Source organism: Apostichopus japonicus, chromosome 17, assembly GCF_037975245.1.
Source record: "Apostichopus japonicus isolate 1M-3 chromosome 17, ASM3797524v1, whole genome shotgun sequence".
NCBI lineage: Eukaryota > Metazoa > Echinodermata > Holothuroidea > Aspidochirotida > Stichopodidae > Apostichopus > Apostichopus japonicus.
Window position 1 is genome coordinate 21,099,495 of NC_092577.1, and position 60,581 is coordinate 21,160,075.

The window sequence follows — 60,581 nt, forward strand, 5'->3', positions numbered from 1 at the left end:
TAATTGCACCTATTAGGTGAATTGAGTGTACTTTTAATAGTAAGAAAGACTAGCGTAGGTTCTTATGACCAACTAGACCGGTTTCTGCTCTCAACTTTTACAGGAGGAGCTTCATCAGTAGTAAGCCTTTGAATTTTTTATATTCGGCATGAGCGTCTCGTTCTCAAAATGCATCTATTTTCTGTGCACGAGTTTTTTATGAACTCATAGTGCATCTATAAGAGCATCTAAAAGAGGTTCGTGTGAACCTTGAGAGTCAGCTGATTCTTCGTTAGTACGAAACCTTGAGTTAACAAGTAAATCTTTGAGATTTTGGGCCCTTTTGTAGGCAAGAATCGGTTCTTTTTGGAAACAGTTTGGATAGTTCCGCGTGTTGCGAAATTAAGTGCGAATGTTTCAAAACTGCTTTTTTCAAATGCGTAGTTTTGATGTGGGGTGTATAGGTAAGCTTGAACACCAAGGGTGGTTCCTTTTGTTTAGGATTGGTAGTGAGGTATTGCCTACGGTTTTCAAATTTTATGCCTTTAGTGGCTGTGGCAATTTCCTCTTTCTTATAGTTACGGAGTAACAGTTTCTCTGTGAACGCATTCTTTTTCTCTAAGAAGTCAGTCTCGTTGTTACAGAGACGTGCGTATCGTAATATTTCCCCTTTAATGAAGCCTTTAAAAGTGGCAAGTGGGTGTGCAGAGTTTCTGTCGAGGTATTGGAAGGTTTCAGTGGGTTTGGTGTGGACTTTAGTGTCTAATAACCCATTGGTTTCGAACCTTGTACCTTTGAAGATTTTCAAATCTAGGTATGTTACCTCGGTGTTTGATATTTCTACCGTAAACTTTAAGAAGCGGTGAATTTCATTCAACCTTTTTACTAAGTGTTCAAGCTCCTGATGTGTACACAATAGAATGTCATCTCTATAGCGGAGCCATTTTAAGATTTTATTATCTGTCGGTAAAATCTGGTTTTCAAGTCTATGCATGACAATATCGCAGATTTCCGGAGAGGCTTGGCTACCCATGGCGCAACCGATCTTTTGTAGATAGAATTGGTTATTGAACTCGAAACAGTTTCTTGTTAAGATGAGTTCAATTAGTTTGCGCATGGATATGGAAGATATTTTATTTATTCCATATTCGCTTTGTTCCGTCTTTTCATAGACTTCTTGACATATATCTAATGCCTCCTCTTGGGGAGTATTGGTATACATGGCGACGACATCGAGTGTAGCGAGTACTACCGTTTTTGGTAACGGGGTGGCTTCCAAAATTTGCAGAATGTGATTTGTGTCTTTCACATAAGTGCTTTGTTTTATTACAATAGGAAGCAAGAAATAGTCCACAAATTCCGATATTTTTTTCGGTCGGTGATCCGTTTCCACTTATTATCGGTCTACCGGCAAATTTTGAGTTAGCCGGGGGTGCTTTATGAATTTTTGGTAGCACATATATGACCGGTGTGCGGATCTTGTGGCTATATGGTGACAAGTACTCGAAGGTGCTTTTATCGATCTCTTTTGCAGAGAACATATCAATTAGTGTTTCCTGGACTAAACTTTTAGTTTGAAACGTCATATCACTTTTTAACTTTTCGTAGTGGTGACTAGCTAATTGCCTTTCAATTTCGGCTTGATAGTCTGAGTGATTCAATATAGCAATGCCTCTACCTTTATCGAAGGGTTTGAAACACTAAAAAAGTTCGTAAAGAACCTATCAGACAGAAACATGTCCAATATAGAGTTTATTGCGTTGGGAAAGGGTCTGAAGTTCATAGCAACTCCAGTAAAACCTAAACGAAGTGATCTTCTCAAGTCACTAAAAGACCTAAAAAGAAAAATGAGAATCCGCTTCATCATGCAGAATAAAATGCAAAAAGGGATTACAAAATTCCGTCTACCTTCTACATGGTCACCTAACATGACTTTTAGTAAAAACCTAGAGGACTATTTGGAAGCAACACAAACCGAATTGGCAAGTGTTACTATCCGAAACGCCAATAGCAACACACATAAGGCGGAACGTTTTGCACTAAATGCAATTAAAAACGACCGCTCTATTATTGTCAAACCCTTCGATAAATATATAACTCCTAAATTAGTGCCCTTGATTATACGTACATAACTACATATGTATGTTAGCATTCTGAGGATATTGCAGCTCCATATATTACATGGCATGATGTGTAAATTTTTAAGGATAAAGTAGGTACAAATAAATTCCCATGTTGATCTTGCTTTTATCTCTTTAGATGGATCTGCACAGGGCTTTATTGTCGTGAATTTGTAGGCTCTGCGGAACAAGAGGTCATGAAATTGCTGCTTCCAAATTAACCCCGAAATGCAATCTCAGTCGTGATATTTATAGCAGCTTGGATTTAGACATCAATGAAGACTCACAGGATATCCATCCTCCTTCCATTTGCGACACATGTCGACTGAAGGTATCTCGCTGGAAAAAAAATAAATACAAGCGAAAGAAAGATCTCCAACCTCCAAACATGACCATCCATGAGTTTTCAGCTCATGATGATGCCTGTGAAGTGTGTGCTGAAAGACAGTGGGATGCCAAGATTGTAGCGGATTTTTTACAGCAACAAGGAATGTTTTCTTGGAATGAAGAAGGCGAGGTTGTTGGAGTTGTTGTGGATAGAGGGGGCAATGGAATTTTGAAGAAAGTTTCAGTGAAAGGCCAAAATATTGACTGCTTTGTTCTTGGTAAGAGGGTTGAGATTCCCTTCAAATCTATGGAAGATGTGGCAACAAAATTTTTGGATGCATCCATTTGTCCTGGCAATGGGGACTTCCAAGAACTAGCTCATACCAATCTATACTGTGGACTGAAGTCGCAGAGTGGATCTTCTATAGCAACTGTGGAGAAAGGTTTTTATGATGGGAGAACATTGCAGTCAAAATACACCATAAGGCATGCAAACTGTCAGCTTATCTTACCACAGTCTGTAGCTACTGCAAGCAATAGGTCATTTACTCTATGCAAAGCGTGTTTATTATATAGATCTACCTTGCAGAGAGCACAGGAAGGAAAAAAAACAGAGAAATGAGACAAAAGCCAAATTTGTTCCAACCAAATTTTTATCTCCAGATGAACTGCGTGAAAAAGTAGGTCAACTGAATCAAGAAAAGACAAGTTTTCTCCAGCAAAATAGAAGATTGAAAGAAAGAATTGAACAGAGTCTGAAAGAGGATTCTGTGGAAATTATAGAAGAAGAAGCTGAGAAGCTAAGCGATATTGTTGGTAAAAGCAAAGAAGACATTCAGAAATTACTCTCTCCCGGAAGTCACTGTCACTTGTTGTGGAAGCAACAAATGGAGGCAGCATCAAAACCAGCTAAACAAATGAGATGGCATCCTGCTGTTTTGAGATGGGCCATAGCAATACACATGAAGTCAGCCTCTGCATACAGCATTGTTCGGGAAGCCGGCTATCTCTCTCTGCCTCATCCTAGTACGCTGTATAAATATACACACTTTACCAACCCTCATACTGGCATTAACTCAGAATTGTTAACAAAATTTTACAGGGACAACAATATTTCGTCAAGAAAAAAACATGAAAAGTATGTTGCACTGCTAATGGATGAGATGAAGATATCTTCCGGACTTGCCTTCTCACGGAGCACGGGTAGGCTTATTGGTTTCTGCGACATTGGCTCAATAAGCAGTGAAATGGAAGATTTTGAGAAAAGATGCACATCAGACAAAACTGAACCAGTTCTAGCGTCTCATGTTCTGCTTTTTATGGCAAGAGGAATTACCACCTCTTTAAAATTCCCAGTAGCTTACTATGCAACTGCTAGTCTTAAAGCATCCCAGCTGCATAACTGCATTGAAACTTATGGATTTAACTGTTCTATGCCTTGTAAGTGATGGTACTGCCAGTAATAGACGACTGTACCAGAACTTAGGAGGAAAAGGCAAAACAGAACTGTCTCCTGCTCATTTTTGTTGGAACTGGTTTGGGGATGAGGAGAAAATTTTCTTCATTTGTGATGTCCCACACCTCCTGAAGACTCTCCGTAATAACATGGAAAATTCAAACTGGAGTAGAAAGACCAGAAATTTAGTAGTAAGTATTTTAATTTTATCAGTTTTATGTTGGCTTTGATGTCACTGTGCAACAGTGCAAAGGAGTCCCACATCTACTGATGGTGGTGTGAATCAATTTTCGTGCATGTTTCTTGACTATATCTCAGAAGAGAATGATGGACTTGGTAACTGGACTCTCCACATTGAAATGAAGAGCCCAATCATTTTTTGTGGAGATGAAAGGTCATCTGACGTCAGTCAAATATGCCAGCCGAATGTAGTCACTTGAAATCGTACTAACTTTGGTATTATTGAGCAATAAATTGATGGTGCAGATTTGTCAAAACAGAGCTATTTCTTGAAGAATATAACAGAAAATTTGGTAAATGAAGTGATGAGAACTTGATTGAAGTTTTGCACTCTGATTTACAAGTCCAATACAGGGATCCACTCTATGCATTAATTTTCTTTTGTAACACTTCATTTGTACAACTTTCTTTTTGTCTGTCTTTTTGTAGACTCCTGCAATGTTTTTACCTCACTGAGTGGTGCATGTACTCTTTTGCTGATATGTAATACAAACATTTTATCTATCTTATTTCCAGTTTCGAGGACAAAAAATTCAATGGACAGACCTGATATCATTCATGGAATGGGACCAAGGGCGGCACAGAACTACGCAAGGCTTGCGGTTTGCTCCGAAGCTTACCCATGAACACCTGTACTTGACGCCAGGCCTTCGGATGAAAGTACGCCTTGCAGCTCAGGTACAGTGTGTTGGTTCCTTAGTCTATTTCTTTAGATAGGCACCTTTGCATTCCAAACTTGAATGATCAAAGAGGTCATGTTTTAAAAATGTTTAAAGATGAAACAGAATTAAGTTAGGAAGTAGGCTGAAGCTGTATCTTTTTTTCACAAGTCATCAATTTTCAGTAAATGAGTGGCAATCACATCCAAAAGGCTCATACAGGAGTAAGAACAGGCTCTATCATTAGTGTTGTTATATCTTTATTGGTCACAAGATGCAGATATATTCTGTCAAACTCCGTTTCAGAATGAGCAACATCCTTACCCATAGTAGGTGGTCCTGCCTTTTAAATAAATGTTGGGTAACTTGGATTTTAGTGTCACATGATGCTCCCATGTAACCTTTGCTTGGGAACTTACTCATTACACAATACATAGCTAGTTAATACTGGTTGTACTATTTCTAGTTCTCTCTTTTTATCTTGCAATGCATATATTCATAAATTCCCAATGCCTAAAACATCACATTGAACGTAACAGGGTAATTTGGCCATTTTATTAATTTGTGTATGCTTTGTATTTTCTTCTCAGGTCATGTCAAACACTGTGGCCAATGGATTGGAATTAATGAAAAGAAAAGAGCTTGGTTCAGCCATATTATTTTTACGGAAGGTCAACAAATTTTTTGATTGCTTGAATGTGGCTAGGCTGGATCAAGGCACTCGCTCTAGGAATGAAAACCTGAAGCCATATACTTCTGAAGATGACCCACGCTTTGAGGTAGGCATACAGTTTTTTTTCTATAATGTCTATACATTGCTTCTTAATAGAGGTAATTGACAAAAAAAACAAAATATAATAGACCTTCACACTCTTTGTGCAGTAACACTTGTACAGTGTGTAGATATGCAGATGCATTACACTGGTAGTGTGTGTACCAGTTTTGCGAAATAGTACAAAAAGGGATGCACACCTTTTGTGCAACTGAGATCATATTGTATTAAATATGTCAGAGAGAAAACAAGTGTCCAATCGCTAAAGGGTAAGCTTCATATGATGATACAGTACTGTTGAGGAACATGTCATAGATTGACTTGGCATGTTATATTTTTTCCCCCACGGCCCCACCTAATTCTGAGGTAATACAGCTGTTTCTATTCCTTTCATTGGTTGACATTATTTGGTTTTACCACTGAATTGTGCCTTTCATTATGCCTTTCATTATGAATTGTGCTTTCCATTTCATTCTGTCCATCAGATCATAAAGATTTTTCATTTTTCATTTTCAGTGGCTGCTAAAGAACTTTCTTGGATTCCTCACAGAATGGGCAACTGAGGGTGAAACCATAGAGGGTCTGACAAAGAAAGAAAAAGGCCAGTTGTGTATTAGCAGGCAAACCATTGCAGGAGTTTACATGACAGGTATGTTGGTTTAAACCATTTATAATGACCTTTCTGTCAATTGTCTAACATAATTTTAAGATTAGCACTTGATATAATAATGATCCCAATTTGAATGGAAGCACATGGTTTGATTTGTCTTAAGTTGTTTAAAGTAAGTGCAATAAATGCCGCAGTATATGCTTTTATGTTGTGGCAATGTGCTTAAAGATGCAATAAATGTAAGCTGTTTATAGAAAATGATAGAAAAATAAACCTGTAAAATTTGTGAAGGGTTGTGAAATATCTCCTATTTTCCTTCAATTAATAGGCGTATGATACCATGCTGGCTGTCAAATATACATGTTTTTTACAGTGTGAATGTCCAATTGGTTACTTCTGGTTTTGACATCTTCTAAATACTCTTCTTCATCTTATTCTCCCACAGTTCATTCTTTCACTGAGATTGCCAGGAAGCTACTTAGACTGGAAGGGGTCCGGTATGTTCTCAGCGATAAGTTAAACCAAGACCCTATTGAGGAGTTCTTTGGTAAGCAGCGGGGGCAGGGGGGCACCATGACAACCCAACTCTTGAGCAGTTTGGCCATGCATATGTCAGGAACATAGTGGCTGGCAGTCTTGTTCGCGGTCCTGCTCGAGGTAATGTAAGGAGCCGGGATGCAACCCTTCCAACAGAGAGTGAAGAGCCTTTACAAAAAAGGAAGAAACCTCACCAATTTGGGTTTTCCAAAGAAGCTCCACTGTGAGACAGTTTGTTGAACTCTGGACGTCAGGAACCCTCTTAAGATTTTACATATTGGTTGGTATAGGGCCTAAGTTTTTGTTGTCTATCATAATCGTAGCCTATGCATTCATGCTGGCGTGTATGTAATATGTATGTGAATGTTTATGTTGAGCCCAGCTTTTAAACACGATATCTCAAGAAGGGAAAGTCAGGCCATTTTCATATGTGGTGTGTAGAAGTACTACACTGAGTACATGAAGCCTATTGGTTTTGGTAGAGGCAAGGTCATTTGGGGACAACAGTCAAAAAGCCTTGTAAACATAATGTTGCAAGAAGGGAACCTTGGAAAGAGAGCATATTTAGTATGTCATTGAACCATATTAACTAGTTGTTTGGTGGAGGTACATGGTCGTTTGAGTTCACCAGGGGTAAAATTTTGAAAACCATGTTTTACACAATATTTCAACCAGAACAGATTTCATATTATGTTTGTTGATGTATCATATTTAGTACAAGAAGGCTGTTGTTGAGGTCAATGGGTGTTTCAGGACAGCCTGTGTGCTTTTCACTGTATTTACTAAGATCAAGTTTGTTGTACTATATATTATGTCAAATTCATGCTACATAATCAAAAACTTTTTCATTCTGGTTAATTAAAGGAATGTTGGTGTTTTTGTGGTGCAAACAAAAAGTCATTCCTTTGAGACAATGGTTTGTTTATGTAAGTAATGGTAGGCAGTTCATAATTAAGGAACTGGTTAACTTTATCTTCAAGAAATAAGAGTTATCACAACAAGAATTTTACTGCCTTGTAGCTCTGTATTGTTGGCTCAGGCTTTCAAATAAGCAAAAATTGCTTACTCTTGTAATGCTTAATAATTTGGGGGATGAAAGATATTGCCTTAGTTTCTTGGTGAGACTGAATGGCTTATTAATATTAACCGACATGAAATTTTACATGAATTATGCCCCATTAATCAGGATTTAATTAAAGAGGATTTCTGGATAAAGTTTGAACCAATTCAGGTATTGTTATACTTATATTATTAGCTTCCCCTCAGCCATCTGTGTCAATGTTTGAATTGTGTTCGATATTCTTCATTTTCAGTTTTAAATAATTGGTTCTCATTGGAGTCCCCTTTTGAAATGTGGGAGGCACATCTGAAATTAAGTGTGGATGGATATATGACACTATCAATTTTTATTCTATTTTCAAGAAACAGATATCATTGAAAATCCGTTTACAGTAATTTCATTTATATCTAGGTTAGAGGGTACTTATCGTGTGTGTATGTTGAGAGGGGCTTCATGTAATTTTAATCACCTGTGATTGTTCAGTAGTATTGTTTGTTGTTGGACATTCATGGAAAAACAAATTATAGGCTTGCTAAAAGCAATGGATGTGTAAATGCTGTGTGCACATGTGGAGAAATTCTAGCCTGATGTGTGTTGGTGTCAATTAATTTTTTTTTGGAGGGGGGAAGGGGGGTAAGGCAAGATTACTAACAGATTGCAGTACTGTATATTGGCATTATCATTCATAAGAGATTAAAAGTTTAAAAAAAAATAGATTACGTATGTTGTGAAATGTTTATTGAAAGATTTACTGATTTGTGGGTATTCAGGCAAAATATTTGCAATATTTGGGCCTAATATATACTATTTTCCAGGTTTACTGACTTCTTTGCTGTAATATTTTGAGCTTAAGTGAATCTTATTTATTTTCTGTCAGATGTCTATTCACCTCAGTTTGAGGCAAGATTACATGAATTATCTCCCATTAGTAGGGCCTTGGGTGAAGAGGATTTCTGGATAAAGTTTGCATTGGCATTATTAAGAGAACTTTCCCTTAGCCAAAACACAGCATAGGAAGACACTAAAATTAGGCTAGGGCAACTGGCCTAGATTAAGTATTTTGGAGACAGAAAGCCCAGTAGAGGGTTGAAAGAAAAGCTCTCTCCTCACTTATGTTCGGTATTTTCATAGGCACAAATTCCTTAAAAGTACATAGGCAAAGTGTCTCTTGGGATTCTTGTCGGCTTCATGTTCTGGCCTGGAAATAACTGAAAATCAGAGTGAGGTCTTTGTCGATATAAAGTCAAGAAGATAGTCATTTTAAATGGTTCGATAACTACATAATTTTTTTCTTGCTCAAGACAAAAGATTAAAAGGAGAAAATTGCTTTCATTTTTCAAAACATGACATCTCTTTAATAAATTATCAGGAGTTAATCAAAAGCAGTTGACCTCATCATGCAATGCACTTTCTTTTCAAACCCCCTGCCCCCCATCAGCCCCTATATACAAAGTTAATAAGTTTACAAATTTTAATAAATTTTCTTCCATTCAGTAACTAGTAAACACTTGTGTTTGCACCATGTTTCAAAATAAGAAACATTTAATTGGTAGATTAGAGGATTAAACGTACAGTAGGATCAGTGTTACTGTTAAGAATCTAGAAACAAAAAACAGCCATGATATTTACACCTAAATTTGAAAATACTCACAACTCACTTAATTTCAATTGCTTATTTCTGGGGGTACAGTTTAGTGCCTGTTAGGCCTACAGTGATACTACAATAACAACAGTTAAGTTGTATACCGTGCTTAATTGACAAATACTGTAGGTGAAAAATTATAATATATAAAATATGCATTTATAAAGAAGTTAAAGAACTGTGTAACGCTTCGTTTTGTTTGTACAAAGATAATCATATTTCATCCATGTCATGTTGAAACAAATCCCCCCCCCCCCCAAACACCATGGAACGCATACTGGAGAAGTCATTTTGAAAGTTCTTTACGCAGACTTTTTTCTCCCTTTTTGGACACTTCACGTTCCTTCTGTTTTCTTATCATAATGTAAACTTTAACAAAAGCCTCGCAACGCATCTTCAAAAAGTTCTTGACCACCTCTTGAAAAAGTTTCTCCCTTCTTTCCAATGTAAGTGGTTTTGATGTCAGCTCCCACTTTTGTGTGACCTTTCCACGTTCATAAATGTTGTTAAGTAGTCCTATCTGTATGTTGAGATGCTGGAAAAGGGCAATATTATCCTGTTGCAAACTTGCTCTTACAATCAGCTCCATTGCTTTGAAAAACAAGTAAACATTATCTTTCACAACAAAGAGTCCGCCTCTGTTCTGTTTCTCCAGCCAGACTTTTGTATATGCCACAAATGTAGGTGCATCTTCCACACTATTTTCTCCCCAAGACTCCAGTACTTTAACAAATGCAGCTGCCGTCTGATTGTTTTTTAGACACTTGTAACGTTTAAGTAACTTGGCTGGAATATATCCAGAACAGTAGCGGAGAGCTTGCTCTTCGTTTTTGTCCATTGTAACATCCTTTGACAGCTGCACCTGTGCTGGCATATCTTTGTCCATCATTTCATGCATAAGTTGCCTGAACATTTGCTCCAGCAAATACTGGAAAAGGGACACCTCCTCTTCTTCTTCATGCTCAATGTTCAAGTCATTAAGTAGTGCCTTCCACAGAGTGGGCAATTTCTTCTTCATACGTAGAGAGTGAAACTCTTGCCACATTTGTCCTTTGCATTCCTCAGTCCATAATTGTCCTCTTACAACTGATGCCACCTTTTTCCACAGTTTTGCTGTTACTTTTGTTAAGAAAGCAGTAGCTTCAGAACTTCCAATAGAAGCCGGTACACCAGTTGCAAGGTGCTTCACTTTAGCCACCAGGGGTGTCTCCATTTTAAATAAGGGTAAAGTAAACACCAAGTCCACTGCTGTTTTTCCATAATGTTCAGCTCTTAATGCTGCATCTTCTTTTCCATACCTCCTTTTTGGGTACTTCATCCCACCTGCAATGGAAGAGACATGGAACATATGAAATTTGCCGAGAGACCAGTAAAGTTAGCATACAGAACTTCTTCAATTTGGGGCACTGCAGCACTTTTACTTTAGATTTGAGTGACTATGAAAACACAATCTTGCCTGCTGAGTCAGGACATATATTCTGTCTGAAAGGCTGGTGGGAGGGGGGAGCCGCCTGCCTTGTACGCCCATGCCAAACAGATCAAGAGATGAGCATTTTACAACTAAAATCCTCCATACTGAAGTTGAACACTACAAAAAAAAACGTGTGTAAGCATTGCTTCATACCAGATAGCTGCTACTCTAACAGGTCCATTCTACTGAGCTAACTTTTAGGATTAGGCCTAGCTACTAGTAGCACTTACTAACTCAGTAACTGAGTGTAGGTCTCAGGGTTGCATTGTTGAACTTAGGAGGATAACTTTTTTTTTAAAACGAAATAGTGTAGGTGTAGATAAGGTTTGAAAGATCATACTTCGTCTGAGAATGGATTCTGTGTTAGATAAAGAAAATTATTACTAACCTGCAACTTGTTGATTTGTTGTAACATCTGTTCGTGAGGAAAGTCGTATGCAACTCTCGCAAAACCAGTCCCCACGTACATCAAATGTATTTTACACAGTTCCTGTGAAAGTATTTGATAGTGCAAGTTGGCTCAGAGCAAACTATTATGTCTTCTAGGGAAGGCAGTCTGCAAATACAAACACTACAACTTTCCTAATTTTTTTCTGACCCTATGACGTCCTCAATCGCCACCAAAAAATCTTCAAAATCGCTTAAGTCATCTTCAAAATGATCAAATTCTGCACCGCTTTCGCTACTTTTCATGGACGCCATTTTCAAGGTTCGTTGTTTGGCGTCGCGTCTTTCACATTACGTAACAAACAACCGAAAATTCACGAAGGCGTTCCGAAGAGTTCCGATGCCCATATATGGTCACGGTAGGTCCTGCTGATAGGTTGACAGATTTTACGACCGACACACGCTCATGTGTTTGCGTGACCTTGTTCCAGCAAACCTCACTTCAAAGGCGGCACCTTCGAGCTCTCTCCAGTAGCAGCTCCCTGGTGTGAACAAAAATAATAATACTGAAACAATTTACAGCGGGTATCGTCTACAAGGGTTGCCTAATAACGTTTCGTGTTGACACCACAGAGTCAAAGTAAAGTCGTCACAGTGAAGTCCACAGAGTCAAAGAGTCATCTTGTGATAGGCCAAACTCCCAAAGTACATAGAAGTAATTGAAAAGAGTTTAGGTGTGTTTTTCAAATTCAAGGTCATTGTTAGATTAGACTTTAGCCGTAGAGTAGCATAATTTTGTGACAAAATGAGTACTATTACAGTGCCATTACCACAAAACTTCGACCTGAAGGATAATTTGAAGAACTGGGAGAAATTCAGATTATTGTGGGATAGTTATCTCACTCTCACGGAGTTGGATAAAGAAGATGAGAAAATCCAGGTGGCAACATTTGTAACTTGTATAGGCCCTGAAGCATTCGAAATCTACATCAATTTGCCATATGAAAATGCTGTAGATCGTACAAAAATTGCCAAAATAATGAGCTTATGGGAAGCATAGTATTGGGCAGACAAACGTAATCTATGAAAGATACATGTTTAATAACTGCACTCAAGTACCAAATAAAATGTTTGACGAATTTGTTGTGAAACTGAGAATCTCTGGATCCTCGTGCGAATATGGCACACTAAAGGGTCAAATGATTCGAGATCGTATTGTATGCGGCATAGCTAGTAGAAATACTCTGAACAAAAATTATTGCAATCATAAGAGTCATAAGAAATCAGTGAAACATTTTGACAGTAGTTAAAGTAGAGACGAAAACGCACAATCTTCGAGTGAATCAGTTCTGTCTGTAACATTACAGGAAGATGTAAACAATGTTGATATAAACAGAGTGAGTCCATATGTGACCAAAGTATATGCCACGTTCCAAGTTGAAGGATCACTTGCAATGTTTCAAATTGATTCAGGGGCATCATGTAATGTCATACCTGAAAGGTATGTGTCCCTGAAGGCACTGAGATTAAAGAGTCACAAAAATCTCACCATGTACAACAATGATCCAATGCCAATTGTGGGGACTTGTAAATTGAGGTTGAGAAACATTCTGTGCAGTTTGTTGTTGTGCAAAGAAACAAGCAAGTGCCACTTCTTGGATCGCGGGCATCACAGCAAATGAAATTGATTAAAGTGTTGTATGAAAACATATATAACAAACGAACTGAAAGTCCTGAAATTGAAGGGGGGGGGGGGGAAGTAAAGCAAATTGAGAAAACTAACTGACCGCTGACAAAAGAAAATGTGATAAAAGCTTATCATGATGTATTCACAGTTGTAGGGTGTATGCCAGGTAAAGTACACCTGGAAACTGAGCCTAATAACACGCCAGTTATTATACCACCAAGACGTGTTGCGATATCTATAAAACCTAACCTTAAAGGGGAGCTGAAGCGATTGAACAATTGCATGTGATAGACAAGGTTGACGAACCTTCTGATTGGGTGTCAAGTCTGGTTAGCATAATCAAACCCAGTGGTAAACTGCGTGTTTGTATTGACCCACAACCATTCTTAAATAAGGCTCTAAAACGGGAACAGTGCCCGTTACCTGTTATGGAAGATATTCTGCCAAGTGTTGATGATGTAAAGGTTTTTAGCAAATGTGATCTGAAAGAAGGATTTCTCCAATGTGAGTTGGATGAAAGTTCTTCCAAGTTGACCACATTCCAAACCCCATGGGAAGGGTACAAGTATAAACGCATGCCGTTTGGCATGGGCGGCGATCCTGGGGGGGATGGGGGGGATATATCCCCCCCATGAAAATGGGTGGAGGGGATGTAATACACCATATCCCCCCACCAAATGCCAGGAATAAGAATATTTTCATGCCTTCATTTATGCATCATCGTGAATGTACGGCTCTTTTTAGCTTCATTTCTCGCCTATACCATAAACGCAGTGCGATCTTTTCAAATAAACCGTCTTTATAAAGCAAGAATAGTTGACTGTAGGCTTCATTGGCCCTATAACAACAAAATGTATTATTGCGCCCACGGTATTGATATAGTACATATATGCACCCTCATAGTATTCATATAGGCCCTATAGTAGGCCTACACACGTACATGTTCCCTCGAACAGCTGAGAATCTCATGTTACCAGGGTAATGCTTAATTTGGGGCGTCGGAGCGGTTCGCCGGACCAATATTCACGGCGCAAAAAAAAAGGAGAAAAAAGTAGCACTAAGAAGAAAAAAAAGGCAAAAAATAAAGAACCAAAATGAAAACATACTTCAAAATGTGTTTCAGAAGATTAATCGGGTACAAAAACAGACAAGGGAGAATGCACAGAAGAAAAGCTCGGGAAGTGCCATTTCCTGCAATCTGGGAGGCATTTTTTCAAAATTTTCTCCATTACGCTACGCGCCAACCAATGGTGGCGCGTAGCGTAGTTTGACCTTCCAAACGTCCCCCACCCCCCCGATAATTATGGTAGATGGCCACACTCTGATCTTCCATACCAATCCCAAATAGCTTCCGACGCCCCTGTTAATACACGTACGTTTCACCTGGATGCCCTAGCAATCGGTACCTAGGAATGTAACTATGTGTAATTGTGTATTGCATGTGTATAGGCCTATATAATAGCCTGCATGAGGCCATTTTCTTCATCGAATAATATAAAGAGCTCTCGAACATTCTAACGTAGCGCCTGAAACAAGATTGACAGGGGCAATTTTCCCAAAATAACACCCGAAATTAAAAAAAAGTATTTTGGATCCTGATTATGAGATATTTCGGACATGAAATCCCTATTTTAAAGTTGGGTATATGCCGCTTGGAAACCTCGGCAAGTGCCGTTTCCGGCCATCTAGAGGGTTTGTAAATCCCCAAATTTTCTTGTACGCTTCGCGCCAACTCATGGTGGCGCTACGCTTAGATAGTCAACAAGGTCATATCCCCCCCACTCGGAAGTACGGATCGCCGCCCATGCCGTTTGGAATCTCCCTAGTGTGGCAGTAATGAGTGTCCGTAGGACACCTATTACTAGGATATAGTATCTCCTTTGCGTGAATAGTGTCATAGGGACACTTTCCCTTGCTTTCTATGCAACCGTGGAAAGTGTCCGGGTTCTCTTTAAAGAGCTTTTACGTGATTCTGTTGAGTGACAAACGTTTCTGGCCCTATCTACGTTCCCTTATTACCTAAAAGGAGGTAATTTACTAGCGAAGACCAGGTTGACAATGATATATCGGTCAACATGCACCCTCAAAACTCGGTTAAAGCATAACTAATACTTCGAGTGTCGACTGTTGTGGGAAGGAGGCGGCAAAATGTTGTTGTTATCATGGAGACTACACCCCAGAGGGACGCTGTCCGCTTTATTTAGATCGTCGACTGTCAGAAGACGGCATGATGTTAAAATTATCTTCCGAACTAATTAGTCATGTCTGTCTGACTCTGCTGCTTATCAATCGTTACTACCATTAGGGTACTTGTTTGGAAGGTCGGAATTTCTAAACGTTGGAGAAAGATCAACCATGCAGGTCGAAGGCAAATGTATTTCAACCGATACGCGGCGGCGATAGTTCCCCGCCATTCGGAGCATGGAGGTCAAATCCGGGGTCAGAGTCAATATATTTTATTCAGTACGCGGGAAATGTGGCAATCTCCCGCTCTACGTTCTAGGAGTGAAAGTTTTGATTTCACGCATGCGTATTTGCATTCTACTGTAAAAAGTATACTATACTCTATAAGCCGAATGTGCCGTCTACGTCGTTAACGTTGCATGTAACGCGCAGGCCCAACATTTATTAGTAGTTGCACATTTGCACGCACAGTTGTACCCTTTGGGTGAGCATTAAGAGTTGAGACCGTTAACTTACAAGATGACTTCTCCTGAGCTAGATACCGATGAAGAGTATATTATCATTGGAAAATATCTTTCGTCAGGACTGTACCCTGACAAGTCTACGTTAAATCTAAAAAGATCGATACGGAGAAGATCGAAGAGTTTTAGACTCAGGAGATGCCGATCAAGTTTACGTCGGCCCACATGGCAACGAAGATCCTAGGCCCGTAATCACGGGTGAAGTGGCCAAAGCCCACAAAATTCAAAAGCTAACACGAAGGATTTGGCGGTAAGTGTATTATTTGTTTATTTGTATAAAACTTACAGGTATTATTTCCACTGAAAATGAATTCCATAGATATGCATATATTCAGTACGTAGGCCCCTGGGACCTTGCAGATTATAGTTATATTTTACTATTTGTAATCACCTACAAATTTATTGCATACATATGCACAGGCCACTGGGGCCTTGCAGATTATAGGTTTATTTTACTATTTGTAATCACCTACAAATTTATTGCATAGATATGCACATAAGTTGCACAGGCCACTGGGGCCTTGCAGATTATAGGTTTATTTTACTATTTGTAATCACCTAAAAGTAGAACTGAAAAGTCGAAACTTATGTTAGTATTACAGCATAACGTCATGCATAATTAGGAGGCAAGACACTAATAGTATTACTATTAGGTTAGTAACCGTAACTTCGAGAGTTAACCTATTTGCGACGGGCAAATAATTTTCTTTCATCAAATTTAAGCCACTCCGATTGGCAATCTCTGAAATAAAGCCTACTTGATATAATTGATGTTACTGTGGTAGCTTCCAAATCTTCCAGATCAGCTGTCAGTTACATATCAGCTGTGTAGTATGTACCCATGCCACCATATGAGTATACAAGGTTTTAATTTTAATAATGATTGTGTTTAAAATTCTAAAAAAAAAAATTCATGTCAGAACTTTTCAGATATAACAATACTACAAAAGATGACCTGGGATTAGTCCCCTTACTAGTTAAAAAAAAACAAAAAACAAGGGGGAAAGGGCGGGTCCCTGCCTTGTCCATTTTGGGGGATCAATTAAATTAAGGTGTGTTACTTTAATTTCTCTTTCTTTTGAGAGATTTTCACATATTCTTTAATATGTTGGGGCCGGGATGTGCTCAGACACTGCAGCAGGTCGCATATGCTATAGGTAATCAGTTCGCCACCTGCCCATCACTTCATTGTCAGAAGGTTAGCTGTGTTGGCTATACTAATGTACGGTTCGATGGGCCTTGTGAATAGTGATATTTTCATTATGCAAACATGTACGTGGTATGAATATTCACTAATCATTCTTGCACAGTAATTAAGGTGGGTGGCGATATGCAAAACAATGTTGGAATTAAGTTAGTGCAGCTTAAACAAAGTTTATATTAAAATTGCAATGCATTATCACATATATAGACACTGCTTGCTGATATACTGTAGTATTCCTAGAATAGTGACCAGAATGGACCTAGAAACTAAAATAGGCCTTATAGTGTAATATCTTCGACAAATTTGTGGGCGGGTGAATACATTTGTATTCAAGCTGGGGAGAGAAACTATTGAAGAAAGAGTCAATCAAAATGCACAACAATTTGCTTTAGTTTGATCCCACATTTTGTCATGAACTTATTTCACCAATTGATTGGAGTATTTTGGTATAAGACCCAAATTTGAAAGAAAGGGATCCGAGAAGGTGGCTAAATCAATAGAAATATCAGGTTTCATTTCAATTTCTGTAAGAGTGCTTGTAGGAAACGAGTGGTGACAATTTCACCACCTAAGGTCACAATATTTTTGGGAGGGCTCGTGCCCCCCCCCCCATGCCACCCCTGGTGACCCACTGGAATCAATTGGTGACTTACTGGCACATATCATTAATAAACATAGGGCTTCCTTGATGGTTGCCAGTTATTTCAGTCCAAGAAGAGACTGTATATTACCAATGTCTGTGTGGTTAAAAGTTCAACAATGAAACCCCCTCGTTTTTTGGCCTTCTGTGTCACTACTTAGACTTTTTTAGGTGTCATTTATCAAGATAACACAGTCTCCTGTGTGTGTTTTGGGAGTAGAAATTGTTTCAGTGCTCCATAATAGTTGGATGGATGGTTGACAAAATTCCCAAAGGTCAAGGAATGGCCTCAACTTCCCACCTGGACAGTTTCCTTTTCAGCACCTCCTTATGAGGAATAATAAAAAATGTCAATAGTGCAACATAAGTACTGCAATGACAGGGTCAGGCCTACCTTAATTGTCGCCAATGGCTTACATCAAATGACGCATTTGACACTATAATGACCATATACACTTCTTGGTGATGAATTCAAAGAACTATAACTATATGTTGAATTCTGAAGAACTTGTTGTTTCTTGAATTTGTTACATAGCTGTTGTGGTGCTAACATGATAAGCGACTTGGTATCATGTTGCTAATAAACAGCCACCAAAGCTTTGTGCTGAAAAGTGTGAGTGAGCAGTAATACTGTTAAATGAAAAAAGCCTAAATCATGCAATTTAAATTACAATTTAAAAAGTTTTACTGTCCAGTATCAAAAGTGTTTGCAAAATTTGATACAGCATTCTGTTCTCTACAGGAATTGTTGATTGTACATTAGCAATTAGCAATTCTTCATAAGCAGTGTAAGAATACCTGCTTAAGCACATTCAGTCATCGAGTAATCTGTCGTTAACTTTCAATGAGTATATATCAGCATGATTGGAAATCCTTAATAGCAGTATGTTGTCTAGAAAACTCAGACATAAATCACTTGAACATCAATTGGTATGATTGTGTATGGTTCTGAATGCTATTTTACTTCTTTTTTAGGTTTTTAGATTGGACCCCTTGCAGAGACCATCAATGGAAATAAGTACGTAATAACCCTATGTGACTTTTTCTCAAAATGACCAGAGGCTGTTGCCGTAAGAAACAAAACAGCCAAATCTGTTGCAAACTTTCTGTTTGAAACCATGGCCAGGTAAATATCCATCTACTTTTCTTTCTACTTTACATAGCATACTTACGAAATTAGTTACGTAGACCTGCATTTGCACTGTTTCACCTGTGACCCATAAAGCGGCCAAGTGGTTAGAGGAATTTCTTGAAGTTGTTTTTTAAGTTAATGTCAAGAACATGTTAGTGGGATGACGGTCAGTGCATCCAAAACAACATGTTATGACAGTGCTTAACTTACTTTTATTTAAACCACGCAGCTACTATGAAGATGCCAGTAGTTCATTTCATTACTCGTTATCAGTACTTTAACAACTTATTTAAATGTTTCCATTTATTTAAATTTGGGTGCATGAAAATTGTCATATCAGACCAGGGAGGAGAATTTGTGAATGCGCTGAACAAGTCCCTGTTTGACATGACAGGGGTGGACCACAGGGTATCCTCCAGCTACCACCCACAGACCAATGGGCTGGATGGAAGATTTAATAAAACTTTGCAAAGGTCACTCATCAAAGTTGTCAACAATAACCAAGATGACTGGGATGAAATGCTGTCTTCAATTCTCATGGGGTACAGAACAGCCAAACATGGTTCAAAGGGTCTTTCGCCATTTGTTGTGATGTTTGGAAGGTTTGTAATAACTCCAACCTACCATTGCAGAATAGAGATTTACATTTGCTAAGGCCATATACAGAGAAAAAGCAATAAGGGACAAGACAGTTTGGACAAATCCTGCATAGCTACACCAATCAAACAAATAATATTAACCCTGTATATAATACACTCTTCAGCAGGTATCTTGCTTTGATCCAGCATAGAAAAGATTTACCCCAATTGCTTCTCGTGAGGTATGTCGATATCGACGGATGGACAACCTAAAAATAACTCTCATCTGATCAACATTGTCTTGAAGTTGGTATGACCTCTATGTAGTAACATGTTCCTTAACTAACAAATGTAACATGACGACGACGACGACGACGACGATTGCGAATACCAGAAGGATGGCGAGGCTGAAGGCTTTTATAATGACGAACAACAACAACAGGTCTGAGACTGATTCTGTACAGAAAGAAAATATCGATGGCGAGTCATATGATGATCCTGTCTGTCATGTGTTATTTTGATGATCATAATGAACATGGAAACGATGAAAAGTCTGGTGACGACACTGGCATGTTTACAGACAATGACGACAACGTCCGGGATATCAGGAAGGTATCACCAAGGGTGGACATGCAGGACCTCATGGCCAGAAAGTTTCATGGAGAGAAGAAATTGTGCGTCTTGGTTTTCAAAGATCAACATGTCCGTAAAGCAAGAAGCCACAAAAGATGTGCTCCGTATTGGAGAGGAAATGCAAAATGCAAGTTTTCAGGGTGTTGTCAATACACTTTCGAATTGCAGAGCCAGCCATCTAAACCTGCACCAGGAGAAAAACGATCAAAAATTGCCGAAGATTTAGAGCGTGACGGGTAAGTGGTACTATAAGAAAATGTTACACATGGACCCTGCCTGACAAGCAGCTGGTAACATCTACGACCCGAAAACTCTGAACGTACTGCACAAAATTCTATCCGAAGGAAGAAGCAAGGTTAACTTATCGACTGATATATTGCACGAGGTGAAGTTGCTCCAGGAGATCTACAAGGAGCTAGATAAGGACAAGATAGTGCCTGGCTATATCCAACATTTTGCTTGTGATCAGTTTAAGGCTATTTAGTTTACCGAAAGCCAGCTTCAACTGTACCTGTAAACCGTGGAATAAATTCTTTATCTAGATGCCAGAAAGTTCGATGGTAGGTACCAAAAAAAAAATGCCAGGAAACGACAAACCGGTGTTTCACTATGCCCTAGCAATGAAAAGTCCGTTCCCGATGAAGGGAGCTGTTCCTGTGGCAGAGCTCCTACCAACGACCAGCAAACATCAGAAGTATGCCACTTCCTGCTGATAGTTTTGAATGGCTTTAAGGCAGTTGTCATCCAGGGATGTAGTCATTCCACGAAGAGTGGAGATTGATAATTCCTGGGTACTGCTAAATGCTGTCGTCAATGCATTCAACAAGGAGGATGTGAATCAATATTTGAGAGAATGTTGGGGTATATCGGTCGAAGGAAAAATGGCCAGGACAAGGGTATACCCCCACATGTGCTCAGCTCACATACCTCCATCAAATGAGTAGAAATGTGAAGCAAATGAAATCACCAAAACAGTACGTAATATAGGTTTTTGCATTGCTGATATCAAGTACATCCATAGAAGACGCAACCACAATATTGAAGCATTTGTGTTGCTTGGAACACCCGACACACACAGCCCAGGTGATGAAGAGTAAAGGCGTATTGGAAGGCATGATGGCTAAATGCAAGGGCTCAACTCAGCTCAACGAACTTGACCCTCCTTCGGAGAAATTAGATGTGGAGAATCATGTCTTCCAAGATCACCGTACAATAAAGAGATCTTCACCAAACAAACAACGACAGCCACAGACAGCCAATATGAAGACATTTTACAAAACGACAGGTGATAGATAGTCTCGTGCACAAACTTATGCACATTTTCCCATTGTGGAGCGGTTTCATGTTGGGGCATCTAGAAAGGCACGCTGTTGAAGAAAAACCGATTGGAACTATGGAAAAACATGGTACCAACAATATCGTTGAACACTATTTCGAGAAGGTAAAGAAGGACCTAATCCAACGAAGGGGGAAGAGGATGAGGCCCGGTTTATTCATCCGTTCACGGTACATTTCAGTGGTGGGCCACATGGACCAAATCCACACATACCAGCCATCAGCCTTTAAGAAATTCAATAAAAAGAGGCCGAGAAAGAATAAAAACGAAGAAATTTGGAGACGAAGGAGGAAACAAAGAAAGTCAAAGTACTTTAGTGGAGACTATCAACCACGCCATGAACCCAAGGCGAACAACAGTACGAGAAAACGCGCATCGAGGTATATGCAAAGTAACGAAGAGCCACAAGAACCCACGAAGAAGAATTCAAGAAAGACTGACTCACAAGAACATGGGAAAGGAAAGCAGAGAGATTCAGGAAAGCACGAACAAGGAGAACATACAAAGTCAACGACAAGTGATTGCAAACCACAAAAACCTAAGTGGCAGAACAACAAAGATAATTTACCTACGTGGGGAGGAAATGTCGTTCACATACTTACCCGATCGACAAATTGCTGTATATATTTTTTAGGATTAGCACAGAACGTCTTGCTTTATTCACCCTGCTCTCCACCTTCACAACAGTTGTGTGGTCACGGCTAGTATCGCAGATACCGGGCGCAGCTACAAGCGGCGTCCTGCTCCAAATGCCACTCCGCTAGTACCATCTCGGCCGTTATGTCCAGTTCCGCCTCAGTGGGCAGGCTGGCAGTCTCGGCCGGAGCGGCAACTTCCTTCAGGGACGAGGTGGAACACGAAGAGGAGTTCAAAACCTCCACCGGGGCGCTAGTGTTGGACAGTGGGCGATCACAGGAGCATCAGGTGGTACGGTGTCATAGGCCGGGACGGGGACCGCTTCAACCGCGCCCGTAACCACTCTCTCGGCACCTCCAACAAGTGCGGGGCTGGCCCAGGTATGCAATGTGGGCCCTGTGCCCATTAGCCCACAAGGTAGAGGGGATATCGGGCTTGAGTTCGACTCTACCTCGTGTAGTCCCGGATTTGACACCCTGGGCTGGAAGGGCATGAGGCCAGGTTGTGCCCGAACAAGCGATGTAGCCGCTGTTTACAGGTTGGGCATACCCTGGCCGAGTGTAAAGGGGATATCGTATGTAACTCGTGTGGGAAAACGGGCGATCTCGCTCGTTTATGCCCAGACCGCTCATACGCCGCGAGAGTGGCTACGGGCGTGGTTGAAGAGGTCCCCGTCCTGGCCTTTCACTCCGTAACATCTGATGCTCCTCTCATCGCCCCAGTGTCCGACACTAACGCCCCGGTGGAGGCTTCGTTGCCCCTTTCGTGTCCCACCTCGTCCTTGATCGAACTTGCCGAGACCGCCAGCCTGCCCACTGAGGCAGAGCAGGACAAAACGGCGGAGATGGTACTAGCGGAGTGGCATGCGGAGCAGGATGCCGCTTGTACTGGTTCACCGGTAGCTACGCCCGCTATCGGTGATATTAGTCGGGCCCCCAGTCAACCGGCCCAAGAGATATTAAGTGGCCCAGATTCTGACTCGCCAATGGAAGACTGCACTACTTAATAGTTGTGGCTAAGGAGTCCTCAGATTGGTTTCACGAGACGAAACAGGCCACTGATCTCATTGACTCGAGTGGCCCTTCCACCTTGCCCGCAGTCGCTTCCGCTATATCGGACACGGTGGTCGCTAGTGGACCTCCTGTTCCTGACAGGGGGTCCACTCGACCATTGTTGACGAGGAGATAAGAACTCTGCTCGCTCGGAGGAAATGGGGGAACACCGCAAAGGGCCTGAAAAGACCCGTATTATCAAAACATCGTAAATTATGACACCAGACCACCTTATCCCTCGTCACCCTTATTGTGAATGGTATGAGGGGTACCCCCAAAATGCGGCGGATTTACAGTTCTGCAAGTTGCTCCAAGTGGATGTGGTCCTTTTGCAGGAGACTCACATATCTTGTGAGAGTGATGTTCATCTTTGGTCCTTGGAGTGGGGAGGAGGTTTTTATGCCTCCTTTGGATCAGGGGCATCTTTCGGGACTGTAATTTTGGTGTCCCCAAAACTTTGTCATTGTGTGGGAAAAGTGGAGAAAGACCATGAAGGTCGGGTGGTATGTATACACTTAAGGCTCACGCGGGGTGAGTTGGTTGTGTGTAATGTGTATGCCCCCAACCGGCCAGCATGTAGTAAAGATTTTTTCAAGGTCTTGCCATCCTTTGTACCGGGCAGGGCAAATTGTATCCTGGGGGGGGGGGGACTTCAACTGCGTCCCTCACTCTGCTTTAGATAGACGTTCGAGGAAAGAGGCCCCCCAATTGTACCACCGGTATGACTGAGCTAGGCTTGTTTGTCAAGCACCGAGATCTTTTGGATGTTTTGAGGTCCCAAAATACCAGGTGGTTGCTTGTACGTGGCATAAACCAGATGGATCAGCTTCATCTAGACTCGACAGGTTTAATGCCCCGCGCAAGTTTCCTCGATCTCGGTGCTCGATTATTTAATATCCTTTATCTGATCATGACGCAGTTGTTTTGCGCTTGCAGCTGCCGGAGTCCTTTCATGTGGAGAGGGGACTTTGGCGGCTGAACACGGAAATTGTTAAAGAGAGAACTTCAGGGAGCAATTTGTCGAGAAGTACAGAGGGCAGTCCCTCAAGCCTGCTTTTCCCAATGCGTTAGTATGGTGGGACGAGGTCAAGTCCCTCATCAAGCAGTTCGCAATCAGGTATTGTGTTGAGAGAGCTCACCAACGGAGATTCAAGTTCCATTCCTTGTGCAATAGAGCAAGGGATGGTTCTTCATCGTCTGATCTGCATGCACTTGGAGTGTTTCTCGATGAGAAACTGCACGGAGCCCGAGTGCGTGCCAGAATCCAACTTTGTTGAGGCGGACGAGAAGCCCACTATTCGTTTTTACCGGGACGACACCAAGTCTGTGGTTGACCGCAGAATAAGGGCATTGTGTCATCCTAGTGGGGTCGTCGTGGAGAGCCCGCAGGCAGTCCTAGGGGTATTTAGGTCGTTCTTTTCGAACCTGTACTCCAGGGCTGCTGTTAGCGAGGATCTCCAGGAGGACTTCTTGTCTGGTATAGATAAGGCCCCCCCCCCCTTGAGAGTAAAAATGATAGCTTGGGCTCGAATCTCTCCGTTGGTGAGACTCCGTGGGTGGGGGCTAGAGTTAAATGCGTGCAGTATGCCGATGACGTCACTTGTATTGTGTCGGACCTCGCCTCCTTGAAGCCTTTATGGAAGGTTTTGACCACCTTCCAAGAGGCTACTGGTGCCAGACTCAACAAGTCCAAGACCAAAGGGCTGCGTTTAGGAGGTTGGCACGGCCAATCCCTCCCGTTCGATGCTACTTGGTCAGATGTCATGATCAAGGTAAATGGCATCTGGCTAGGTTATGGTGCCCAGGGGGCCACCACTTGGGCCGAGAAGGCTGATCAGGTGGAGGCAAGGCTCGAAACATTGAGTCACAGGTTTCTCTCCCTCCCTAGGAAGGTTACAGGTGTTAATAGGTTTATTGTTTCTCTCCTTTGGTATCCTGGTACGGTGATCGCCGCACCGGATCATGCCTTGGTGCGACTGGAGAAGACCATTTTTAATTTCATTTGGGGAAAGCGCAAACCAATGCTGGGCTTGGTTTGGTCCACCTACCATCTAAACTGCGCTTTCTCCTCTTGAAAGGTGTTTTTGTTGCTTTTGAAAATCCTTCGTTTCACTTTGTTTTTTTTTTGTTAGGTCCTGGGTTGGGTTTCTTTTTCGCCACCACTGGCCCGGATCCTTTTCCAATAACCGGCCAAAGGCGACACGGGGGTCTATACTCAGATTGGATCTGTGTTATACCCACCATTGTTTCGTTCAATGCTCGCGCCTGTGTGCCCGTCGGCTTGCCGGACCGCCATCTCTCCAGATGTGTAAGTCACCAGATAGCCATCTCCGGGACTTTGCGTGGAGGATTGCACATAGGGTCCTCATCACTAACCATTTTCGCCTAGTCAGGTGGCGATTAGGTGATGGGATTTGTCCCCGTGTGGGCGGTAAAGCCATCGAGACTATGCAACAGCTTTTGCTGGAGTGTCCCTTTGTCCGGTTGGTGTGGGATTGGTTTCACGCCTTCGTTATTGGTGTTATTGGTTGCACACAGTGGGCCATTAGTAGTGATTATTTTTGTATGGTTTGTTGCCCCCTGTGTGCTCAACCTGTGGTAGGGATCTGCTGCTGTTGTTTGCCGCTGTCATCAGGAGACACATCTGGAACAGCAGATGCCGCCTAGTTTTCGATGGGGACGTCTGGAGGGCAGAGGATGTTGTCCCCCTCGTGCAAAGTGGCATCAGGTTGCGCATGGAGGCGGACTATGCACGGCTTCCCGACACTGCCATTCGTAGACTCTGGCGCAAGCCTGTCGTCTACTATCGGGACGGCGTTCCCCGGATGAAATTTGGAGTGAGTTAGTTTGTAGGTGTGGGGGTTGTGTGGTCGTTATATAATATTGGTCGCTTTTATGTTTACTGTTTGTGGTTTTGTGGGTTTTTGGGGCCGGTTTGTTGTGTTTTATTTGCTTTGCTTCTGTTGGCCTTTGGGTCCGTGTCCTTTTCGCGTCAAGTTGAACGCTGCGTTAGTAAGAGATTGATGGGTTTCAGTTGTTCTTTTCCAGACTGGTGTTGTTTCTGTTGACCTTTGGTCCGTGTCCGTTTTCTTAGCACGTGAAAAGCACACAATTCCCAACTGTAGATAAAATTAAGTTCTGACTGCATATTTTTTTTAATATCTTGCACTTGCTAAACTTAGGGTACAATATGTTACCTCTATAATCGTACCACTGTGGCCTGGCCGACCCAAGTCGACCTAGGCTAGTAATGTGCAACAGCGTTAAAAGTGTCATTAGTGGCATTGTGGATTTTTAGATTTATTTCTACTAATGTAGCAGATGCTACAAATCTGGATGCCGTCTTATAACCTTACAAGTTAATACTTAGGCAAACATTGCTGTTCATAGTTTTATGCATACTGTAGGCTCCTGGTAGCTTTGTAGCAGAAGTTCTAGCCTAGTATGTTCTGAAGTCATGGGTTTCTACGTCAGGACAATAGCTTGTATTGTGCATACATTGTTAAGTTGATGTGCGAGGCAGTATAGAGAACAGTTCTCGTAATTGGCTGCTCAAACAATAATTCACTAGGCCATTCTCACCATCATAACTATTACATCTTCTTATTAGTGTACTCAGTGCATATATTTATGGTAAGAGCGCATTGCAATCATTCACTATTTTTAAACATAATTTTTAACGGAAATTGATATTGAAGCTATAATTAAGTTTTGACATTCTGGTTTTGTAACATGTAAGTACTACTTTGCCAGCTTCCATGCCTAAGGACAGTTATCGTAGTTTATAGCACCCTGGCAAGGGCTCCAGGTCCCTGTGCTGTTTGCCATGAATCGAAAACTCGCTATTGGCATGCTGAATAGGCATGCCAAAGCACACTTAATTACTCATCATATTACGAGAAAGAGACATATCTAATCACTCATGAATATACTTTTAAGAAAAAGTAGCCCATGAAAGAACCTGGGCACGAAAACCAGACTACTCAACGACTGATTCGCTTCTTACCCCAGTCCCCTTGCATCGAGACTGTGACTGTGTGATCATCGTCAGGTGTGCATCACCATTCCCCTCCAAAGGGAACAGATAGTACACATGATCTTAGCCAAAAGGCCGAGAAGCGATCACTCATGAATATGTTATGCATGCCAAAAGAGATGGATGAAATCAAGTCAAATGGCAGGAAATACACGGAAAGCCTTAAATTTTGGCCACATTCCTAATTGTTGTAACAAAGAAGAAAGAGTGCATGAAACTGCCAAGAAAATTAAACCGCCAAAATTGCAAGAACTGTTCGGTTTGGAAAAGCAGGTTGCTGTTGACATTTGCAACAGTCAGTCAGGTATATTACTTTGCCACAGCCACTACAACGTGGTAACCAGAGCTTGGAATAGGTGCAGTGCACTGTGTGCTTAACCTCTGTCACGTGTACTTTGAGAAACTTTACTGATAAAAGTACCATTAAACATTTTCTTGCTGAAAGAATGTAAGCAGAGTGCAATGACAGTCTTTGTTACACATGTTATCAAGCTGTAATAAGATTCAGTAAAAGTAGAGAGTACAGTGACAGAGTACGATCGTCTCAGGAACATCTTTCAGACTTGTTGTTCTTTTGAACACACTGATAGCAATGCACATGCTCTATCAAACACAATTCAGTTTGTTGGTGGTGGTCGTCTATTAAAGGATGAACCAGTTCTACTCGAAACTGTGTGAACACCATGAATCTGCTGTTGATCAGTTTTCTCCTACGGCATCTATGGACAATGTTATATCACAAACAAACAATCCTGTTCAATTACTATCCTACCTAAAAGCTGCAATTGGTGACTGAATTGTTTGTTCACATGTTACTAATGAAAGAAGACTTGGAAAAATGTTGAGACGTTGTGGAAGTGATGTAATTTCTTCATTGCATAAACTTCTGTTTTCGTTCACTAGAGAAAGAAAGATATTACAGGCTAAAGTACAGGGTTTGCAAATGAGCCAGTCATCAATTGACAGAACCGATTACTTTCACCATTATCTTCACCATTATCTTCTATCAAGTGGTCTGCACACTGCATCAGTAAATTGATCCAAGTACTTCATTGACAACAAACCTTCTGTAGCATTGGCATTGTAATTTCTCTGTTGACAGTGAGATATCAAAGATACCACTTCTTTTGTGGAATTTTGTTTTATGTAGCACCCTCTCAGATGCTGAACAAAAACAGCTAGCAAGCTATCAAATAGAATAGACCAAAACTTTTTGCAGCAGCTTCATCCACACACATAAAAACTTCTGTTTTTAGGAATATAACACCTGTAATGATCAATGTTATACACCACTCCATATGGCTCCGTCTGATGTTGTTGACCCACTTTGCTAGTTCATCATAATCTTGTTTTCAGTTTTTGTCGGCGTTTGGTATCACTGTCAGAAACCACTTTCCAAAGTTTCCAGACAGCTTTTGCAGCGGAAGAAATGTCTAGGAAGCCTTTTCTACTAAGCAAAGGTTTCTCCATTACATGTTCATAATATTGATAGAAGTTCCAGTTATGCAGCAGTCTCTGTTCAAATTGTAATAGAGGGTTCCATGGTTCTTCTGTACAATCAGTACAACCTATACAAAAGTAGACAAAGACATACTAGATGAGTACCACAGAGGTTCATCACCCCCCCCCCACAGTCTCCATTGGTGCCAATTTGGTGAAAGCCAAAGCAATTCCTATCAGCAGAATCATTAGCTCTATCAAAAATGAAGCATCCACTTTTCATGTATATGTTTACAAACTTTGTGTGACACTCTAAAAACCTAAATTTTTTAATTCCCGACCTAAAGAGTGCAGTTTCTCAATTTTCTGCAACAGATCCAGTAAAGTCGACCATTCAGTTTAAATGCATTCTGTCAGAACCAGCAGATAATGCTGAAACCATCCTTGATATCCTACATGAGAAACATTCAATTGGCAATTGGACACAGTATCCCATTGTTGCTGGAGATGCAAAGACGTATAAAAACCTTCTTGAGGCAAAGAGGATGGATGACTTAAATTGGCTCTTGCCTTATCTTGGGGAATGGCAAATGTTAAACAATACACAGGGACTATTCATGAAAATATATCTTGATGTTAGTGTGAAGCAATTGCTTAGGTTATTTCACAAGGGTAGTAATCTTACAGCTATTGCAACTGCATCAGGGTTCAGGAAAACACACGAATTCCTCATGCAGTCATGCAATTTCAGAAGTTATATTCATGTATTGCATCAAAACCTTGGGTCCCATAGATCAGATATATTGAAGCACTTACAGGATGTACTTCAGTTGTCTGGTACCTGTTATCAGGATTTGCTTTGGTTTTTTCATTGCATGGGTCAGACAGATGCTACATGACAATTTTGGATATACTTTACACAATTTTGGATATACTTTACACATAGCGACATGTTCTATTATACCTGTTTGTTTATAGCCATTAGACTAAGTTTCATTTGTCTACTGTTTCAGTAAGGAAGCTGGCTCCTATTTTCCATGCCATGGTCCGTCCTAATTATCTCAGACTTGTTCCTATTCACATGGCGAGTGTAAAGCAGTATCCTCCAGAAATTCTTAAACATCTTGAAAGTGGTGCATTTGCTGTTAGTATTTCCGCTGCACTTGGCTGCTGTGTTGCTTTGGATGAATCACATGAGATGATAGTAAATAAGGCAGTGAAAATAGCTATGACTACCACTGGGATGGGAAGTCTCACACGTCTCCTACACTATCTGCCATATCGCTCTCAACTTCTAAGAAATCTGAAATCAGAGTTGCTGCCTCCGCAAACTACTGCCCATGCACTCGAGTCACATTCATTTTATAGTATGACTGGAACTAATGTGTCTAATTACATTGACAAGTTGAAAGAGGTAGTAAATCTGTTCTCAGCAACAACTCAATGAACTCTCATAAGCCACATATTCACATGAGAAGTCGCTTCTCCTTAGGTATCTAGTGATCTTCAGAATTGTTATCAGAAGGGAGAAGATCTGACATCATTTATAAATTCCGTCCTTTTGAACACTTGTTGGAACCCCCCCCCCCCCCCCCAAGAAGGTCATGCAGAAACATTCGTAACTTTACTGCCAAAAAGAAAACAGTATTAAAGCAAAAACAGGAGCTCAAGGATCACAAGATTACAAATTGCTTGATTAAGACGACAGATAGCTTTCTCCAGATCATCACAGCAGCCAGTGCAGTCACTGATGCAGTTTCTGCGTTTACCTCGTGCAATCTGCACTGCTGATGAATGCTCTCTCTCAGCATAGGAATTCCAGAGCCGCTACCCTCTGTTTTCTCTCTGAAGTAACTTTTGAACACAATGAGAATAACTGTTACATTATTTACGGAATGTTTTGAATAAATTGCCCTCCACTCAGAGTTGACACTGCGTTTGGTGAGTGTAGTGTCGTAATAAAATAGATTACACACTTTGCGTTCGACAGAGAGTCACAATAGAAGATTGCGTCGAAGTCTGCTATCAGAAGTTATCAATAAAAACGAGTACACCGTACTGTATTCAACTGTAAACAAATGCCTTGAACTGTGTCCTTATCTGAAACAACGAGTACTCTACATTGGCGACGAGGATAATTTGTGATGGCCACATTCACGATTCCACCGCCTCCACCTCTGGAGATAGATTCATCAAGTCTTGCAACAAGCTTCAAAAATTTCAAACAGGCATTCACAAACTTGTAACTTGCAACGGGGATAGCCACACGAGACAACTCGCTGCGGGTGGCGACTCTGCTAGCCGTGATAGGGCAGCCAGCGGTCGACTTAACGAAGCTGACGCAAAGACATATCAGAAGGTAATCGATCAGTCTGAAGTGCATTGTACGGGACATGCTAATACTACATATGAACGGTACATATTTAACACGAGCGTACAAAGAGAGGGTGAATCGTTTGAGAGCTTTGTTACATCTCTGAAGCAGAAACATGTGAATTTGAAACATTGACAGAATTCTCTCTCATAAGGGACAGGATAATTCTAGGTATGAGAAATGCTAACATTCGTCAACGCCTCCTTCGTGAAGCACACTTGACCCTAACTCAAGCCATCACAATTGTCCGAGCAGCTGAAGCAGCCACTGCACATGCCAGTGAGAAGGCAAAGAGCACTATGAGTGACATTTCTGACGTGCACTACGTCAAGCACGAACGTCAAAACAGTCATAAACCCGCTAAATTTAAACAACAGCAGAATTCAGTCACAGATCTGCCGTAACTGTGGTGACAAATACCCTCATACTGATCATCCATGTCCAGCCCAAGGAAAAACCTGCTTATTCTGCAAAAACCAAAATCACTTTGCAAAAGTCTGCAAAACCAAGCTGAAACAACAAGCAGAGGTTAACCTTATAGAACAGACGATACAACACTCACAGTCACAACCATCTCTTCAAGCAGCGCAAGGTGAGTCAAATAACGAGGACTATCTCTTTGCCATAGGTCCATCACATGAGAGTTATCAACTACTCACAGTATCCGTGATCATCAATGATGTTAAGACTACAGCTGTGATTGACAAAGGTACGTCAGTGAACATAATGAGTCGAGAAACTCTGAACACAATCTATACAGAACAATCACCACTCGAACCTACAGGCAAAAAAGTCTATGCATTTGGTGCCAACAGTCCCATTGATGTTCTTTGAAAAATCTCTCTGCTTGTACGTCACAAAGCGCAAATGCAAAGAGATATATTCTTCATTACGGAGCACAGTGGTCCCACTCTGCTACGTCTGAACACTGCGAAAGAGCTCCACATGATCGCAGTTACATACAATGTTCATGCAGCACCGTCGGTCATCGACGAATTCAGTGATCGGTTCGTTGGACTAGGCAAGCTAGCAGGCGTGACACGCAAACTACACGTGGATCAGTCCGTCACTCCTATTACTCAGCCGCATCGCAGGATACCTTTCCACGTCAGACAACATGTCGAAGCCGATCTAAAACGCTTACAAGGATTACACTTCATCGAGCCTGTGCATAGTATGCCTACACCATGGGTCTCTCCAATTCGAGTTGTGCCTAAACCAAAGCAACCAGGCAAAATCAGGATTTGTGTTGATATGCGAGCTGTGAACAAAGCTATCGCGAGAGAGCGGCACGTCACTCCAACCATTGACGACATTAGCTAAGCTGAATGGGGCAACAGTATTCACCAAGCTTGATCTAAACAGTGGATATCACCAAATCGAATTAGACGGCATCACGCTATCTTACTGTTTTCTCCACCCATGTTGGCTTGTATCAGTATAAGAGATTGAATTTGAGTGAAAAGCGGAGCGGAACAGTTCCAAAATCTGATACAGTCAGCCCTGGCAGGTCTTCAAGGCGTGATTAACATCAGTGACGACATATTGGTATAAATGCGAGTTCAACAAATCTTCGGTTGAATTCTTTGGGCATACATTCAGCTCATCAGGCGTATCACCAAGTCCCACGAAAGTCCAATCGTTGATCGAGGCAGCATCTCCTAGCAATCGGGAAGAAGTCAAAAGCTTTCTTGGGTTACCAAACTACTGTGCAAGATTCCTTCCAAACCTTGTATCACTATCTCAACCACTTCGTGATCTGGTCATGGGAAGAGCGTCACGCAAAATCCTTCAATGACATCAAGCATGCAATAGCACAGCACTGTCATATGGCATACTTCTCGCGTCTTTATTCCACAGTCGTTGTAGATGCTAGTCCCGTAGGGCTATGTGCTATGCTATTCACAAACCGAGCGTGAAGCCCTGGCAGCAACGTGGGGAATCACAGAATACCAAGCAGGTCCAGCCAACCCTACCGACTATTTGTCGCGACATCCGTCACCTAGCACATCAACCGTTCAGCCAAACGCAGAAGAGCACATCAACTTAATCGTTGAAAACGCAGTGCCCAAATCGATCAACATGGATGAGATAGTTGCAGCGACCACATCAGATCCTGTTTTGCGAGCATGCATCAAAGCTGCCGAAGGGAATAGCTGGTACTCGATTACACCAGAGTCCTGCATTGCTTCAAAAACTTAAAGAATGAGCTCAGCGTACCAAAAATGGAGAAGTGCTACTCCGTGATCACAGAATTGTGATTCCGTCAATCCTTCGCGATCGCATCATCACAATCGCACACCAAGGACAACAAGGTGTCGTTCGCACGTATGGAAAGCCATTTTAACATTTAATCGGGAATTCGAGATATCTAAAATAGATTTCGAGATATCTGAAATTCTAATTCAGATATCTGAAATTAAATTCGAGATATCTGAAATTTAATTCGAGATATCTAAAATAGATTTCGAGATATCGGAAATTATAATTCAGATATCGGAAATTGAATTCGAGATATGCAAAATTGAATTCGAGATATCTAAAATAGATTTCGAGATATCTGAAATTTAATTCGAGATATCTGAAATTTAATTCGAGATATCTAAAATAGATTTCGAGATATCGGAAATTATAATTCAGATATCGGAAATTGAATTCGAGATATGCAAAATTGAATTCGAGATATCTAAAATAGATTTCGAGATATCTGAAATTCTAATTCAGATATCTGAAATTAAATTCGAGATATCTGAAATTTAATTCGAGATATCTAAAATAGATTTCGAGATATCGGAAATTATAATTCAGATATCGGAAATTGAATTCGAGATATGCAAAATTGAATTCGAGATATCTAAAATAGATTTCGAGATATCTGAAATTCTAATTCAGATATCTGAAATTGAATTCGAGATATCTGAAATGCATATGCATAAGTTCATAAAATGGCGCGAAAAATTAAGCTACAGAAAGTGACAGTGAGTACGTATACAGGGGGCTGCCATCGTCGTCGCGTCGACGTATGGGTGGGATTGAATCTAGCGTGCTTGCTGGCTAACGTAAGGCCTAGTACATACATGTAGCATAAATGAGACCGACGAAAGTATACCTAGCTCTCGGCTCACGTACGAGTTAGAGTCGGTACATAACAAGACTAGGTAAAATGGATGTCAATCACTTGCACAATCTGGTAAATAACGCTCAAGCAGCCATTCGGCAGACATTAGACGATGATGATGACTTCCAACTTCCTGACCCTGTAGAAAATGACAGGCCAAACCTTAGCTCAATGCCGAGTTTGATTGAGCAAACAAGGCAATCGTTTAGAAGGAGGCGATCATCGAGTCCGAACCTGCCAAGTTCTAGTAGCAATCGAGGTAGGGGCCATAAGCAGCATAGCCTACAGGCTACAGTAGCCTATAGCCATAGGCCTATAAGTATAACGTTAGGCTTAAGTTACAGGTATATCCCAGATTGGACCCTAGGTTGTGTGTTACGCTAGAAAGTTTAAATAGTGAAAATATTTTAATGGCATAGGATAGCCTAGGCCTAGGTTAGATTGTTCACAGTACACATAACATCACATAACAGATGTTTGCACACAAGTATTACTACTAGGCCTAGCAAGTAGCATATAGCCTACATACTGTTTGGCAGAAGAAAAAAGGGACCTGATGCCCACATGTTGATGTTTTGATTTTTATTTGGGTTCTTATGTGTGCATAGTTGTAGAGTAGGCCTATACGTATTAGTAAAGGTTCATAATTGACACACCTTTGTAATTGACGCACCTTCAAATATTCATAGCAACAATATATAGCAGGCACGCTTAACTTTTGCAGCCATACTGAGTTGCAAAATATTTGATGAGTATTAATCCATTTCAGGTATATACCTATGCTGATCAATTTTTTTTAAAGCTTTTAACACCTCCGCCCCCTCCAAGTTAATTTGAACAATCTTTTGGCATTTGGAAATATTACCCCTTAAAAATAACCAAAATTCCCTCTGTATGATACCACCACTTTCAAGGAACGACCTGTCTGCTAAAGACTGAAGCTCAGAGCATAGCAACCAGCATCCAAAGTCAATGGATGTATACTTAGGCCTACACAACAGTAAGCTTATCCACGAATATGTAAATTTAGGGTATGAAAGAACTTGACACGGTTGACATTTTGTGGTCAAATGTTGCTCAATTAAATGCGTAGGTACAGAATAATAAATATTTTGAGATCATTTAGTTTCTGAGGAACTACACATGAAAAACGAATACAATTGAGTGATTTTGGCTTTGCATTGATAGACATTGTTAATCAAATCCCGAAGTGCGTCAATTATGAGCCCACCACATTACTGTAGGTTAGCTTATATGCAGTAAGGCCTAGATATTTGACGTCCAGGTAGTCAACTCCTAAAATGTTGCTCGGAGATGATTTATTGGCATTAACTATTGGAATGACAGGATAAAAGATGCTAAGCCACACACAGCATTAAGACATATTAGTGGCACTGCGGCAGCCTACTGTACTTAGCCTAGCCTGCCCAGGCTATTAAGGTTGAGACTAGTGGAACACTAGTACTAGTAGTTGTTACTCAGAGTTTCACGCTTTAAGCGATCATCAGACAACTCCATATACATATGTTGCTGGGCCCTCTCCAAAAGTTCCCAAATTTATTGTAGGCTTGGAACACCATTAGCTTAGCAACAATTTCAGTTACTTTGCTTCAATATTGGCCAATCTATCACACTTTGAAATTCCGCAATTTGACGCCACCGTGGCATTTGGCATTTCATGTCTCATTTCTTAGCAATTAAACATCCTACTACCTTAAGATGCCTGTAAAGTCTATCCCATAGAAATAGAAAATTATAAATCAGGCTATAAAATCATTGTCTTGAGAGTTACCTCAACTTAACAGTGCAAAAATATTTCATTTTTGTATATATCGCTAGAAAGTATGCTATTTGTAGTGATAAATTGCTCCTAAACATTGCTTCAGGGTACTTGATTCTTTCAGAGGTTATTATGTCTAGTACAAACAATACAAAATAATGATTACAATGCTTTCCCATAATATATTAGCAAGTTGTGCAGCTCTAAAGTTGCCATATTTCCTGCTGCGATTCAGCATGAGGAAAAGGTTTTGATGTCACTTTTTGACCAATGTAACCATGTTAGAGCTGTGAGGGTTTTATGCTTTAAGTGTAAGTATAAAGTTCCTACACCTTACCAAATTTCAGGTTTCTAGCATTTCTCAATATTAATTTATGAGATTGTAAAGTTTCTCTGATATACAAAAGCAGTCGTCTTTGACAGCCAATAACTCAAGATGAGTCATGTTGAAAAAATATGATTAGTTTTTCTGGAAGAGATATAGTACCACCCTGTTTGTACAACATATTTCAGGAGGTGTTTTGCCTTATTTTGAAATGTGTTAAAATTGTACACAAAAACGTTTTTTCCATGTTTTGATGTTCCACATGTTTTTCAGCCTGGGTATTGTACTTTAAGGTCACTCAACTCAATACTGTGCAGATTGCAATGTCATATAAACAAATACTATTTGCAATGTACTTTCTCCTGTTTTAATCCATTTAATTAGAAGGCATTAAGTAACTGAATGTCAACCAGTACATCAACAAGAAACTATCTTTTTGGAAATTCATAATACTGTATCATCTGGCAAATATTGCAATAATAATAATTTTCAATTCATCGCCTGTCACAAGAGCTTGAGACAGTTTAGAAGCATACTCTGGTGTCAATCAGTCCTTTAACAAGACTCTTACTCGGTGAGAAATTAGGCAAGGTTAATCTCACCTCCCTTGAACTCAGCTGGTTACAAGGTGATTGATCCAGGTTTTAAAATTAAGATTCTCAGGTTCCGTCAGGTTATAAGGACAGAGGACCATAAGCTTTAAGTTAGAGAAGGTTCCTTGTAAACTGGAGGTCTGAAGACATTTCTCACAGCATAGTTGTTAATGGGTGGCACATAGTTCTGGCACATACTTTAAATGGATTCAAGAATGCAAAAGGCAAGCAAGCTCTTTTATAAGACCAATAATGTGACATTATTTGTTTGAAATTCAGTAAGAAAGCGAGGAAGAAAGAAGGAGGTCACATGGAAAGCGAAAGTGTTTTTGTTCCGAAGATGCAACCCTGACTTTTTCCCCTCACCCAATGAAGTTAAGCATCTTTCAGAAAGTGGATATGGTAAGCAAAATGAGAAATGAAAATCTTGTTCATTGCATATAACTGTACCAGCTGTGCAATTATGTAAAGCACTTGTTCAATATTCTGTTCTCATTCTACTGCCCTATTCATGTACCCCTGGACCAGTATTTTAATGGTTGATTACAAATCATCTGTCACATGATCATTGTTTTATTTCAGTCTGTTGTGTAGTATTCTTTTTACATCATCCATTTGAATTTATGACCTCATATTTGAGACAGAAAATTCAAGTAATTTTAATCCTTACATTATTTGTTTTACTCACTGTTCTATTCAACAACCTTTCGTCACATGGCATGTCAATACAATATACAATAGGTTATGCACAATTACAGCTGCTTCTTGTTAAATTTGCAGTGACATTTACATGATATAACTTAGAATTATTTCTGAAATGTTCTATTATTTAAAAGAATGTTTGTGAAGTTGTTAACTGAGTACATACAAGTACAAATGTCATAAAATATTTAGAAATGTGGTATAAATAAAATCTTTTCCATTGATGTTGAACAGGACAAACATCATCTGAGATAATCAGAGATCAATATCTGTATCCTACATAGTAACTTAAAGCTACAGATGAATTTTATACATTTCATTTCATACATTTTATACATTATATTCTCAGCTACATGTATCCACACTCAACATGTTACATGGATTAAAGTGACATTGTGTTTTAAGCGACAAAATAGGAAACCTGTTTTTGACTTAAGCAACTGGCAATGCTAAAGTAATGGGCAAAATTCTCTGATGTGCTCTTCATGATGTAGAAGATGACATGACCTTTTGAAGTAATTGAATCTTCAAGAGCCGTGAAAAAAAGAAGATATTAAAGTATTGTTAATTAGTTTTGTGAGTTTGATTTTGTCTGTATTATCGGCACTGAATAGTATATCATAGATGCAGAGAAACATGTTAAAAGGAAGTCTGTGAACCTCAAGTGATGATTTTCTGTTTCTTGCAGGCTTTACTAAAGAGGCAGCAAAAATTATACGAACATGGGCAAAACCTGAACTGGAGGAGTATATTCATGCCTGTTTTCCCAATGCACCACTTGGCCTGGTTGGTTTTGACCTTGGACATTGTGATAAGGCCAGAGTTGTAAAGAAGATTGAATTCCAGACAATAAAAGAACTGGAAGGGAAGGTGGGCAAAGGAAAAGTTCTAATAATCCCACGGAGAGACCTGCCTGGAGTGTCAGTACATTCTGAGGTATGTTTTGGCCAAACATGGGAATTTGCATATTGCAATAATGTGTAAATTAGATTATGCGTCTCTAAAAACATTTCATATTTGTGTATACTGTGTTGAATACAAAAGCACTCAAAACTATACCTAGTAAACCCATGCATATCCAAATGTGAGCTTGTTAAGCTAGCTTTGTTAGTGTGAATAGTATAATCATGTACTGATGAAGAATGTCCTATGTCAGAATATTCTCAAGGAATGGTTCTTATTAGGCATGTTGTATCCTCCAATTTGCTGTAAATGAAAAATTAATTATTAGGCAATTGTATGATGAATATCAGCTAGTTTAATTCATGAAACTAAAGTCACAACAACATAGAACACTGAGATTGACCCATTCTGGAAGGAAATCAGTCATCATTAATTGCTGAGGAATCAAGGAAAATAGTCATATTGATTGACAAACTTACTTATGACACCATACAGTAAGTGTTGCACTGTAATTGACAATGATCATTTCTCAATCTTGTTCTATCTTCACCTTAACAGGGTCTTGCCTCTGGCACTCCAACTGTAAGCTTCAATCCACAAAGAGGTAACCAGCAAGGTATGGCACTAATTGTTTCCTTTGTCAATATGTTCTATGTGTTGTTAAATAGTGAATACAACTGAAGTCAAAGTGTTGATTACAATTGCAACTTGCAGAACAATCAATCTTTAAATCTTAAATCTTTAATTACAGGTGGGTTTAACTGTTTTATTAAAATATGTGGGAACGAATCTAATATCTATACTTACAAGTAACAACCTGTTCTTGATTTACATATTTGAACCAAATGTTTATTAATTTACATCTGACTGTCAAAAAACCTATGGCGAATAATCATAGTGTCATATCTCTTAAATACCAACATTATGTAAATGTTAGAATTGATGTCTCAAACAATGTAAACAGTATTACTGTATGTTTAAGTATGTGATTAATGGTCAGTGTCTGAAGAGTACAGTATACTGATCAGAAATTCATGGCGGTACACAAACCATAGTCCAAGTTTATGTGAAGTCCACCTCTTACACTTTTGTTAAATAACAAAAGTATATATGAAAATGGAGGAGCCCAGTTTAATTCTGTTACAGACGGTGCTTCAACACCACACACAAGTGGTGTTCATGATTCAACCTCTATTGATGTTACACCATCTAGAACCGATGGCACTACAGTGTGAATTTGACATTACTAGCAGCACCATCATCATCCTCTGCTACTCTTTCATCAGGTAACTTGCCTGCTCTTTTATAAGAAGTACCACTGTGGTAGAGTACAATCAATCAATTTCGTTTGCAAAATAGTGCCACATGCATGCTGTGTGCAGTACATTGTATGTTGAAGAGCCTTTTTAAAATGTTTGGCTGTGGTGATAAAGAAGGTACATGGGAATTTGTACATAAATTAGTATACCATTGGTATGATCCTTGCTCAAAATGTTTTTACTGTAACCTCACCATTCAAAAGCTAAAACGTGGCTGGTTAATGAAATTGGTCCGTGATTGGTACAATGATATTGATGTAGAGATGGTCTGTACCTTTTTTTGTAGATCACACACACATATAATTGATTAATGGGTGTAAGGAAAGAGTTAGTAAAAAAAAGGAAATATTCAATAACTGAATTTGTTGGTAGACTACAGTACAGTTGTCAGTGCCATTTGGGTTTTAGAGGGTGTAATGAGATGTTGCTAAAATAAGCTCCTGGAGTAGAGTCTCAGCTGATCGTTGGTCAATTTGAGTTGGTAACTGACCAGTGTTGTTGATATACCATATAGTTTCTTACTGGAGTCTTGATGTATTTTATGGGTAGGTGGGGCACAATGGAAGACCAAAAAAGCCAGTAGAAATTTTGCAATATGAGAATTCAAATGGTTATAAATCCATTAAGACAATTTCAATACCTAGATCATCCCTCTGATGGTCTATGAACAAAGCAGAGGGACCTTAATACAATGAAGTGTGCCTGATTGCATTTGAGATTTTTCTTGACTTCTTTTTCAGGAAATTTCAATTGTATTCTTATTTAAATTTATTGCATTTCATACATTTTCTCTCTCTCCTTCCCCCTTCCTCCTATCCTTCTCAGTTTCTCTCTTAGATACCATTGAAAATGGTGAACCTCCTTTGATTGATTTGGATTTTGATGGTAAGATTTTGCCATCTTTAATGATGCCTTCATGAGGTGTCGGATTACATTGGTAACTTGTTACATTCAAAAGCATAGCAATTTGAAGAACTTAAAAGATACTGACAATGTGAATGCAATTTAATGAAAGGACACTTCCTATAGGTCACTGTGTGAAAATATTCCAAATACAATGGCTTTCTTCATTCATGTTTACCCAATTTCTCAATATGAACTCCTGTTTTTCCGAGATTTTTATTTGGTGACCATGTTCCACTTACAAAGTTCATAGCAGTTATTGAAAACCTTCAAAGTCCTCAAATTTCCTAGTCCTTCAAAAGTGATTGAATGTTCCTAAATTCCTTGAAAAAGTGTATAGGTATTGGAAAGTCATTAAAATTCAGTTGTCCTCGCAAACCTTAAATTTTAACACCAGGGAGTGGTAGAGTATGTATATACTATGAAGTATGAAGGATATTGTAGTTTTGGGTTTTGTTTGTCCTTAAATTTAATTTGGAGAATTTGGCAAAAGTCCTGAATATTTTCTACATAAATGGCTTCAAAACCCAAATGCAAGTTAAACCCAAAATTATACTCTGGCACCAAACTGTCTGTAATAAGTCAGCATTATGCAAAGGAAAATAGTATATTCTATTTACTTTGAGGAGATCAATGTACATTCGATGTAATACTTAACATTGATCTCATAGAGTGTGTTCCCACACTGGGGATCAGACTCAGCACAAGAGATCAGAAAAACAAATAAGACCACATCTGACTTGCAGTCAGAGTAAATAATTACTTAACTTGCAATTAGGGATGCACCGGATATCCGGTCCGGCCGGATAGTGAGAAATTATCCGGCCACATCTTTTTCAAAATCTGCCCTGAATTATTCCTTAACTTAAATCAATGTAAACTATTTCCAAAAATTAATAAAAACATTCAAAGTAAGGAAAAATTAGGTTTAACATGTTTAATTTAATTTTCTCACTGGTCTGACCCACTGTTTCTAAAGATCAACCAAAATAATACAACTACTGTAATAATATGAAGAGCTCTATATACAACAAATACAGTTTGCAGTGAAATCATTTCTTGCAGCCTTCATCAGTTTAATATTGTGCAGTTAAAATAGACCACTCATATACTTATCAGTCAAAATACTGCTCCATTGAATCTTTACTTTCCCATTATTGTTGGCATTCATGTTTTCTCTGAATTTTTATGTGTGAAACAATCTCTTATATGGTCAGAGAGAAAGACTTGCATGAAATGAAATGTTCAAAATCCAAACATGTGCATTAGGACCTTACCAAGTCAAAACAATTTATAAATAAATGAAGCAATGGACTAGAAGAGTTTCCACCAAATGGGGTGCCAGTCATAGAAAAAACAGTATCTAATTTTCTCACAGAAAGAGATATCTCTTGTCACGATGAATGTTCCTAAAAGTTCATGAAAAACCTAAATCTTTAAGTGTTCTAATGAACATTCAATTCCATTTTAAAGGATAGATAAAAGATAGATAAGAAGTTTCTTCCACTTCTGGAAAGATGAAATTTTTTTTTTTTTTTTACAGATAATATTGCAGTGTAAAAATTTTTTACCAAATAATGAATAATAAAAGACAATTCTAAATCGTGATAGTAGTGTTACTGCAACAATTAAATAATCTTTTTATTCAGTATAAAGTATGAGATTTGTGAAATGTAGCTTCCCGTTTTAAAACAAACTTCATAGGTAGTATGCAGTATTTTTCAGCAAACAAATTTACATACTGTACCAAGCTTGTCAATAATTTTATTGTAGTTATTTTATTAAAGAATGTAGATTACACCACTTCAAGTCATATTTAGTCTCCTAAATGGGGTCTTAATTTGACCTTCTTTATAATATGCGTATACCTCACCTAAGATTTGCTCCTTGTTTCATACTTCTACTTCTTATTTATGATTTTCTTTTGTGTTATGGTTCCGGCCGGATTTTATCCGGCCGGATTTCATGTACTATCCAGCAAAATCCGGTTCCGGCCGGATCCAAAAATTTGGATCCGGTGCATCCCTACTTGCAATACTACATTCCAATCAGATACCAATTATCAATATGTACGCTGCACTTCTAAGACCAAAAAGTGACCTGTTGACATCATGTGCAATACGCAGTGTCCTGTTGATTGATCACGGGTGGAGGTTCTAACCCTGTATAGGGGTTAGAACTTGAAGTGTTGTGAAGTTGTTGATATTGCTGGAAAAGAATAACAGATTGCTTTGGATTTTCAGGCTTTTTAAAGATTTGAAGGTACTAATAGACCGCACATCTTGGTGTGCCTTATGTGCTGCTAATTAGTTAACTGCAGTGTCTTCTGTGCACTCATGTGTATTTCCTAACGAGAAAACTATGAAATCAGCCGTTCTGTTCATGCAAGTAAAGTAAAAGACTCTAAATTTTCAGAACATAAGATCCAAGTTAAAAGGGATTGCATGAGGCAATTATGACAAAGGAACCTTAGGGTCAAGGTTAACAACACAATTGATTTATAAAGGTGGCATGTGATTATTAAAAGGCTAACAATTGGTGTTGAACAATCAAACCAAACAACGAGTAGTTGCCTTTACTCCAATCATAGAGCCTTTACACCAATGTTGTAGTTCCATCATGTCACTGAATCCATGTTGCACATTATTATATTCATAGAGTTGCACAAACTTTGCAAAGTTTGTGTTATTGCAGCAAGAATGTTTTCACTAGTAATCATATTTGTTAATCAAGTAGTTGAGGAACTTGGAGAATAAAAATACCATTTTGAAATTCACTTGATTCTGCCAAATTGTTCTCTACCTGGATGTCAATATCATGGCATCATGAACGAAAATTGTAAAAATTTATTGTGCACTAATTACATCTTTTAGATTAGAGTGATGGAGTGTGTCATGTAAAGCTGGTGATTGATAGGGACTTCTCATGCATATTCTTCTCTATTTTACAGTTGAAGACAACACCACGATTTCAGCTCTCAATAATGTACCGGGAGAAGTAAAAGAAGGTAAACTTTGAAACCATTATGATTGCGTGCATGAATGTGTGTGTGTGACACCCAGCTTGACAACACGATATATCAAGACTGCAATGATGGACACTTGTCATGTTTAGTGTATAGGTGTATCTTTTGGAGAGGGAGAAGTTTGTTGTTTATGGTTCAAAGGTCACCAAAGAGTCGGACACTGAAAACATGATACGCACGATATCTCAAAATTGGTAGCCTGGATACTGTTTAAACTTGATTTTAAACATGTTTTTATTGAGGGGAAGAACCCATCGATTTTATTGGAGGTGAAAGATTATTTGGGGTCAGACCCCTTAAGCTTTACTAACAATTTGTTTTCCTATTCCTTACTACAGCTTTTTCAACCCTGCACATGAGCCTCTTGGAAGAAAGAGAAATCAAAATTAGAAGGGCACACTTAATGGAGGATGTGATGGCTGCATATAGTGATGAAAACTTGTGCCTTCATAAACTTAAAGTTACCTTTGAAGGAGAAAGCGGTGATGACTTTGGAGGATTGACAAAAGAGATGTTGACATTGTTTTGGATTAAAGCCTCACATAATTTTTTTCATGGTGAAAATGTTACTGTGCCATCCATTCCACTCTACCGCTTTCGAAAGGAAGGTACTAAGTATACAACGATTGGAAGAATTTTGGCACACACTGCAGCTTTGACTGAGACAATTCCTTGTCAAATTGCTAAGTCTGCTGTTGTTGCCATGGTTTTTGAAGGTGATATTAATCCAGACTATTTGCTGAAGGACTTTCTCCTCTTTGTCAGCCCAGCTGAAAGGCTCTTGCTCAAACAAGCAATGCTTGATTTTTCTACTTTAACTACAACTCAAAAAGACAGACTTTCTTCATTCTTTTCAGTCAATGGCTTGTTAGAGTTGCCAAAGAAGGAACAGATAAATGATCAAATTTTAACTCTTGCTGAAGAAATCCTTGTCAAGTCTCCATCAAGATTCTATGGCCTCATGAAAAAGGGGATACCCATGACCCATTTTGAAACATTTTGGAGACAGCTTACTTTGGATCATATTCAATGCATAATGGATGCTCAAAGACCCACAGTGACAAAAGTTATTTCTTCATTGAAGACTGCTGAAGATTTGCGTCCCGAAGAAGAAAGAGCATTTTATTTTTTAAAGGAGTACCTACGTGGACTGAATAATGATGAGTTACTTAACTTTTTAATATTTGTCACTGCCTCAGTAAATTTGCCAGTAGATGGGATAAGTGTATCCTACGTTGGGACCTTTGGAATAATGCGCCGACCTGTTGCCCACACTTGTTCTAATCTTTTGCAAGTGAGCACAAGCTACCAGTTTCCAGGAGTTTAAGCGTGAGATGACTGCTTTTCTTTCAGACGACCATTCCTACGAGTATACAATTGCCTAATTATTGAATGGGGAGTGAGTTGATAACATCATGATAGCGTTGTGTAGCTGTATACAGTTGTACAACTAATCCCTTAACAACATTAGTCATCCATACATCGTGTTTCATTATCTGCTACATGCCCTCTGAAAACTGCAACTAAAATTTGTGCAAGGCAAAATTGCCAGGTAGTTTAGTTTGTATACTGTACATTAACTCAAATATGATATATCTTTACTCACATTTCAAATTGTATTATTGGGTAGAAAAAGTGCTTGCTGTTTTGATGATGGTCACTTGTTCAGTTTAAGGCAAAGTCTGACAGCTTCCTACATGCAAGCTCAATTGAGGGCATTTTACTGAACTCATTGTTCATTAGTATTTTCCGATTATTTCTTGAAATTTTAGCTTTATTCAATGTGGATTGATTATTGAATACCACTTGGTTTTCCTAATCTTTGTTTCTTACTTAAAGGTGCAGCTCATGTAATGTAAAATACGGGTACATACTTCTTGCATTGTTTATTTTGTTTAATACAATAACTTTGAAATTTGATCCAACTAGAATTGGAATCATCTTTGCTTGCCACCTGAAATTGCCTTGTTTCATGATCTTCCTTTGTATCTTTTTAAGAAAACTTTTGTGATTTCCATCCTTGGTACATATTTATATAGAAGTTTACTTTTTATCAACTGTTTTAATCAAGAAACTGCATTATCCACCTTGCCAGGATCATTCCATTTCTAATGCTTCTTCCCTTGTCTTTCTGTCTGGGACTTTCAAGTACTAAGGAGAGAGATTTTGATATTCCGTCCATATATATTCATTCGTATTTGGTTGCAACACTTCCTCTGTTTTAATTGTTGTTATTCTTGAAAGGCTTTATCAAACATTCTTTTACAATATGTAAAGCGATACATCAACTTTGCTTCACACACTGCTTTATCTAATATTTAACGAGATTTTTTTCCATGATCTCTATTTAGAAGTATAGTTTCTTGCTTATTAATATGGTAATATCATCTTTATGTTCTAAATTTACTTCAATGTTCTTCTTGTGTACTGCAGTCATTATAATAGACTTACTGTAGGGAGTAAACCTGTGGGTCGCTCTTCATTATTAAGAACAGTGAAACAAGCATTTTTACCATGATTTAGTTCTATTGCTGGTGTGAAAAACACCAAGTAATTATGCACTATGTTTCCTCCCTTGCTTTTAATGCAGTATTTTATTGTTTTGGCTTATAGCTCAGTTTTCTTGAATAGTTATTATTCATTTTTGGTTTTATTTTGTTTGTATTTTCTTGTGAATAGTTCAGAATATATATTTCCTATTCATACAACAGGGAAACATTAAAGGTGACAAAGGTTATGAATTGAATAAACTCTTATTAGCTTGACTCAACTGCCATTGTTTCAACTAGAGTATTCCCTCTGCACATTCGTAAGAATGCTCAGCATAGGACTAACAGGAAAAGAATAAGCTTGTAATAACAGTTGTAATAGTAAAAGGTAATAACATTTCCATAAGTATCTACCTTCAGCCCAGAATAGATGTTTCGTTACTGCCACCTGAATATGAATGCTTTTAGCCTTTAGGTCCTATGATATATCAACTCTGAATTTATACCTTCAGTTAGCGTTTGTGTTATTGGTATTACTTAACATTCCTTCCTATCTTTTATACTTTAAATCTACTATTATGCTTTATACTTTGGATATTAAACAAATAATTTTACCATTTCAACAACTGTACCTCACCTGTTTTTTTTTAAATGCATTTTGGAAACAGGGTTAAATGAAACCGCTCCCTAGGCCCAAGACAACCTAAAAAGGTTCACCCACCTGTGTTATCAGTCAACAATTTTAGAAATTTCTTCTCTTACTATCCACCCCCAATGACTCCCCCTCCCCTTCCACCTCTATTACCTGAACTTTTGAAACCAAATGCAGGTCACTGTTCATAGCTTGCATGCCATGCATGCATATATACAAATTTTGAAGAGGTGCATTTTGGTCACGTGTGTGACATTCAAATTATGCTAATTACCTTCATTATTAATGCATAATTGAAGATCAGGAACCTCTGCTTAAGGAATGAAATGAATTAACCAATATACAAGTGCCTCCATGTGATAGTTGATAACTGAAATATTATTCTAGAAACTCATGTAGAAAAAAAAATTTAAAATTAAAAAGTACAAATTTTGGCTAAAACTTACAATAATGCTAATTTATGCAAATTAGTATGCCATGGTTTTAATTTTACTGAAAAAAACCGTAATGCAGTACTCTATGGTGACAAATACTGTGCTACTTTTTCTATGCACTTAAGATACTTGTCCAATGGATCCGGCAATCCTTCAAGAATCTGCAGTAGCTCAACACGTATTTCACTAATGCAGATACCGTCTCTTTCAGTTCTGCCTACGGAACCATCTGGAGTTAATAAGTTGTTTTGTACTTCTGCTTGAAGTCTCATTTCTATGGAACGAGTTTCATGGAAAATTTCATTTGAAAATGTTTGGTTTGAACCATAGTTATTAAGCATTCCAGCTAGCCACATCTGCTCCGGAGTCTTGCTATGTGCCGTCCTCAATTCATGTGAGTTCCAAGCTTTTTGAAATTTTCCTACCTTTTCATTCATCTAAATACACAAAATGCAAAGCATAGATGTGAATGTCATTTTCAACATGTAAATGTCCATAATCTTCCATTTCGTAAAATTTGTGGTAAAAGAACTGAATGACTTGCTTAAACACATCATACCAGAGGCGCTCAATCCTGCAATTGTGTACCGATCGACCAGTAATGTGACTTCCTCTCTCTGTGCCACGAATAAGGTTCATTAGGAGTGCAACAAGGACATTTTCTCCTCCGTAATCTGAACGTACTCGAGAAGGAAGTCCAAACTTCCTGGCTCCAACCATGAAAAGATCTACTACAGCAGTGGCTTTGTTTGTACATGAACAGCTCAGGTATGGTATCAGTCTGGAGAAACCATCAAAAAACAGAGGTGGAGAAACAATCAAATTGATGTTGACTGAAGGATAATGCACTTACTAAACTTTCTAAGGATTTCCTAGCAATGTATCAATATGAATTATGTGTATGTAGGTCTGTCAACCAGGGGCGTATCCAGGATTTTCCAATGGGGGGGGGGGCGTCAGGCATGAATGATCGCCGTCCTGTGGGATGGGTCTAAGGGGAGGGGTGGACAATTTTTGCTTTCGAAGAAGGGCTGAAATGCAAAATGGTGGCATATGCATGGGCGGCGATCCGTACTTCCGAGTGGGGGGGGTTGACCTTGTTGACTATCTAAGCGTAGCGCCACCATGGGTTGGCGCGAAGCGTATAAGAAAATTTTTGGATTAACAAACCCTCTAGATGGCCGGAAACGGCACTTCCCGAGGTTTCCAAGCGGCATATACCCAACTTTAAAATAGGGATGTCATGTCCGAAATATCTCATAATCAGGATCCAAAATCCTTTTTTTTTAATTTCGGGTGTTATTTTGGGAAAATTGCCCCTGTCAATCTTGTTTCAGGCGCAACGTTAGAATGTTCGAGATCTCTATTATATTATTCGATGAAGAAAATGCATGGCCTCATGCAGGCTATTATAGGCCTATACACATGCAATACACAATTACACATAGTTACATTCCTAGGTACCGATTTGCTAGGGCATCCAGGTGAAACGTGTATTAAGCATTACCCTGGTAACATGAGATTCTCAGCTGTTCGAGGGAACATGTACGTGTGTGCTATAGGGCCTATATGAATGTACTATATGAATGTACTATAGGGCCTATATGAATACTATGAGGGTGCATATATGTACTATATCAATACCGTGGGCGCAATAATACATTTTGTTGTTATAGGGCCAATGAAGCCTACAGTCAACTATTCTTGCTTTATAAAGACGCTTTATTTGAAAAGATCGCACTGCGTTTATGGTAGGCGAGAAATGAAGCTAAAAAAGAGCTGTACATTAACGATGATGCATAAATGTAGGCATGAAAATATTCTTATCCCTGACATTTGGTGGGGGATATGGTGTATTACATCCCCTCCACCCATTTTCATGGGGGGATATATCCCCCCTTCCCCCCCCCCAGGGATCGCCGCCCATGGCCATATGTGATCCATTTTTCGACCTTAATAATAAGCGACATTTCCAGTAAATATGGACACAAAATGCACAATTTAGTATGGCTGGCATGTCACTTAGTGTTTATACACTAATACAAACACAATTACCATCTATGTTTCTAAAACTAATTATGCCGCCGAACTTCGCCAGAACCTTTTTGTGGCAAACAAAAAATAAAGCATACGGGAGGGGGGGGGGGGGGTTGAGCGATCACCGAAATCTCACATAAAAGTCGTAATAATTTTTTTTGTTTTTTTGGCTAATCTGTTTTTTTTTTGGGTGACTGCCAATAGGGGGGCGCGCGCCTGTTGCGCCCCCCTGGATACGCCCCTGTGTCAACCTTATGTGGAGTCAAGATGAATGTGATCGATTCATTTACTAGTTTATCAATGCCAATGCAGTTACATTTGGCAAGACAGGTGAAATAAAACTGACACATGCACTGAAATCCACACCAGCATGGTTGCACAGGTGACAATAACATTGACATCAAGAACTTATTTAATTTGCCTTCTGGCCTTTCACCTTCTGTTCTGCAGATAAGTGAAATGCAATATCCTATCAAGAAGGACCTTCCTGCTAAATATGAGAAAAAGTATTAAAAGCTTTGCCCTCTATTACTTTGTTAAATATATCGAGATTTTTTGAACTAAGCTTTATGATTTTGGGGATGAAAATAATTCTCCATTATGTTATAGCAAAATGTTCATTTCTACTTTATGTGTCCTTTGACCTCTGACATGGTACCTTTCATTACAAACATCCGGAAGATGCAAGCTCATATCATGATTGGGGAATCTTCCTAGCTGGTATGAAGAAACTTTTCCCAGCAATTTCAATTTGAAAAATTTGCAGAAGTAACAGACCGAAGCATCGATAACACATACAAACAAATAGAGAGCTTTTTGCTCGGAGATCTTCTACATCTGGATTTTGGTCATGTCACACCTCTTTTGACTACTTGAGCATGTTAATTTGAGCATTCTTCAGCAAACAAAATGTTTGACTTTTGCAGCATATTTGAAGGCAATACTGATGACCTCTAAGGGTGACTTCTCAAGAAGTTTACATTTGCAAGAGAAAGTAAAAACCTTCCTCAATGAATTCTAAATTTGAATGCACTTCCTCTTTTTAATCTGTGTTGCCTATTTGTCTCAGCTATAGCTCCAATGTGCTCAATATTTCCCAGTAGAAAATCAAAATAGACCTGATGAGCTTCATGTGGCCATCAATGTGCCATAGACTGTTAGGACCTGGCACAGAATAGCTACGCCTTGAAACTGATGATCCCATCTACCAGCCGTGCCCACAGGGTCAGCTAGTTCCAGAGCAGACCTAACTCTCCTTCGTTGAACTCTAATACCATCTGCTCTCAAGTAGCTTCTCATCATCTGTAGAAAAGAGATGTACATTGGCATTAAAAGGGTGGACTCTCAAAGGGCCATCAGAGTTTATTCATGTGTTCCAAAAACATTCTAAAAACAATCATGTATGTCATTGAGAGCCATAGTGGCACCTTTGCACAATACTGTTGTATATTTATGACAGCAAAGACAGGGAATGACAGTATTTAATATGTAGGTGGTGTGTTCTCAGTTAACCTTTAAACCAGAATGTAAAAATGCAGTAAGTTTCGATGACTTCATTGCACAAGACTCAGTATGGACATGGCTGTGATAAATGTCCTGAACCACTGGTTTTATGTGCAATTGCACAAATGCATAGAGTAGGTTTCTCTTGTCATTTAAACCAAAATGAAATTAATACATGTACAGTATTGAAACTGTAGACTACAGTAGTCCTGACTGCAATGCTTAACCATAGCATATGTACTGATACATTTGTGATACAATTGAAATACTTCCATGAGCTGATATTTTGGAAATACTGTAGGTTTATAATGAGAAAAGAGATAAATTATTACTGTTTGACAAGTTGTGATTTGCTTTTCTCTCATTTTCCAGCATTTTAAGTGCAAAAGCCATATACACTTTAATTCATTTTGCAGACAGTGCAGGGATAAATGCAGTATTATCTAACTATACAAGCTTACCTTCTCTCCACTATTACGAAATTCTCTGTGCAAGTTTGCAACATGTTCTCGTAGAGAAATATCTGTCATGTTGGTATATCTGGATCTTGCATTTAATCCTTCCTTCTTTAGGATCTTGTAAACCCATGATTTTGAACACTTGAGAGCACTGGCAATCATCTTTGTGGAAAATCCTTTCTCAACAAGTAGTTCCAGTTGTTGCCTTGACACATCTAACTTTGGACGTTCCTTGCCACCTAAAAACAAAGATGAAATCTAAGAAGTCAAAATGATATTACTTACTGATCTGTTGACACTAATTGAAGGATATTACTTCAGTCATGATGAATTGATGACCTGGGTTTGTGTGATTTCACAGGACAATTTTTAGTGGTATTTAAAAGGCTTCATGGATGGTTAGCACATGATAAGAGCATATACAGTACCTGTATAGAAATGAACATAATAATGCTCCTTCTAAATGCCTAACAGCCAAGATCGAGTGCCTTACTTTAGGCCTAGTCAAGCAATAAAATACGATGACCAACCTGTGTTTAAGCGTTCTGCAACATAGTGATGTGAATCGTTCAAAGGAGGTGAATCTGTCGATTCCACGGCTTGCAATAGGGCATCAATAAAAGACATAATGTTGTTGAAGTTCGTGTTGTCAATAGTACCATGGAGCCTTAAAAGATTTGCTTTGCAAAAATCCAACGTTCGTTTTGCGTTTACGATGTCTCCAGTGTCGGACAATGTACGTGAAACGGTTCGAAGATGTCGTGAAATTCCTCTCAAAGTATTACTAACCTCCATCTCGCATTAACTCTAGCTGTACTGTATAGGCATACTGTATCATACAGGTATATCTTGTTGTCGAACATAGCTGTACTACAGTTATGCTAAACTTAGGTCTTATTTACATAATATGCATATAATTAACTAGTTGTGGAATGAATTCGAGATATCTGAAATTGAATTCGAGATATCTGAAATTGAATTCGAGATATCTGAAATTCTATTTCAGATATCTGAAATTGAATTCGAGATATCTGAAATAGAATTGCAGATATCTCGAATTGAATTTCAGATATCTCGAATTTAATTCGAGGTATCTCGAATTCAATTTCAGATATCTCGAATTCAATTTCAGATATCTCGAATTCAATTTCAGATATCTGAAATTCTCTGGTATTTCGAGATATCTGAATTTGATTTTAAGATATCTGCACATATTTGTAGATATCTTAAATAAATTGGAGATATCTGTAATTTAATTTGAGATATCTGAAATTATTTCGAGATATCCGAAATTCCCGATTAAATGTTAAAATGGCTTTCCATACGCACGAAACAGCTGATTCGCGAAAAAGTTTGGTTTCCTGGTATAGACAAGCGTGTGGAAGAAAAGATCAGTCAATGTATTCCATGCCAAGCAACAAGCAGTTCAACTACGCGTGAACCTATCCAAATGTCAGCACTTCCAACACATCCTTGGAAAGAAGTCAGCATAGACTTCTCAGATCTTCCAACCGGAGAGCATCTTCTTGTCATCATCGACGATTATAGCAGATTCCCAGTGGTTGAAATTCTCACATCTACTTCTAGTAAAGCGGTTATCCCACATTTGGATCGCATATTTGCATTGTTCGGTATTCCACAAGTAGTCCGTACTGATAACGGACCACCTTTCAAGAGCGAATATTTCATGAGGATTGCACCATACTCAGGATTCCGACATCGTACAATCACACCGCGATGGCCACAGGCCAATGGAGAAGTTGAGCGATTCATGCGCGTTGTAAAGAAAGTTGTCCGCACAGCAACCGCCGAGCGTAAGTCTTGGAAACAAGAGCTATACACGTTTCTGGCAAACTACCGAGCTACTCCACATAAAACGTCTGGGGCACCAGCAGCTACAGTTATGTTCCAGCGTCCAATCCGCACTCGCTTACCTGACCCTCAATCGCACGCAGCAAATGACAGCGAAATTCGCAATCGCGATAAGTCCATCAAGCAGAAGCAGAAGGTAAACGTGAAAAAGCATCAAAGAATCGGAAATACGAGTCGGTAACTATTTCCTTGTGAAGCGTGATGGGCATATCGGTAAATACACTACTCCTTTCGACACCGGACCGTTGAAGGTCATAGCGATGAAGGGTTCGCAAATTGTTGCATCTCGTGGCTCCTACCGCGTATGTCATCGAAAATGGAAATAATTATCATGTGTTGCGTAGGCTCCCGGTGACCTATACTCAAGGGAACAGTTCCTTATCCACATGACATGAGGGGGGGGGGCTTCGTACCCGTATGGGGAGGGGAAGGGGACGGTGTCAGTGAGTCAAATGAAGGCTGTTTTATAAGGGGGGTGGGCCTCATATTGATGTTCCTCCAAATTATGTAGGCCTATATATCTTTCACCCAGTCAGGGCCTCCCATTGTCGGCTAGCCTAGGTCTATGAGTGCAGCCTGACGCTCGAAGCTGAAGTTGGGTAAGGCTCTGTGGTGGTGGCGGGGGGGGGGGGATTCAGTGATATTATTTGAAGTTAAATATCAGTAAGGCCCAATACATTATTTTATACCTTATATATGGGAGAATAAGGTACCCACCAAATTGACTGATGAACTTCTCAAGGAGAAACTGCAGAAAGAGTATACAGCTACTGTAGTCAAACATAATCTGAAAGACCCATTAAACATACCGCAGGAAAAGTGGTATTCTGATGTGAGCAAGTGGCCACTTGTTGTCGAGGGATTTTAATACGGACTATGTTGGCAAGTATAAAACACAAAAAGCATATTCCTACTTTTGCAGTAGATTCGTTGGTAACATCTGGTGGACCGCCACTTCTGATACACATTCATGCCTTTTAAAATGCGTGGTAACTCCGTCACAAAAAGTACGAAGTAACACTCATAGGTTGTGGATCATGGCAGAACAATGTGGTGATATAATTGTATCATGGTGCTCCTGCACAGCAGGATATGTGACTACATGTAATCATGTAATAGCTGTACTTTATAAGGTTGAATATGCGATAAGCAATAATTTCAACCAGCCATCATGCACAGAAGTGAGCTGCGAATGGAATTCTGGCACACACAAAGAGGTTAAACCTATGAGGGTCGCAAATATGGATATTCGAACAGACAGTACTTCGTCAAAATCTACTGGTGACAGGCAGCAGGCAAGTGCATTTAAGGGTCAATTCGACCCCAGACGTTCATGTGAACGTGAAATTTCATCAGGTGATATCAGTACATTTTTAAAAGGGTTAGGGACAGTAGCACCCACTGCTGTTATTTTCACGGGCTTTGCTCACCAGCTCGGGTCACAACAACCATCCTCACTACCCCCGACTATCCAGGAAACTGCAGATATGTTTGCAGCTCAGTTTTCTCACCGAGAGCAAGAAGCAGTAAAAGAATTGTGTGAGTAGCTTATCTTCACTCAAGAATAAGTACACAATATAGAAAAGCAGACAAGAGGTCAGGCCGCGTCTACCCATTGGAAGCAACAGCGTAATGGACGGCTCACAGCTTCGAATTGTAAACGTGTGAGTAACAAGGTCGATGAGCTTTTGAAAAACCAATATGCAGTTGTTACGCCATTGCTACATTCACTTATTACTGAAGACAAAGACCTAAGTGGTATTCCTGCTATCAAGTGGGGAATTCAGCATGAGAAAGACGCAGTTGAAGTTCTTGTGAAGTGAGAGCTACCAAAATGTAAATGTCCTTTCTCTATTAGAGGAGAAGTGATTAGCGATGCGTTGAAGGAAACAGATTATCTGGAGAATAACAATGACGTTATACAACTCAAAAGGAGTCACAAATATTACTACCAGTTAGCTGTTACAGGTTTACGAAGGGGTTACTTTTGTGTTTGGACGGGGAAAGGACAGCCACATATAGAAACAATCCTCGTAGATGCTGCGTGGTGGTTTCACGTTGAACAAAAGTTAATACTATTTTTTGTTAAAGTTACATGGCTCGTTGCTTGCTAGGGTTTGCTGAAACGTATGTCTGCCCTGCTTGTGACAAAGTTTGTTGTAATGAGAACGAATGCAGAAAAAACGAGGACAATAGTGTGAGTTGCGATAAATGTAATCTATGGTATCACTTCAAATGTGCGAATTATAAGGGTTCCGATGAATTTGTGTGTTCACTCTGTGAATGAAATTTACAATGTTGACACAGCTGAAAAGTGCTACAAAACGTGCAGGTCTAAATGTCTTATCCTTCGTAGTTATTCTGAATATTGATTTTGAGCTAGCTTATAGATTCCTACTTCACAACACCTGAACGAGTATATGAAATGAGAACGGTTGTGAAAGTTATGTTGATACTAAAACTTGCATACTTTATGAATTAAGTGAAAGCTCATTAACAAACTGTTCAACTGGACTCACATAAATTCTTTTGGCCACGGTTTCACGTTTCATCCGAGACGCATTCTTTAGCCGAATGATTTGGCGGCAATAGTGCATAGCCACTCAGGAAAACATTTGAGTCCAGTGATCAGTTTGTAAATGAGCTTTTATTATCATTACACCTGGATGACTGACAACGTTCAGCAATGTTTGCATAGCTATATTATGTCGTTTGTTAGTTTAATATTTTTATATTATATATTTCACACGTTAAGGGTTCAAACACATGTACAATTCTTGAATCTTCATATATGTCAATAAACAAGACAAATATTTGAATTTGTTATTCTAGCCATGACACCTCTCCAACGCACAGAATAAAGTGTGAAATGAGTCATTGTGTGGTCAATGGTTCCAAGAGATTACAAAGAGCGCAGCATGAAGCCAACTCTTAAGAAGCCAACTCCAGTTTTGTTCTCTAAATGCTAGATCCCTACGAAATAAGTGCAATGAATTTGTAGAATTTGTGCAAGCTAATGACTTAGATTTGATTGCTATCACCGAAACATGGTTTAAACCCGATGACATTAGTGTAGTGAGAGCTTCTACACCATCTGGTTTCAGTTTTCACCATATACCAAGATCTGTGAAAACCGGAGGTGGGGTTGGGCTTCTGTATAGGTCCACTCTATCAATAAATGTTACTGCCATCCACTTTGATTATTCAACATTTCAATCTATTCACTGTGAATTGACATGCAACTCTCTGTCAGTTCGTCTTGTTGTAATTTATCGCCCTATTAAGACTATCTCTGGACAACATGTCAACTTCACAAATTTTCTTAGAGAATTTGAAAATCTCATCAATGATTATCTGCTTCATCCTTCTGAACTCATACTGACTGGAGATTTTAATATTCATGTTGATGATGAGTCTAATAGTACTGCCCTCAAATTTACTGATCTTCTCACTTCGTATGGGTTTATCCAACATATCACTGGACCTACCCACTGCAATGGTCATTGCCTTGACCTGTTCATCACTCGTGAAAGTGCCCAATCTCTTGTTACTGACATTGCTCTTCATCCTGGTTTATCTGATCATTTCGCTATTTTTGCATCCTTGTTCATAAAGAAACCACCAACACCAACTGTATCTGTTTCTTCTCGTCGCTTGAAGAATATTAACATTCTGCAATTTTGTAAGGATGTTGACGTACAACTTTCTGCTTTACCGGACTTTGACAACGACCTTGATAACTATGTTAATGCTTTTGAAGAAACACTTCAAAAAGTTATGGATGTTCATGCACCTAAGAAAACATTTGTTAAGAAGCTAAACTCGACATCACCTTGGTTCAATGATGACATTCGTGCTGCCCGTAAAGTACGCCGCCAGTTGGAACGTAAATGGAGAGACAATGGCAAACTTGAAATACACAGACAGGAATACTGCAAACAACGTGACATTGTTGCTGCTCTTATCAAGCAAGCTAAAATTCAGTATTACTCCAATGAAGTTACAAATTGCTATGGTGACCAAAAGAGGCTATTTGGATTTATTGATAAACTTTTACACAAATCGAATGAACCTGTACTCCCGTCAGCTGTCTCTGATCAATCCTTGGCCGGCCGTTTCTCACAGTTTTTTTGTGGAAAAAATTGAGAAGATCAGGAATGCATTTACCCCTGTTTCAGACCATCAGGAACATTGTATAGTTACCTCAACTAAATTGCTCTCTGTTTTCCACCCTGCCACTGAACATGAGGTCAAGAAGATTATCATGAAATCAGCTCCGAAATCTTGTCAACTTGATCCTGTCCCAACATCTGTTATTAAGCAGTGTATCGATGTATTTGTCCCTTATATCACTAACATTGTCAACACGTCCCTCTCTTCAGGTTGTTTCCCAGAAAGTCAGAAGATTGTATACGTTCGTCCACTCTTGAAAAAGGCTGGTTTGGACAGGGAGATCTTGAAAAATTATCGCCCTGTCTCTAACCTGAAATTCCTTGGAAAAACTATTGAACAAGTTGTTTCATCTAGGATAAATGATCACATTTCTGACAACAATTTATCTGATGTTTTCCAGTCTGCGTACAAACAATTTCTTATAGGATTATCTACAAAATTCTACTCATTGTTTTTAAATCACTTAATAACATGGCTCCTATGTATGTTTCAGAATTACTCCAATTGTACTCTCCATCACGGAATCTTCGTTCAAGCAGCACGCTTAACCTCCAAGAACACAGGTCTAAACATTTGTGGGGTGACAGGTCTTTCAGGGTTGCCGCCCCACGCCTTTGGAACACTTTACCATATGAACTGAAGTCATGCACCAATATTGCAGCTTTCAAGAAACACCTTAAAACTCACCTTATGCGTGAAGCTTTCCAGTAGTTCTATTTGACTCTTTTCCATGTTGCGCCTTGAGCACCCTGTTGGGTGGATATGTGCGCATTATAAATCTGTTATTATTATTATGTAACTACGATGTCATCGCATAATGCAAGGCATGGTATTTCCATTTCTGTGCCAAGTATGTGATACCATTTTACCCTTGCAATAGCTTTCTCAACATAAATCCTCACGTTGACTATTCTGGATGTACTTTTTACGTCATCTCCACTCATTGGCATGTTATTGCTCGCACTTGGCGGGATGGTTAACATGACCTGGTATGGAGCGAGTTCATCACTGATTTTAAAACCTCGATCTGCCATAACCGGGTCGTATGGCTCTAGAAAGTTCAGAAACCCAGTCTTTGACCATGTGTTTGTCGGAAGCACGGCCACCGTAGCACGGGGGAGACATACATAATCAGACCTGTTGGGGAAATCCCTATAAGAAACTTTACAGTGGTGTGGTGCTTATACTCGCTCCAGCACATTGGTTGTATATCCATCGCGGATGGTGTCTCGATAAATACCACGTACAATCTATGATGGTTCGAACTTTAGGAAAGCATTTTCTGAAACTTTCTGCTAGACTTTTCCTAGTGTCCACCCGACTAGGCCACATAATTAACCATTTCAATTCCTTGGCCATCAATCTAAGCCAACAGACACTTGGAATCGAAATGCTACATCTTGTACCATCAATCCCATTCCTAACCGCATCATCACAAGAAGAAATTCCTGTTCGGGAGAAAGCTTCCGAGATGGACCCGGCCGTTGGTAAGTACCAGGTTTGGAAAATGCGTCCCTTGGGAGTATTTTCTTTAGTTGTCTGTTTTGTGCCTTTCCAATATAACATATGTGTCGCCTTCCTAAGCAAATGCAGGAACACAAAACTAAACGATGCTTTGTCCTTGAACCCCGTGAAAAATCTCACATCGCTCTCTCGTGTGATGTGAGCAAATCATGGGCGTCAATCCAGGGGGGACGGGGGGACACGTCCCCCCCCCCACATTTGGAAAAAGAGTAGTGTCGTGTCTCTATTTGGTTACGGCTTACACATCTTAGGATTCATATCCTCGAATATCACTCAATGTTGCTTAATGGAGAATTCCACCCAGATCTCGTGAGTTGGTACCCTGAGCTCTCCAACAATCGTAAGCTTAGTCTGCCTTTATTTCGAGGCCAGTTCCATTCGTCGTCGGTTGAAGGGTATAGACAAATATTCAAGTTGATGAATCCAGTGGTATGGGCTATGTTTGGTGAAGTCGAAGCTCTCTTGCGGTTGCTCCTCGTCTCCTCCGCCAGTTCGACGGAAGCCGGGAGATCTTTTAGTGCTTTGAGGCGTTTGAAGACAAGGCTACGGAGCACCATGACTCAACAGAGGCTGAACCATGTGATCGTGTTCCATATTCACCGCGCAGGGACGTCGTTAGAGGGGGTGTGGGTGTGTCTCACCCCCAAGCCATGGTAAAACTGACGCTAGTTGGAAAATTGGAGTGCGACAGTCGGAATTTCCGACTGTCGCACTCTAGTTTATCTAGGCCTTTTCATGTATCCCTGTGATTGTGCATGACCTACAATTTTTTTTTCAAATTTCGGTCATAATTGACCTTTAACCTGTCATATTTACCACGTTTTCCTTGCCACTTTGGGAAATTGTTTCTCGCGATTCTTATACTCCACCGTAAAAAACTTCTTATGATTTTCAATACTACCAAAAAATGCCTAATAGAACTACCGTCATAGGCGTAGGAGCCCAATTTGTTTTGTGGGGGGGGGGGTGTAACGACTTGCCCGAAAAAAAATATAACCATATCATACAGGCATGCATCGGTTTTTACATCGCATGCAAATAGCATACAATCATTTTCCGTGTTATTACCCTTCCGTATTGGTGATAATTGTTGGGTAATAATAATATCAGTATAACCACTGAAAAACACATTGGAAATTATCCAAAAAGCTATCAGCATATTGCCCGAATTTCACAAAAATATTTGGTTGGGGTGGGGGCCAATAAGTTTTTGAAATGAGTGCCAGTGGGTACAAATGTATCGCAACAAGTTCGTAACAGAAGTGCAGTTGCGAAAGATTGGGTTTTCTGACTGGCACTGACCGTATCGTTGACGAGTAGGGGGGTACAAAGCAGCAGTTGGAATTTTCTGGCTTCAAAACCGATTTTCAGCCACTACACCCCCCCCCCAATCATCAGGCCTTAGCTACGTCCCTGGGTACATGGTGGTTACATAGTACGCTCCGACCAGAATTCACCCGATAACCAGATGCAAATCCACCTAGCAACCGAGGTAACTTGCTTGAGGACTCCAACGAACAACCACTGATTTATTTTCGTGCCTTCATCACTTTAGCCACCACTCACATGGGACCTATTCTAAGTCTGACGATACATTCGCATGTGTGAGGTCCTGAAAACATAATAAAAGTTGTTTGTCTTGCTATCCTTGTTTTAAAATTTCATGTAAATGTGTTCTCGTAGACCTAGCAACCTGGTTTAACATGCTGGCGCCAAATTTGCGCTAAGCTCGCTATACGAACTCGGATATGGGCTGTGCCTTATTAGTTAGTTATGTAAATTATTAATAATGAGGAAATGAGGAAATGCACCATTTTGTGGTAAGACTCCCAGGACAGAAAGTCGAGAAACTCACAAGCAGTCGCGGCGGATAGCTTCCTTCGCCTATATGTTGGGGAAAATTTTGGGACATCGTTCCTGTAGACCAGGGGTTGGCAACCTGCGGGCCACCAGTGATTTTTTGGCGGCCCGTGAGATGTCTCAAGAAAAAGAAAAAAAAATCAATCTATTTTGCATCACCAAAAACGAGCTAGCTGCTTACAATTTATCTGCACTTAT

General features: G+C 39.6%; 2 protein-coding genes and 2 pseudogenes across 3 annotated transcripts; 2 read left to right on the forward strand and 2 right to left on the reverse strand.

Moving 5' to 3' along the window:
- Nucleotides 1-9,087: 9,087 nt before the first annotated feature.
- Nucleotides 9,088-11,803, reverse strand: LOC139984428 (uncharacterized). The gene is made up of 2 exons (XM_071998340.1): nucleotides 11,262-11,803; nucleotides 9,088-10,725 (listed from the first exon to the last, which is right to left on the reverse strand). Exon 2 carries the CDS (start codon nucleotides 10,718-10,720, stop codon nucleotides 9,689-9,691), a length of 1,032 nt encoding a protein of 343 aa, XP_071854441.1. The 5' UTR covers nucleotides 10,721-10,725; nucleotides 11,262-11,803; the 3' UTR covers nucleotides 9,088-9,688.
- A 15,106-nt stretch (nucleotides 11,804-26,909) lies between these two features.
- Nucleotides 26,910-26,986, reverse strand: LOC139957881 (U2 spliceosomal RNA; annotated as a pseudogene).
- Nucleotides 26,987-30,222: 3,236 nt separating this feature from the next.
- LOC139954819 (uncharacterized) lies at nucleotides 30,223-47,893 on the forward strand. 2 transcript variants are annotated; one of them, XM_071954777.1, is made up of 8 exons: nucleotides 30,223-30,698; nucleotides 36,809-36,931; nucleotides 37,920-38,167; nucleotides 38,693-38,750; nucleotides 39,281-39,420; nucleotides 40,279-40,338; nucleotides 43,307-43,363; nucleotides 43,720-47,893. In XM_071954777.1, the coding sequence occupies exon 8, from the start codon at nucleotides 43,737-43,739 to the stop codon at nucleotides 44,706-44,708; it is 972 nt and encodes a 323-aa protein (XP_071810878.1). In that variant the 5' UTR covers nucleotides 30,223-30,698; nucleotides 36,809-36,931; nucleotides 37,920-38,167; nucleotides 38,693-38,750; nucleotides 39,281-39,420; nucleotides 40,279-40,338; nucleotides 43,307-43,363; nucleotides 43,720-43,736; the 3' UTR covers nucleotides 44,709-47,893. The 2 variants fall into 2 exon arrangements, with proteins under 2 accessions (XP_071810878.1, XP_071810877.1); XM_071954776.1 differs by lacking the exon at nucleotides 30,223-30,698 and adding an exon at nucleotides 33,652-34,090.
- Nucleotides 47,894-53,733: 5,840 nt separating this feature from the next.
- LOC139954716 (uncharacterized) lies at nucleotides 53,734-56,096 on the forward strand (annotated as a pseudogene).
- Nucleotides 56,097-60,581: the final 4,485 nt, after the last annotated feature.

Excerpts from the sequence above, each read along its gene's own strand:
- LOC139984428 (XM_071998340.1), bottom strand. The coding sequence starts at position 10,720 with ATGAAGTACCCAAAAAGGAGGTATGGAAAAGAAGATGCAGCATTAAGA.
- LOC139954819 (XM_071954777.1), top strand. The coding sequence starts at position 43,737 with ATGAGCCTCTTGGAAGAAAGAGAAATCAAAATTAGAAGGGCACACTTA.